Source organism: Harmonia axyridis, chromosome 5, assembly GCF_914767665.1.
Source record: "Harmonia axyridis chromosome 5, icHarAxyr1.1, whole genome shotgun sequence".
Lineage (NCBI taxonomy): Eukaryota > Metazoa > Arthropoda > Insecta > Coleoptera > Coccinellidae > Harmonia > Harmonia axyridis.
Genome location: NC_059505.1, coordinates 29,406,082 through 29,478,170, shown reverse-complemented (window position 1 = coordinate 29,478,170; position 72,089 = coordinate 29,406,082). Strand labels below are relative to the sequence as shown.

Sequence of the window (72,089 nt, the reverse complement as noted above, 5' to 3'; positions counted from 1 at the left end):
CGAAGGTTTGGGATTTTTCCCGGGATCTCCAGACGATTTTGAGGGGGGTCTTATTCTTGTCATTTTTGCTCTAGATGGTCCCGTTTGGGCTGTGATTTTACGTTTAAAGTTTGACGTATATGTGCAAGCGGTTTTATATATACTTAGACTCGCTCTGCTCGCCGAAGGGGCTCCGCCCCTTGGACCCCGTCACTATGCCGGTAGATCCTTCACTGGGTATCCGGCTAGAAAATAAAAGCTTTTTTTCCGAAACCTTGTATCGTTAGCTGATTTCAGACGATTCACTCGGTATACTATGCTGATTCTAGGTTGGAATTCTATATGATTTTTTTCTAGAATATACCGTTTCGCCCTTGCTCACATGAAAATATTTGATGCAAATAACTTTTCATGACGACAAATCAAGGGCGGTCCTAGCCTTAAATTTTGAGGGGGTTCGCCATTTTGGGCTTCGAGTTTTTCTATGAGACCAAATCCCATATTACACCGATACCAAGCCTAACCTCTCAAAAATATTTATATTTAGATATTCATATGAATATTTATATAAGGCGTACAACTTTGCTGCCGCCGCGGCAACGGCGCGCCGTTTTGCAATAGATGGCTGTAACGGTAAGTGGTAGTAGAAATAAATATAACGTAGATGTCACACAATAAGTTTAGGTATTTGTGAACATAACGCCAGCGACGTGTTAGTCGATTTGTATCTGCATCATAAAGTTATTCACGATTAGCTGCCATACGTCCCGGTTTGGACCATTGAGTCCCCGTGTCCCGGTTAGTTATTCAATTGTCCCGGTCAGTAATTTGACCGTTATGAGATTCATATTTTCTTATATAGTGTAGGTGAGACAAAATTTGTTTTCATGGAATCTCAACGGATTCCAGTAATCATAAATCTGAAATGCTGTTTCCGTTGCTCAAACATTATTTTTCAGAAACCGAAGGATTGAAAATAAAATTATTAAAATTGTCCAAAAAAATCATCTTATGCAATCACTTTATTTTATATTGAATCCTTAGAGTACCTTAATATTTCCATATAAAATATTTTCGCTGTCAGTGCGGTACTTACTTCGAAGTAAAATAAAGGCGAGTTTTTTTTTAATTCGACAATGAAACTATCGGTTGTCCAGCGCATAGACTTCACAATACTGCTTCCACTTCCGCCGATATGATTTTAATTTCTGTGCATTCTATGGGTCTTAAAATTTTCAAATATTTTTCGATATTTTTTGTAAGGGTCGAACGATGAAAGGTTTTCGTGAGTATGCAGAAACAACTTACAGCAATGTTCTTTCTTATTCTAGAATTCGATGGCTTTCACTAGTTCTAGCTATTGAACGCTTGCTGAAGCTATGGGTGCCATTGAAAAAAAATTTCTCAGTTGAAAAAAAGGCCTTAAAAGCTGTAACCGATTTTTTTTGACTCTCTATTAGAACTTTATACTCTATTTCTACACAGTCAAGCATTTCTGATTGACAAACCGATTGAAAGTATTGAAAAATCATTAATTACTGTTATTAAAGATTAAAGTAAAAATTAATTGAGAGGATAGGTACTAAGAAAGAGTTGAATGGAAGATTACTAAAGAACTATTTTGGAAACCAAACAAGACAAGTCTACAGGGTGGCCACTTTTTTAATGGGATTGTATTGGTAGCTTTTAAGCCATAAGAGTTAGAAGGTCGGTCAAATGGAGAAAAAATTGCATGCATAGAAGCATTATAAAGCAGTTCAAACAAATCGAGATTATCAGGGCCGGTTATTGAGATATCATAAAAAAAGTAAATTATGTCATTTTGATTTTTCTTTTTTTCCCACTTTATTTAAAATATTATCAAAAAATGTTACATGAATTTTTTATTCGACAGTAAATTATCCTCAATTTGACGTATTCAGATTTCGTATCCAGCGTTTCGAACTCTCTGGGACACCCTCGGGGACACCCTCAACCTCATTTTTTTCAATACGGACCTGCATATTTTATGACATTTTTCGAAATAACTTTTAACGCTGAATTCAACGATATATCACACAATGTCATTCAAAGTTGATTTTCAGATGATTTTGACTCTCATCCAAATTTAATGTGTATGTAAGAAAAAATAAGTTTATTAACGATATCAATGTTCTGACCCAAATTCAATCGAACCCAGAAAAAAATCGAGAACTGTGGCCAGTGAATGGAATTTTTCAAAAACTGCTGTTAATAAAATAGTCAACAGACGCGAATACAATGATTTTAAATTTGAATACCAAGCCTTGCACAAATTATATCGTAATGATCTCAAAATAAAGTTCGATTCTGTAATTTGTTTCAACGGAACAAATGACAAATACAACAATAGTGATACCTCGCGAGAAAATTGAGAATGTTTCGAAAGGTATTCAAGGAGACCAAACAAGCAAATGTATAAGAAGTATGGGTTCCAGAACAGTAAAGTGTATTTTACAAAATAGTGGACATTTCAAACACTTACTTCATTAATTTTCATTTACTTTCGAATAATCATCTGATTTTTCTTTCGTTAAATGATACTTTCGTTTAATTATTATGAATTGAAATATTTATCTAAATGATTATATTATAAAAGAAGAACCAAGAAACCAGTATACTGGTTTCTTGCTTTGATTCTATTATGTTCCATTTAGTTCAAGATGGGTAAGTTGACTTTCTTATCGAAATTTATTGCATATTGCATGTTGTCAATTAAACTGAATAAAGGTAATACAGATCCGACCCAAAGAAAATTGGATAAGGGTCAAAATCACCTGAAAATCTACTTTGAATGATATTGTATGATATATCGTTGAATTCAGCGTTAAAAGTTATTTCGAAAAATGTCATAAAATATGCAGGTCCGTATTGAAGAAATTGAGGTTGAAGGTGTCCCAGAGAATACGAAACGTTGGAAACGAAATCTGATTACATCAAATTGAGGATAATTTACTGTCGAATAAAAAATTCCTGTAACATTTTTTGATGATATTTGAAATAAAGTGGGAAAAAAAGAAAAATCAAAATGACATAATTTACTTTTCTTATATCTCAATAATAATGCTTCTATGCATGCAACTTTTTCTCCATTTGACCGACTTTCTAACTCTTATGGTTTAAAAGTTACCAATACAATCCCATTAAAAAAGTGGCCACCCTGTAGACTTGTCATGTTATGAGTTTCCATACAGTTTTATAAAACGTCATAATCTCAAACAATTTATTAATATGAATTTCTACCAAGTAAAGACCGATCCCATCAAGAAGATCTGGGCATACTGGCAACGTTGCAGATTGTTTCGCATTTGACAGACGTTACGTATTGAACATAATGGCCGCCACCGGATATAAACAATGAATAAAATAGTAGTTTTTGACGAAAAAAAGGCATTTTTTTTAGGGAAAAGCTTGAAATATGATTAATTAATCATTTCTAACGAGAATCAGTTGATAAAATACAAGAAAACTAGCTATTAATGTGGATAACCTCACCTTCATCAAGCCAATTTTACAAATTTTTAAAAAAAAAACCAGCAGGATTGAGGAATTTATGTCACCGGATTCGTGATCTAATACCCAAAATTAGTAAGTAAGCAAAATTTCATCACTTTTGAATCATTATTAAAATTAATTAATATAGTAAACATTTTAAACTTAAAATTAATTCTATATAGTAAACATTCACCTGTTTTTTTTTTCAGAAGATGGATTATTATACAGGATTTGGATGGATAATTATACAGGATATTTATTTGTCGAATATCAATTAGAAATATCTAGAGATGTTGGACCAATTCAAGTCTGAAAATTGAGATTAAAGCTTCAAATTATTTACTAATTTGTAAAGAAATACACAATATTTGATCAACTATTATATATATTTGAAATAGTAATTAGTCATTTTTGGAGAAATGAGACATTTTGAGATCTGAAATTCTCATTTCTCTAGAAATGGCAATTTCTTTCTTTAAAAAATTTGGGAAAAATGCATAATCAAAATGTGAGAGTTATTATCAGTCAATAGAAATACTACCTGAAATAAAGAAACTGCATTCAATGTTTATTTTCAGTTTTGACAAATATTGAATTTAAATAATCATTCGATAAGATCTATGAAAAGACCTACAGTGAAATTTTGTTTTAGGAATATTCAGTATAGCTATAATAAACTGAAAAGGGGCAGAATGAATAGATCTATCTTTCAAAAACCCATGGCTAATGTTGCCTTACAAGCAATCATATTTAGGTATAACATCTTTGAGAAATCAGGTTATAAGAAGTCCCTCATTTCCAAGGTTCATCAATACTTTTTTCAGTTGAGCAACAAATTATTCTTCTATTCCATAATTTATTAAGAAATACAATATATAATCAACAATTATATAGGGTGTATATATTTAGAATACAAGGAAGGACACCTTTTGAAATCTAAAAATTTGGTTAATAGTAGGTTATTTTCAATAATTTATAATATTGAAAGACCAATTGGACATTCCTGAAGAACTAAGGCGTTTTTAGAATCTGAAAATTGTATCGATGAATTTTGCATATTTCTTGAAGGTATAGGGACAAAAATGATTTTTATGGGTTCTGGTGAATGATCAAAGGGATACAGGTAACAATTTCATTAATACCAGTCGAGATGTAGTTATCATAGATAAGGGATGATATAGAAATTTCACTAGATAATTCTGATTTAGTGGAGGACAGCTGAATGATGGGTCGCTACGTTATAGAGCAAGCTTGTAGCTCTGGGTTTTACTCAGAAGTAAATTGAACAGGGCAATATATATAGTAAATAAAATTTTGATAGATATTAGTTAAAAAAGATCAACAATTGAGCATTGTATCTACATAAAATCAAAAAATAACTTACTAACTGTTGCTGCATTGTACGTGGATTACTTTTTCGTTTTAACTAATGTTAATTCTGAATGAATATAATATCTGATAGAAAATTCAAATGATAATTTAATCATAAAGAATTTAGGGAAAGCTAAAAAATGTTTAGGGCTGAATATCACTCCTTTGAAAACTTAATTGAAATTTGATTCAACAAAAGAGAGTTGTAATGATGAACCATATAAGAAATTAATAGGTTTATTAACGTCTTTAGCAGTATTAACTAATCCTGATAAAGCATATTGTTAATCTCTTGAGTCAATTTAATAATTATCTCATTATTGAACACTGAAAAAGTGCAAAATTCATTTCAAGATGCAAGTAAAAAAAGATCATTGTTCAAGTTTTACTTCAGTCAGAAGATGTGTTGAGTATTTGAAATGACTGCCTCGGTACTAAAATTGTATCAGCCAATACTATTGACCCATGTTAGTGGGTTCGATATCTACAGTGACTTGAATTTTTTCAAATGTTAACTTTGGATATGAATCAAATAATAATTTAATTTTCACCAAAATTAAAAGCAATGAATAAATCAGTAGAATTTTCGAACTGGCCATAGAGCAACTATTCCTATAACGATTGAAACCTTTAGTGAAATAGGTATCTACATGTTTATACAAGTTTAATCATTCATTCATGAAATGGAAAGTTTTGATGAATAGGTACTTTTCAAAGTATTTTATACCTACATTGAATTGCTGGAAAATTGATACCAATTTCAAAAGTAACTGCCATGTTGAAATTCTTCATATACTGAATGATCCTTTGAATTTTATTTCTTTCGTAACATTTTGACTAGTATTTCAACTGATTTTTTATATGTATATCCTAGTATAGCTTTAATAAACAAACTAAAAAGAGACAGAATGAATAGACTTGCCTTTCAAATACCCATGGCTTATGTTACCTCATAAGAAATTTTAATATCTTGGTGGAACCTTTTTGAGAAATCAGGTAAAAAGTTTGAGTCTCTAATTTCCAAGGCTTATTACTACATGTTTCAGTTGAGCGGCAAATAATATAATAGATAATATATAGTTGAAATTATTCGTATGGAAGATTTCACAACGATTTGACTTATTCATTATAAATTCAACAGCACTGCACTCAAATTCTTCAAAAACGGATTGATCATTTATATTTTTGCACTCTTCTGTCGTAAAAGTGTATATTTTAGATAATCCAAAAACACATGGAAATTTTTAAATGTCATCTGACTAACTTGGCTCTTTTTCCAGTAATAAAGCCAATTGTGAATTATCTATAAGGAGTTTTTCTATCTGTTTAATACATGATCAGATGAAGCTTCTGTTCTCTTTTGTAGTTCCATCTTCTGTCGCAATAGATTCAAATTCTCACGAAAGAGAATGTAGTTTTATAGTTTGTGGAAAATAAACGAAAAATTCCTGAAATAAAGTAACATTCATATCCAATTGAATGATACAAACACTTAAAACAAACCTGAATTGAGGAAAATGCATTCGATGATATAAATGTTCATTTCCAAATTTTGACAAATATCTATCGAATTTTCGATTCGCCGAAGACTTTGCATTTTATCTGTCGGCATTTATTTAAATATTGAATAACAATTTTGGAAACTGCAAACTTTTTCAAGAACTTTCATATATCGAAATGGAATATTTATTAACATGACACTGACAGCCAAATTGTCCACAGATACCACAGAAATATGGGACCTGAAATGTCAAAATGATCCGAAACACCCCGTATACTCGAAAACCGCGGGGAGAATCGAAGGTTTCGGATTTTTCCCGGGATCTCCAGACGATTTTGAGGGGGGTCTTATTCTTGTCATTTTTGCTCTAGATGGTCCCGTTTGGGCTGTGATTTTACGTTTAGAGTTTGACGTATATGTGCAAGCGGTTTTATATATACTTAGATACTTAGATTCAATAATTCAAGAGTTATTCCAGATTTTATGAATTTATGTTATACGTAGGGTCAATTTCATTCAATCTGTTTCTAGAGTTCGTTTCAAATATTCAATTATTTCAAAGTGACAGGTGTACTCATTATTGAATCTAGTAGATTATAATTTGATGATATGAATCCCCGTTATTCAAATAATGAAATTCTGGATCTATTCCATATCCACGGTGAATGCAACAGAATTGTTTCGAGAACTTGTCGAGCATTCAATCAGAAATATCCACATTTACCACCAATTGACGAGAAGATAATTCGGAAGGATGTTTCAAACTTTCTGTTACTCCCTTTTCATCATCACGCTGATTTTTTCCTGAATTCATAAAATGTATTCTACCGCTTTTTCATATGAATAGAATTGGCACACAGGAGTCCTGCATGATTTTATTTCATTTGGTAGGTAGAGGTTTTTTTCTTCTAGGTAGGTACTCCATCCAGTATAATGGATATTCATGAAGTATGCAACATCCTTTCAAGAAGATGAGGAAATTTCTGATTTAAAATTTGATGAGTTCTACCAATAATTCTATTGCATTCATCGTGAATATGGAATTAGATATTTAAATACAAGTGCAGAACTTGTTATTCTTCCAAGAGTTCAAAATGACCGAGTGGTAGAATGAGCCTTCTGTACGAGTTTTAAACATTATGTTCCCGAATTCACTGCCTTTTTATTGAAATTGACGGAAATTTCCATAAATATCTATTAGTGATTTTTGCATTGAAAAATGTTGGTTGGTAGAACAGTTTTCTGTATCACAAATTTGACAAATAATAGATAAATCCGTTCCAGTCTATTTTGTTCCACAAAATGTGCCGGAAAGAACTGATTTGCCACATAATTAGAGAATAGTATATCCAGAATTTTGTCATTTGAATATCGGAAATTCAATTCGTGAAATCAAATTAGTGAAGCTTTGATAATGAAAATACCTGTCACATGTAAAGTAATCAGATATTTAAATTTCTATGGTCATAGAGTATTATTGCTAGTCTGTCTGGAAACAGATCGAATAAAATTGACCCTACGTATAACCATAGTATAAGGAATGGATAGTAAGCCAACCGCCGTTTGACGGCAAGGAGCTGGTCACTTGGAGTCGCTACTGTAGTTGGAACCGGTGTTTTACGGGTTGCATATATCGAACACTATTGACTACCCAAAGTGGAGAAGTAACTCGATAATAGATGGCGCTGAATCATGAGCTATAGATGGCGCAGAAATAATACAATAATTCATTCAGTGGCGTGGTTGAAAAGGGGTCGCATGACATTGCCAACAATTTTTATGTTATTATTAAGTTACCACTACATTTGAATATTCGAATATTCATTGAATATTTATTCGAATATTTGCGTTTTGCATTACGATAAAAGTTTGAATGATCACTTAACTCTCTATTCAGGAATAATTAAAACAAATTGATAGATACAATTGAATTAAAATTATTCATATAATAGTAGAAAGTGGTTTCATCCGAAGAAATATGAATAGAATTGGGATATTATCAATGAAAAAAATATAAAAATTGAATATAAGATTCAAACATATGAATTTAGCAATAAAGAGTTCTAAAAATAATAATATAAGATTCCACATTCGAAATGTAATGCCGTCTTTTAAATCGTTGGCAAAGTTTTTTCATTTGGAATCTTGCTTTTCTGTTCTCTATGCATTGTGATTTCTAGACATTTCTCTATTTCAGTGGTTAAAAATTTTTTTATTCTGAATTGAGAACCGACGAATCTTTCTATTCTTTTAAACCTGGGGTCTTGAAATGTACACACATCCTCCTCTAACTAAACTGAATCAGAAAAACAAAGTGTTTTGAATCATTCATAGAATTGAGGACGAAGTGTATTCTTGGAGGATTAAATGTTCTCAAAATCCGCTCGATCATTCTTTTTGTATCTGTATACCTGTAATGAGAATGAATTTATTTATGGCATTTAGATTGTATTGCTGTGTCCCAGCGTAGGATTACTGCGTCTACATAAGGATCTATGATTGTATTTTGAACGTTGTCATGTAATGAAAATTATTTATGGATTTCCAAAATGAGGTTTTTGATTGAGAATTAGTCTCGAAAATTAGCTCCGCTTTGGATGATCGGTATTAATTTTCTCGATAATTTGGAACAATGAGCGATAATGAATGATACTGCTAGTCTTCTTCTATGATTTTTTTATGCAATTTTTTTAACGAAAATTGTTTTGGGGTTTGAGGATGCATTAAATTGAATTTGTATTTTAGTATATCCTGAAACATACTAACTATATTTATCTTAAAATGATAAGGAAATGCCAGGCGGCAAATTTTCAAAGTGCCTGTTATGGTTTATTACATCTCTTGTCGTTAGACACTTCTATCTTTTGAGCGTTTTCTTGTGTACCTCCAATTTATTTTATTACAAGGTCAAAAGGATTATTGAACGCATTACGACCCTTAGGACCGGATCATAAAATACCATTTGGTACCTATTTTGCTCACTCTCAATTGAGCGGTAGTTTTTCTATAGAATTTAACATGTACTTGGGTAAATATCTTATTTTCTCCTTTCACAGTGTTTATGCTGCTATAATGACAGCCCTAAGAATTGGAGAACTAGTATCGGCAACAGCCGAAAATACTGCACGCTTTGTGGAAACCATCAACAACTTATTTGATGCTTTGAATAGCACACGGTTTCATTCAACAAAACCTTGTAATCGTGCACTTAGTGATAGAAATCCGGAAGTTAAAACAGCCATTAATAATGGTTATGAATTAATTGAAAACTTGTATAAAGTTGGCAAAAATAACAAATTAACAAGGCCTGATAGTTTTGATGGTTTTCTATTAACTATAAATGCCGTGAAGCAATTTGCATATGATCAAAGAAATGAGGGATTCAACTATTTATTCACGGGAAGGCTTATTCAAGATCCTCTCGAGAATCAATTTTCTGTGTATCGTCAGAGAGGGGGATATAACAGAAATCCCACTGTAAGTTCATTCAGAACAGCATTCAAAATTAGCATTGTATCAGATTTTTTTAAGGCCATCTGCAAGTGACAATGCAGGTAGTAAGGCAGATGACGATGAAAATATTTTAGTGGCAGATAACAACAAACCTTTTCCCTTATTGAATCTCGATGAAAACTCGTCATCATCAGAATCGGACGATTCGGATTCTTCAAGTAGTCCAAGTAGTACTCCTGCCACCGAATTTCGAGATGAAGTGACATTGGAAAAATGTTCTGTAGTATATTTTGCAGGTTATTTGGTCAAAAAATGTTGGGAGCGTTTCGGGTATGAAGATTGTGAAATCACTTTGGAGGCTCCTTAAAATCTTGAAAATGAAGATGAGCTCTTGATCTTTTTCAAAAATTACGGTTTAAATTTTGAATGTGGATTAAAAGCACCTACATCTTTGCTGGAGAAATTCACAACAATAGTTTTGGATTGTTTCAGCAAAGATATAAGGAAAAGTTGCAATGATAAAGTCATGTGTAATTTGAAAAAAAAAAGTGTTAAATGCATTAAAAATTTTCTGCCCGATTGGTTCGCAACGAATATCATCTGCTCGGAACATAGAAGATATATTTTAGATTTGTTGTTAAGAACTGCAATATATAAATATTGCAAAAATATTTCCAGCCTACTTAAATCTCGGCAATCATCGAAAAATGTGAAACTGTCAATTGTTCAACATTATTGAATATACAAAAGGCCAATTTTTAATCATTCAAAATAATAATAATAATAATAATCAATAAAGTCCCATTTTTAGAAAATAGGACTTTATTGATTTAAATTCGTTACAAATGAACAGAAAAGCAAAACAACTTATATCTTAATATTGTACGAACAGAAGGAAAGTCAAAATAACCTTCAAAATATAAAGATAGAATAGAATATTTTTCTAATGTCACTTCGGTTCGAGCTATTCGATTGTGGGACTACTAAAAATAAATAAATAATTCTCTTTATTCCACAATAATTCAAATCATAATGAAATGGCGTCATCAAAATTGAGGCTTTCATTGAGTTTCAACATATCATAAACGGAATTGTTGTCATACTACCAAAATATTTTCATTAACATATGGCTGACTACCTTGCAGGTAGACTCTGTTGCAGATGTAATTTGTAACAATGCTAATTTTGAATGCTTATTGTGGGATTTCCATTCTCTGTATTGTATTGGGATTTGATTCTTGAGTCGATCTTGAATAAGCCTTTCTGTCAATGAATTTTTGAGCCCACATTTTTTATCCGTTGCAAGTTGCTACACGGTTTTTATATATAGTGACAAGGAAACCATCAAATATATGGGTCTCGGTACCTAATTTGTTATTTTTGCCAACTTCAAAGAAATATTTGCCAGTTAATTCATAATGATTATTGATGGTTGCAAGAGCATTCGCTCAGTATCTTCATGATTACAAGGTTTTATTGACTGAAACTGTGTGCTTTTCAAAGCATCAAATTCATTATCACCAGGGCAGCACTGAGACTCAATAACCCTCATCAATATCGTATAGTGTCTTATATCGGAAAAGCTTTATTCCCATAGAAAATTATTTTGTAAAGAATTGGTGCGGGTTGAATTCAAATAATAGAGAGTATAGAAAAAATACAGCATATTGTTTCCTTCCAAGAACAAAAAAAAAATCAGAAACTTTTGATTTCTAATTCAGTAAAATTTGAGGAAATCTCTCTAAATTTTTATTGAATTAGAAATCGAAAGCTTCTGACCTGGTCGTAGCTAAATTCTTTAATGTATTTCTGACATCTAAATTCACCTTGATACCCACTTGTTACCATTTACTTGAATATTGAAGGGATTGAGGCAATAGGTCCTTTCTCAAATGCTGGATAAATAACAGATTTAGAACAAGATCTTGTAGAACTGATGTTAACCAGAGAGCTAAGAGTTTTAATTGAACAAGGATAACAACGATTCTGATTTAAAAAATCATTTTCAGTTCTTTCTTCGTTAATTGTTGAGCTTGGATTTAATAAAGTAGCTTATTTACTTTATAAAAAAAACTGCACCGCACTAAGAGTGGCTATTTGCTTAGTATGTATAGAAGAACTAAAATTCCATCTGTCTCTACCAACTCTTGAACTTTTCTTTATAAAATTTCTTTCATTTGATATTAAAACTGTATTTTCCAATTTTCAAGTTTTTTCCTTCATTTTTACCAAAAAAGATGTATTACTAGGAAACCTCTAATATTTCAAGCTCCTGAGCTATATGAAAAATCCATTGATATGTTCAATCCACAAACTACAACCCGAAAATATTCATTTCAATTTTAAATATAAGGTAAATATAAAAATAAAACATGATTTTATTTATTTTCAACAACATTGAGATATTTCAATATAATTTGGTTGTTTAAGGTAAACTTTTCTTCAAATATTCATAAAAACATGGGCTGATTTTTCGGTCAGAAAATATTATTACAGTCGAATAATAAAATACATAACTCTAAGAATCGTAAAAGGTTGGGAAAAAATGATCGAAACCAACTGTCAAATGCTAAATATAGCTTTTGAGAAATTTCATTGGAACTTACGACATTAGGAAATTAATGTTGATAGAAACTGTACCTATTCTCACTCAATCTATAACAAAACAATGTCAATCGAATATTCTTCAAATACATTCAATTGCAATATCGATATCCCGGAAAATGGAGATTCCATTCATAAATCCTGAAAAAACCTAGAGATATCATTTCATGACGACTAGACCTGATTAGTGATTTCATGATAACTTGTAGCATTGTACTTGTTTATCACAAATACAAATATATATACTTAGATGCGACGTTGTGAGAAATATCAGTTAGGATCGACTATTATCAGATGGGTTCGAGAAAAAATATATAATATGCTGAATTTATTCAGATTCCTTCATTCTTATGAAAATTAATTCGATTCAAAAACGTATTTAGTGGAATAATAAAAAAAAAAATCAAAACAAATGTACCGACACTTTTCATATAAGCGGGTCACATTCATCGAGCAAAATATTGATTTTGCTCATTATGGTTAGCCAAATCGAAATGAACCAGAACCATCAATATGATGGTCATCCAAATATGATATAGGATGAATGATGGAACATGGGCATTTATGACCAATATTCATTTCAAGTCAGTTGTTGTTTCGTATTGATCAAAACGTGCTGAATATTACGATTCATTTATATTGGAGGCAAAAAAAAGTGCAAAAATTTTCAAAAATTCTTATTTTCACAAACTGCCTACGTACAAAAAACAGTTGTTATATCGCGATATCGCATTGATTCTCCATGTTCAGGATTACGATCCATCAATTTTGAAGGCATAAAAAGGACTGGAATTTGAAAAAAAGCCTATTTTCAAAAATTGACTACGTACAAAAACCGGTTGTTATATAGCAATATCGCATTGATTTTCCATGCTCAGGATTACGATCCATTAATTTTGAAGGCAAAAAAAATAACTAACATTTTTAGAAATTCTTATTTTAAGAAATTGTACAAAAATCAGTTATATCGCGATATCGCATTGATTCTCCATACTCATCCATTAATTTTTAAGGCAAAAAAAAGGATTAACATTTTCAAAACTTCTTATTTCCAGAAATTCACTATGTATAAAAATCAGTTGTTATATAGCAATATCGCATTGATTCTAATATTCAGGACGCTCAGGATTACGATTCATTTTTTGAAGGCAAAAAAGGAATGGAATTATAAAAAATTCTCATTCACTAATAGTTGTCATAATCATTAGAATGACCATGTACTAATGAGATTCATTTTGTTTTCCTATAGAAATCAAATTTGATAATTTTACATGATGGGCACGAGACAGTTATTCCATTTGTTTATTTTCATATTTTTCCCAAACAAAAATCTTACAAATTCGATTGGGAATAGTATACAGATAATTAATGACCAATTTTCATTTCATTAGAAATGAGAAAACGAAGAAAAACGTTTATGATTCAATTTTTAGTACCTCCTCCAAAACTAGAAATTCTTGAATACAACTTTATTATTTTTGATAAAAGTAGAGAAAAGACAAAATTTGACAATTTACGTTTTGGAATGAATCATCGAATAATATCGAATAGGTAGAATCCGTTCGTCTGAAGCTTTTCTCGGAAAATATAAAAACTATAAACATGAAATTTGGTAAAAAATCAGTTCTTATATCACTTATAGCGCATTGATCTTTCATACTCAGGATTACGATCCATTAATTTGGAAGGCAAAAACAGGACTAAAATCTTTTTTGAAAATTCTCATTCTCAGAAATTGACTTCGTACAAAAATCAGTTGTTATATCGCAATATCGCATTGATTCTCTTGCTCAGGATTACGATTCATTTATTTGGAGGGCAATAAAAGGTTTTCAAATTTCAAAAAAATTTCATGTTCAGGAATTGACTCAAATCGTAACATCGTAGTACTGAACTTCAATATTACCATATTGTAACGAATTCGCAACCCCTTCGCCACTGCCTCTTTCTAGAAGGTACCGGACACACCGAGAGCTCGATAGAGAGATCAAGACGCTTGTAGAGAGAGATGCGAGCGGTATATAACCAATCGAAGCCGCAGAGCAGGGCAGTGCGATGAAAACGGCGGTCAGTGCCGTACACTCAATTAGATATAAGTTGTAGAATAGTATATTCTAAAACAAGTTGCAGAATGGGCTCCTATTCCAACACGACTGCGAAATTCGAAAACGAGTGACGAAGGAGCGAGTTTTCGAACGCAAGAGTGTTGGAATTGCCTCCTGCAACGAGTATTAGACGATATTTTCTCTATTTCAGTCAAGTTTCGTGAAATATTGTCGAAATTCAATGAAAAATTCAGATTATATATCCTAGTGACTTTTGTATTGTATCTTGGCAGTTGGTGCAACTGTTACCAAAATTGACAGATCACGATATTTAAATTTGAATCATACATTTCGAATTTGTTATTATTTTTCATTAAACTCGTGAATTATGTCTTAGGAAATGAATTTAACACCCCCAGAATTGAGAGAAATTGCAAATAACGTTGCAAATAAATTAATACCTCAAAAATCCAAATCCTTATATGAAAAAGAATACGAAAAACTTATAAAATGGTCTGAAAAAAATTCTGTGACTATAATTTCAGAAAATGTTTTGCTAGCGTATTTTGAGCATTTAAGTCAGAAATATAAATGTTCTACATTATGGAGAAGTTATTCAATGTTACGTTGTATGTTGAATTTAAGACAGAGCATTGATATTTCAGAATTTGTGAAATTGCAATGTTTATTAAAAACTTTTTCGAAAGAATACAAACCGAAGAAATCAAAAATTCTCGATTTCGAACAAATTGATAAATTCTTGAAGGAAGCATCAAATGATACTTATTTGGATATGAAGGTAACAATATATTCCTGTTGAGCTATGTACGCTTAATATAACAACTTTTAGGTAGTATTAATCATGGGGTATGCCGGGGCATGCAGAAGGGTAGAGCTCTGCAATATGAAGGTTCAAGACCTTCAATTCAAGAACGATTGTATTTTGGTCACTATACCAAATACAAAAACTTATAGTCCCAGGCAATTCATTATTTCAGACCTATTCTGGTCGAGTCTCCTTAGAGAATACTATAAACTGAGGCCATCACATACAGGGCATGATCGTTTCTTCATTTTTTATAAATCTGGGAAATGCAGTGTGCAACCTATTGGCATAAATAAAATAGGTGGAATGCCAAAAAAAATTGTCAATTTTTGAACTTGCCTGATTCAGAACTTTATTCTGGACATTGCTTCCGTAGAAGCTCAGCTTCCCATCTAGCCAACAGCGGAGAAGATTTAATGTCATTAAAGAGGCATGGAGGATGGAAAAGTTCAGCAGTTGCTGAAGGATATGTTGATGCATCTTTCTCAAAAAAACTGGACATTTCTAAAACTTTGTCAACTCAATTGAACAAAAATGCCCAAGATCTTGATATACCTCCGACTCCGACAGATAATATTTCAGAATTATCAACTCAAGAAATCAATATTACTTCACAACATCCGGTACATGATAACCAGCCTTCCACTTCCTCAGCATGTTTCAATCAAGCTCTATATAATAATGAAACACATCAGAATATACCAGGAATATCAACTTTAAATACTGGTTCAAACTGCAATATCACGGTCAAAATTTTCAATAATTGTACAATTTCAAAAATTGAATGAATTCCTATTTCGTTATAATACATTATATTTGTTCAATGTGTAATTACTGCCAGTACCCACTCAATTAACACCATTCATTAACACTTTCAAAGTGTTTCTTCAAATAATATATAGCTGATAAAGTCAGAATATTTAAAACTAATTTTCTCCTGAAAAGTGTGAAACTCGGGTAACTTCATAGTATAAGGCAAGAATTATTCACTTTAGTCTAAAAATTTACCTACTAAATCACTTTATCGTCTACCAAAATCTCTTTGATTTGTTCGAATGTTGAAAATCATACCAACTATCTTCAATATTACCTGATGTAGATATTAGACCTCACAACATGTTAATGTTCATTTTATTTCGGATTCTTTCTTTCAAAGTTCATAAATTGTTCAAAAACCAAGAATGTTTTGCTAACTAACGAAGATCAATGAATTACTCTCCAACTAAAATTTCCAATGTGTAGTGGCTTATTGAAATTTTAATTGATATCATAACTCAAAAGTATTGTCAGCAATTTAATTTTCGTTGGCAATGTGAAAGATAGTACATCTTTATAGCTCCGAAATTATTTTTGGAATGCACAGAATCAACTTGAACCTATAATTTCATCTTGGAAAATATACAACCTACATACATGCAGCTGAAAATATTAACCATTTAAGGATACTTGTTATGTAATAAACAATTCTTTTGATTTTGTATCATTCATTAAGTAACAAAGTCTTTAATCGGAGAAATGTACATTATACACAATCATAATTTTCTAGAAGCACCAATCAAACTTGATTCAGGATTCAAATTGCTGCTCAATAGTTTTCCTATAGATACGTTTGTGCTATGTGTATTCACATCTTTGTAATAGGAAAATTCCCTTCAGTCCTAAAAAATGTTGTGTATATATGAATATAACCACCTAACTTATAGATCAGTGGTGGGATTCTGTAACGGCAAAGCGAAGCGAAAACGTGACGAAACGACAGTTTTGCTCGGTTCGGTATTCTGTAAAGGGATTCGGCAATAGTCGTGTTTGCCGAAGCAAAGAACGACCTCATGACGATAACGAAACATTTTAGGGTTCGTTGTCATTACGAAAAGTCCGACGACGTTTTTGATTGGTTTACTTTTACCACGTGACCAAGTCTTAAGCGTCATATTATGACACTTGAATGATTTCGATGTCGAGGTTATAATTTTGAATGTTTTGCTTCACAATATCACAATTCTTAATATTAAGTTTGAAATTAATTATTGAAAAATTGCGTTATGAAAGTTATCTTCAAGAAAAGAAGAACGATGGAGTAGGACAACTTTTATGCCAATTGATTCGACAGATAAGGTCCTTTTTTTAATTTCGAAATATCTTCAAGTGCTTTTCTCTGTTGAACGAGGTTCCAGTCAGATTTTCTTCGAGTGCTTAAAATTTGTTTTTTGTGATAATGATGAATATTTCTTTATACCTATACACACTATTAGTTGACTCCCCGAACTTATTTTGTAGTAGGTTTTATAACTGGAATAAGAATGAAGGTTTTAAATTATAATCCATTGAACGAGGTTCCATTTCGAATTTCTTCCAGTGCTCAAATAAGACTTTTTGTAATACTCAATATTTGCATTCAGGTGCTGTATTCAATTAGCTAATTCATTCTTAATGATAAACTAAACAGTTTAAAATGGTATGAAACCCTTTGTTAAGTAACTTCCAATGAGAGTCATAAATCAAAATATAATTTCTGACAATACTCAAGTTAAATACTGTGGATTATTCAAAGGACATTACAGCTAGAGTCCATAAAAGGGACTCTTAATCTCATTGCTCTTATTAGAGATTATCTCAGGTACCTCATATGTCAAAACCTGCAGAATCCTACAGTAGCTTAAATATCTACTTATTTGCAACGTTGCCAATGTTCCTTCGTGTAAAGTCGGTAAGCTCCGACAACGAAACTAAAAGCGTAAAGATAACGAAACGATAAAGAAAAAGACGCTTACAGAATACCGCATTCGCTTCGCTTAGCTTCGCTTCGTAACGTTATCGCTTTCGTTTGCTATGATAACGAAAGTTACAGAATCCTACCCCAGATCTAAAACAGTTTCCTAATAGTATAGATGATTCAAAATTGACCATATTCACCGTCGCCATATTGTTATGCGACAATACCAACTACCCAGTGTTCCCAACGGAGAAATATTGAGTTTACTACAAAAATACCGCTAATATCAAAAATACTATCAGCCATAAAGACTGTTCTTCCACTGACTATTTCCAAAAATGGAGCGAAGCATTCATTTATACACTCGGCCACAATTAATTTGTTCAGAAAACCAGCTTTTACTAATCTTTTTATTTCCAAAAGGTGAAATTTTTGCACAATGTTGTCCCAAACAAGCCTATCTGGCGTAGCAGCCAGAAAAGGAACACATATACTTCACTTATAAACTTTATATAGTGGAATTTTTCTAGTAAACTCAATATTTCTTCGTTGGGAACACTGGGTAGTTGGTATTGTCGCATAACAATATGGCGACGGTGAATATGGTCAATTAGCAAGAAGAAAATCTCTAGTACCTTATTTCTTAATGAAAATAAAACTTTTCCTCTCAACAATCATTTTACTATATCCAAATTATATTTTATTGACAATTCACCAATTGACGTTTGTTGAAGTTTGATAGGATTGGAAGTGAGTATAGCCAACCACAAAACGAAAAAGATAACTAAAAAACGATGCTGTAATGAGTTCATTACAGCACTGTTTTTTAGAACTGTAATGAACTCATTACGATACTGAAATAGAGAAATAAATTAATGTAGTAGTGAAAATAAATTAGTGTAATAGTTGAAATATATCATCTGTAAATAGTTATTTATAGTTATGTACCTGAAATAAATTAGTGTTAGCCAGAAGTACCGATTCAATTAACCGAAAAACGTAACAATATAATTATCTACCATTTCAACTGAAATGTTAATTCTTGTTGCGCATGAACATAATCTCGTTCCCATACACTGAAAGATGAATTGGTATTGAATGAATATTTACAAAACAGATTGTGCATGATAAAAAAACTAATAGTATCATCATAAGAATGACCATGCACTAATAAGATTCTTCTTGTTTTCCTGTAGAAATCAAATTTGATAATTTTACATGATACTCCCAAAAGGCAAGAGAGTAAAAGGATCAAAATAAATAGATCCTTGAATCTCTTGTTACCCATATCGAAAAGAATTGACAGCAAACTAAACTGAATAAAGGTATGAACAGACCGACGCGTGACTGCGGGAGCGGGAAAGAAACTTTTGTGGGATGGAAATCAACGGCGTTGAGCAGTAAAACTTCTTCCTCCGAAAAACTGTCATTTTCATACATTATTTTAGATTCTTACTAATAATTGTGTCTCATTATTTTCGCGTAGGTGTGCATGCTATGCAATCTGCCCGCTGAACGCATCGCTGCCGTTCCCGAAGTCCCGCGTCGGTCTGTTCATACCTTCAAGCGTTCGAAAAGGAACGAACAAGCTGGAAATCTTTCTATTCACCTAATACTGTTTACGACTCTAACTGAGAACTGATTCATAACGAGGATACGCTAGAACGGACCAAATACACTGATCAACAATTGCTAGGGATCACTTATGAACTTCTCTTCATTTGTATTTTTTTCAAGTTATTTCGTAAATATCTGTACATTATATGTTCTCTAAAGAAAAAGTAAGATGTTTTGAGTTGATTATATCGAAGTCTTCCTCACTTCATCGGCTCTTGTTCACAAAATCGATTATTATCTGTAGGCTGTTACAGGTGGAGTGAAAAGCAATGTGATATTTGTTATTAAATCTGTTTTTTTCTCTCGTTCAAACACATAAGGTGACAATAATTGAAGAAATGAGAACAATATCAGCTTATCAGTCATGCCGAGAAGACGTTTGGCTCCTGTGCAACTGGACCAAATCATACGGTGGATACAGGAAGGTTTGTCCCAGCGAGAAGTGTCCCGGCGGTTGAATGTTTCGCAAAGTGTCGTGAGTCTGGCTTGGAATAGGTTCATCCAAAACGACTCAGTAGCTTATGTTCATGGGGGAGGTCGGCAGCGCAGTACAACAGCTGCCCAAGATCGTCTTTTGATCCTCAATGCTAGGAGAAATTCCACTAACCCGGCGTCGCGGCTCAATAGATCACTGAGAGTTGCAACAGGAGTTCTAATTTCGAACCAGAATGTAAGACGATGATTACATGTTCGTGGTTTGAGAGCACGTAGGAGGGTACAACATCCCCGTTTTAATAGGGAACACCGGGTTCATCGACGGCAATGGGCTGAGGAGCACCGCAATTGGACACTTGAAGATTGGAGCCGATGTTTATTTACGGATGAGTCTAGATTTCGTTTGGTCAACTCCGATGGACGTATTCTTGCTTGGAGGTGTGCCCGTCCACACCGTAGTCGTCTGGTTAATGAAGCGCTAGAAACTCATGCTATTGATAGGATGGACTGGCCAGCTCGCTCTCCAGACATGAATTGCATCAAACATGTCTGGTCTGAGATGTCTAGACAATTGTCAACCTTAGAACAACCGATCAATAACCTGGAGGACCTTTCTAACGCTTAACGGGATATTTGGACGAATTTGCCCCAAAATTTTTTAAATCGTTTGATCGAAAGTATGCCTCGTAGGGTAGAATGCTTGAGACGAGCTCGTGGGGGATCAACTAGGTACTAGCATAGTATAAGGAAAGGATAGTAAGCCAGTGAAGTGCTTTTTTCGATTTTGTTGATGTTGAGCGCCATCTAGTTGCACTCACGTTAAGCCTTGAATTTTACTGTCAAAAAATTGGTCCGTAAAGTGGAGCCCTCTGAAAGAATTGGTGTTATTTTGAAGAACTAAAACATTTGAAATAGAGTGGTCAGAAGATTTCTATATTTTGATATTTTTTCTGCTCTACAATAAGAATTTACGCCAGTGGCGTGTATTTGTGATAAACAAGTACAATGCTACAAGTTATCATGAAATCACTAATCAGGTCTAGTCGTCATGAAATGATATCTCTAGGTTTTTTCAGGATTTATGAATGGAATCTCCATTTTCCGGGATATCGATATTGCAATTGAATGTATTTGAAGAATATTCGATTGACATTGTTTTGTTATAGATTGAGTGAGAATAGGTACAGTTTCTATCAACATTAATTTCCTAATGTCGTAAGTTCCAATGAAATTTCTCAAAAGCTATATTTAGCATTTGACAGTTGGTTTCGATCATTTTTTCCCAACCTTTTACGATTCTTAGAGTTATGTATTTTATTATTCGACTGTAATAATATTTTCTGACCGAAAAATCAGCCCATGTTTTTATGAATATTTGAAGAAAAGTTTACCTTAAACAACCAAATTATATGGAAATATCTCAATGATGTTGAAAATAAATAAAATCATGTTTTATTTTTATATTTACCTTATATTTAAAATTGAAATGAATATTTTCGGGTTGTAGTTTGTAGATTGAACGTATCAATGGATTTTTTATATAGCTCAGGAGCTTGAAATATTAGAGGTTTCCTAGTAATACATCTTTTTTGGTAAAAATGAAGGAAAAAACTTGAAAATTGGAAAATTCAGTTTTAATATCAAATAAAAAAAAATTTTATAAAGAAAAGTTCAAGAGTTGGTAGAGACAGATGAAATTTTAGTTCTTCTATACATACTAAGCAAATAGCCACTCTTAATGCTGTGCAGTTTTTTTTATAAAGTAAATAAGCTACTTTATTAAATCCAAGCTCAACCATTAACGAAGAAAGAACTGAAAATGATTTTTTAAATCAGAATCGTTGTTATCCGTGTTTAATTAAAACTCTTAGCTCTCTGGTTAACATCAGTTCTACAAGATCTTGTTCTAAATCTGTTATATATCCAGCATTTGAGAAAGGACCTATTGCCTCAATCCTTTCAATATTCAAGTAAATGGTAACAAGTGAGTATCAAGGTGAATTTAGATGTCAGAAATACATTAAAGAATTTAGCTACGACCAGGTCAGAAGCTTTCGATTTCTAATTCAATAAAAATTTAGAGAGATTTCCTCAATTTTTACTGAATTAGAAATCAAAAGTTTCTGATTTTTTTTTTGTTCTTGGAAGGAAACAATATGATGTATTTTTTCGATACTCTCTATCATTTGAATTCAACCCGCACCAATTCTTTACAAAATAATTTTCTATGGGAATAAAGCTTTTCCGATATAAGACACTATACGATATTGATGAGGGTTATTGAGTCTCAGTGCTGCCCTGGTGATAATGAATTTGATGCTTTGAAAAGCACACAGTTTCAGTCAATAAAACCTTGTAATCATGAAGATACTGAGCGAATGCTCTTGCAACCATCAATAATCATTATGAATTAACTGGCAATTATTTCTTTGAAGTTGGCAAAAATAACAAATTAGGTACCGAGACCCATATATTTGATGGTTTCCTTGTCACTATATATAAAAACCGTGTAGCAACTTGCAACGGATACAAAATGTGGGCTCAAAAATTCATTGACAGAAAGGCTTATTCAAGATCCACTCAAGAATCAAATCCCAATACAATACAGAGAATGGAAATCCCACAATAAGCATTCAAAATTAGCATTGTTACAAATTACATCTGCAACAGAGTCTACCTGCAAGGTAGTCAGCCATATGTTAATGAAAATATTTTGGTAGTATGACAACCATTCCGTTTATGATATGTTGAAACTCAATGAAAGCCTATTGTGCTTCTATATACCTTCTCTTATACCTGCTATTGAAATATGTAGATGACACGAATATTCTGTTGTTTAATGCATTTAACACTTTTTTTTTCAAATTACACATGACTTTATCATTGCAACTTTTCCCTATATCCTTGCTGAAACAATCCAAAACTATTGTTGTGAATTTCTCCAGCAAAGATGTAGGTGCTTTTGATCCACATTCAAAATTTAAACCGTAATTTTTGAAAAAGATCAAGAGCTCATCTTCATTTTCAAGATTTTTAGGAGCCTCCAAAGTGATTTTACAATCTTCACACCCGAAACGCTCCCAACATTTTTTGACCAAATAACCTGCAAAATATACTACAGAACATTTTTCCAATGTCACTTCATCTCGAAATTCGGTGGCAGTAGTACTACTTGGACTACTTGAAGAATCCGAATCGTCCGATTCTGATGAAGACGAGTTTTCATCGAGATTCAATAAGGGAAAAGGTTCGTTGTTATCTGCCACTAAAATATTTTCATCGTCATCTGCCTTACTACCTGCATTGGCACTTGCAGATGGCCTTAAAAAATCTGATACAATGCTAATTTTGAATGCTGTTCTGAATGAACTTACTGTGGGATTTCTGTTATATCCCCCTCTCTGACGATACACAGAAAATTGATTCTCGAGAGGATCTTGAATAAGCCTTCCCGTGAATAAATAGTTGAATCACTCATTTCTTTGATCATATGCAAATTGCTTCACGGCATTTATAGTTAATAGAAAACCATCAAAACTATCAGGCCTCGTTAATTTGTTATCTTTGCCAACTTTATACAAGTTTTCAATTAATTCATAACCATTATTAATGGCTGTTATAACTTCCGGATTTCTATCACTAAGTGCACGATTACAAGGTTTTGTTGAATGAAACCGTGTGCTATTCAAAGCATCAAATAAGTTGTTGATGGTTTCCACAAAGCGTGCAGTATTTTCGGCTGTTGCCGATACTAGTTCTCCAGTTCTTAGGGCTGTCATTATAGCAGCATAAACACTGTGACTCAATAACTGTGCTGATAACTTCACGTTCATTTTTTGGAAACAGTTAGGATTGAGATGTTTATCCGTCAATTTTAATAAAGCTTTTCCCGTACTACTCTTTTTATCGATATCATATACTTTTTTATATCAGAAAAGCATATGTACTGTCCATTTAACATAAAATTATTATGCAAAAAATTGTTACAGATAGATTTCGACAGGTGAGGAGTATCGAAAAATGCATAATATTTTTTTTCTTCCACGAAAAAATATGGTTTCGCCTTTTCGACTCCCAAATTTCTAAACAGTTTCTGATTAGTACTTGATAAATCACAAACTATGCCTATAGTTGAAAGTTTTGATTCTTGAAGTTTTTTCAAAGCCTCCGTAACGATGAGCAACAACGATGCATGAGACACCCCATTATCAGAGACAAAATATGCAATCGGTATTTTCCAGGAGCTGTAAAGGATATTGTGTAATTGAATTTTGTCTTCAGGTATTTAGAAATCTTTTCAGAAATATTATTAATATTATGGTATTGATACTAAATTTTTTTCGTTAACTTATGTTAATAATATTTCTGAAAAGATTGCTAAATACCTGAAGACAAAATTCAATTACACAATATCCTTCAAAACAAGTAACAACTTAGAGATGTTCATTAAAAACAATAAAGACAAAACAGATAAAGAAAATAAATCCGGTGTCTACAAGTTAACCTGTAATGATTGCCCTATGGTTTATATTGGACAAACAGAAAGATCTTTCAATAAAAGGATAAAGGAACACCAAAAGAGTTATACATCTGATAGTTCGTTTTCAACCTACGCGAATCACTTAAAAGAATGGGACCATACCTTCAATAATAACTTTGAAATCCTTCATTTAGAAAACAAGAGCTTAAGACTAACACTCTTAAGCCCAGTTTCACCAAACAGCACTTGATCCCAGATTGATTAAACTCCGCTTGTTACTAAAGCAGGCTTAACAGTGTTTTCTGTTTCACCATACATCAACCCGTCCGAAGATGATCGCGATTAACCAAATCGCGATTAAATAGTCAAACCATTTGGCAACGTTGTGAACAAACATTTATATAGTGTTCTGTATCGTATTAGCAGTGATGACCACCATTGGCGCTAGGTGTCAGGTGTCATTCATTCATAACTAAGATGCATCTTATTCATAACTCATAACATTTCAAATCATTTGTCATCTTGTAAACAAAAAACAAAGTTAATTTTTGCTGAAAATGTCGAGTGATGTGCTTCGAAATGTCGGAAACTTGCAGAAGTTAAAAAGGAATTATCCCATTTCACAAAACCACACATTCTGGAAAAAAAACGATATAAGTAATTTTATTAACTTATTTATTTTTATTAACAAGTTTAACTGCTTCTTAAATAATATTTCAATCAAACATATCAATAAATTATTCTTTGCAATAAATTTCATAAAACACAAAAACAAAGTTTACGTGTAATTTAAATGGGAAATATTGAGCCTATACATATAGTCATATTTTGATAAAATGGACCCAAAAATTAGAAATTTCCGGAAAAATAATTACATAGACAAGAGTTCCATACTGATAAATAATTATTAATCTCAACTTGAAAGGTTATAATCCTCCAAAAATGGCCGATTAGTGCTAAATCGCGATTGGTCGATTAAATGGCGCTTTGGAGTGTGGTGAAACGCTACATTACATTAATCGTGATCTAAGGCCTCACTTAAGAGCCAAGTCAAGATTAAAGCATTTGGTGAAACTGGGCCTTAGAATCCCTAGAAATAAACAGGTATAATACCCAAAATATTCTGTTGAACGAACAAACGGATGTAAACTCATCCCCTTTATTGAATTTCTTCCGATAGTTTGGAAATCCCAGGCGGTAAATTGTCCAATATAACTTTGTAATTTATGATACCCTTTCGAATATTTTTGTGTCAATTTTGTTCCTATATAAGATTCATTACAGGTATACAGATACAAAAAGAATGATCGAGCGGATTTTGAGAACATTTAATCCTCCAAGAATACACTTCGTCCTCAATTCTATGAATGATTCAAAACACTTTGTTTTTCTGATTCAGTTTAGTTAGAGGAGGATGTGTGTACATTTCAAGACCCCAGGTTTAAAAGAATAGAAAGATTCGTCGGTTCTCAATTCAGAATAAAAAAATTTTTCACCACTGAAATAGAGAAATGTCTAAAAATCACAATGCATAGGGATCAGAAAAGCAAGGTTTCAAATGAAAAAACTTTGCCAACGATTTGAAAGACGGCATTACATTTCGAATGTGGAATCTTATATTATTATTTTTAGAACTCTTTATTGCTAAATTCATATGTTTGAATCTTATATTCAATTTTTATATTTTTTTCATTGATAATATCCCAATTCTATTCATATTTCTTCGGATGAAACCACTTTCTACTATTATATGAATAATTTTAATTCAATTGTATCTATCAATTTGTTTTAATTATTCCTGAATAGAGAATTCAAACTTTTATCGTAATGCAAAACGCAATTATTCGAATAAACATTCAATGAATATTCGAATATTCAAATGTAGTGGTAACTTAATAATAACATAAAAATTGTTGGCAATGTCATGCAACCCCTTTTCAACCACGCCACTGAATGAATTATTGTATTATTTCTGCGCCATCTATAGCTCATGATTCAGCGCCATCTATTATCGAGTTACTTCTCCACTTTGGGTAGTCAATAGTGTTCGATATATGCAACCCGTAAAACACCGGTTCCAACTACAGTAGCGACTCCAAGTGACCAGTTCCTTGCCGTCAAACGGCGGTTGGCTTACTATCCTTTCCTTATACTATGGTACTAGCTAAGATGCATAGAATACCTGGTGTGTTTACTGTTTACCTGTTTGTTTGGTGTTCTGCTTCACCAGAGTTCTGTAAGGTGGCGCTCTTTAAAATTTTTCCAATTCCCGCTATCTGCCTGGTGCCGTTTAAAAAGGAAATACTGATTTCAGACACTGCAAACATTCACAATAAATTACAATTCAGTTCATTTCAAATTTTCAATCATATGAATGAAATATAATAACAGACCATAGAATATAAAATATTATTGTTCTATACTCAAAGTTCACGACAAGAGCGTAGAAATAGGGGGATACTGGGGGTAATTACACGGTGCTCCTAAATTGGAGATACAAATGAAAATGACAGATTTCCGGATCATTTTAAGAAAAAAAGTCTTATAACATGAGTCCCCAAACATTTTGTTTTGAGATACATGTGTTGAAGTTTAATTTTTTTTCTGTTATAACCTTCCCTTCACAAGATATTTAATTTGAATTGGCCATAGATATTCTAGTTTAAAATTTTCACCATTTGATGCTAATTTTGAATGCAAATCTACAGAGTGATATTTTTTCTGGAAGGATACTTTCTTTCTTCCTCCAAAACTATATTTTGGTGAATGGCTGTTAGTTTAGAAAAATGTAGAAAAAAACTCTGGTCTAGTACTACACTTTTTGGTTTGTTATAGTTTTGTCGTATCTGCTATCGATTTCGAGAAAAAATCTTTAGTAATCCTCAGGAAAATCCATATTATTATAAAGATTGCAACGATTTTGCACGCTTCATTCCATGTTACGCTACTGGAATTTTTGAAGACGCGGTAATTTGTCAATTAATCGTATCATATCGGGTACCATCGGTCGGAACGCACATGCGCGGATTTGAAGAGAATCTTCTGAAAGATTTTCAATGATGATTGAAACTTCAGCAAGAATAAGTACCTCAGATTTAGATTCCAGTCATTATTAATTTAATTTGAGACTCGGAATCTTATTTATCGGCGAGAATTGTGTCGGGATTCTCGGTAAGTGTTAACATGAATATTAGTATTCAACAAGTAATGATCTCGCCAGAATGAATCAATTTAATTTGAAACAGTAGTTTTTTTTTAGAGTCATCCATCTTGTCGAAACGTATTTCAGGTTTGGTAGAATTCTTTTTGTGTCAAATAATGTCAGCAAAACTCCTTCTCAGGTTTATTTGATAATAAATGTAATGATTTCTTTGTAATGTCTTGGGTAGAAATCCGAGAAGGAGTTGTAAATTCAGTTAACATATTCTGATATCATTTTTGTCCATTTTCTCAAAGCACCTCCCGTGGGATTGGAACGAAGAAACCTCCCGTGGGATTAGAACGAAGAAACCTCCCGTGGGATTAGAACAAAGAAAACCTTTTTTGGGATTGATAGATATCAAGAACTACTTCCTTGAGAAACAGAATTTGGAATAGTACGTATGTTAGACCACTTTAGTTCCTGAATCTGAGAGAATACCTGCGAAATACCTGGCATTATCACATCAACTTCGTTGAATGGGGATTGGAGTACTATAGCTTCCTGATAAGAATTGGTGTTCAGAAGGCTGAAGATAATTCACAGAAGAGGTTCCATCCTAGTAGCAGAGTAACTCATTTAAAATCGTTTTAAGTTAAGTTTCTATTTTATTATTTGTTTGGAGTGAAAAGGATCGATCATTGTATATTTTAATTTTATTAAATTTGTAAAAACCTGGGTAGGAGTTTTGTTGCCAAATAAGCCAAACCACCCCTAGAAATTAGTCCTTAGAGTCTCATGGGCAATTGTAACGTTACACATTTTGGCGCAACAACGTGAGGCCCGAAAATTTTGGCAACTGCTCCTGTCATTTCGACCTTTTCAGTTCTAAAGTAATAATTTATCTTTGTTTAACTTTTTCTCTTTCTTTTGTCTCGTCTTTGATATTTTTCGTTGGTATCAGATTGACCACACGTGTCGTGATATATTTTTTTGAAGCTGTATATTTACATATAATTGTTTTTATTGTTTATTTTGTCTGATAAAATGAATAATCCAGATTTCTTGAACGGGACTGACCTTGGCAATTCCCATGTCAAATACATAAAACTAGATCTGACCCGTGGTTATGTTTCTACCGATTTTGACAAAACTGATGACGATGATGAATAATTCCTTTTTGCCTTTAACCTTTACTTCCTAAATTTGCTCCAGATGCACAGATTATATGTTTTTCTTTTTAGATTTATTATTTATTTATTTCATTTATTTTTTGACAATTATTATCGTTTATCGTTGTAGCATGGCTACTATTATCGTATCTTTGTAGCATAGCTACTATTATCGCTTATCGTTGTACCACTATTAGTTTATGGTGGCTACTATTTATCTTATCGTTGTAGTATGGATACTACTTATATTTACCTTTAAAGTTGTTAATCTGACTGAAGTGTCTTTTAGATATGCAGAGCAAATTAATTTTGGCGTAACTGAGAGCATACTTTGGAGTAATTTATTATTTTGGGTCTGTAAAGATTCAGTTTTTTTTTCTTATTTTCTGTGTACTGTTGCAATTTCCCGTTTCCCTATTTTTCCTTCAATTTTCATTTATCTTATCGTTATCGTTGCAAGTTATATACTTGCTGGCGCCCAACTTAACGTTGCTGTGAACTTTCAGTTATATCACTTCAATGGAGAGGGAGGTAGGGAAGTGAATCCTTGAGCTCAGTTGATTCATATACACGTCAGTTCAGAACATCTTTGTACACATTATTTGACTATTTTCAGCCATTTATGGCTGATTTTTCACAGACGGCGTTAATTATCTTTTACCTACTTTGTCGAATGTAATCGCATTTTTTCGTGGTCGATAAATATCGATTTTACCTTACCTTTTCATTACCGGATTTGACGATATATTTGCTAATTTTGGATTTACCTCAATTTAGTTTCATTACCGGATTTGACGTTATATTTGCTAATTTTGGATTTACCTCAATTTAGTTTCATTATCGGATTTGACATCGTTCTATGCAAGAAACATAGAATGATGGAGTCATTTTTGAAAATTTTGGACTCAAACTAAAAATCTTCCATGCCCCCCCTTTCTGGTTCACCTTCGTCTCCGGTGCCAGGAAGATTTTTCTTGTTGTGCGACGGCACCTTTTAAATTCATTCACTTTTGTTTAGTTGAGACGGTTTTCTTAGTTTTCATTTTTATAACCGCAGCACTGTTTACTTTTTAGTAGCAGTGGCTGAAATTTATATTGAGATTTTTGACGATAGGTCGTTTGGGCATGACTTTCCAGAATCGGTAGGATGATGGTATTTCACATCAGTGTGAAGTATCCTCATCCCTCTTTCGTTTTTTAGAGAGAGGCCTTCAGCAACCGACTTCTGTTTCACCTTTTCACTCAACTCTGAGTAATTTAAATATTTAGGGTGTAAAAAAGTTCTCATTGAGCTCCTTTACACTCATCTCTCTTTCGTTTTTTAGAGAGAAGCCTTAGGCAACTGAAGTCTGTTTCACTTTTTCCCTCATTTCCTTTTTCCTTAGTGCTCAGGTCGTTTCTAAATTTGGTTGACTATTTGTTCGATATATATTTTTTTTTTCAACTTGCCTTCAGCAATTGGTCATAATATTTGGCATTTCATATTTCAAATTAGTTACATTCGATAGGTTTTGGGTAAGACATGGTACGTTTGCGGGATTCTCCCTTGTAATATATCACACTAATTATAACTTTTATCATTTGCTCCAGTTGACAAGTCGGAGTATGTTTTCTTTTGACGTGCTGTGCTTGATCTGATGCCATCGAGTATTTTTGTTTTTGAGATATTCATACATAAAGAAAAAAAAAATTTTTTTTTTCTTTTTCCTGGTGAGAGGTGTGTGCAACGATTTTGCACGCTTCATTCCATGTTACGCTACTGGAATTTTTGAAGACGCGGTAATTTGTCAATTAATCGTATCATATCGGGTACCATCGGTCGGAACGCACATGCGCGGATTTGAAGAGAATCTTCTGAAAGATTTTCAATGATGATTGAAACTTCAGCAAGAATAAGTACCTCAGATTTAGATTCCAGTCATTATTAATTTAATTTGAGACTCGGAATCTTATTTATCGGCGAGAATTGTGTCGGGATTCTCGGTAAGTGTTAACATGAATATTAGTATTCAACAAGTAATGATCTCGCCAGAATGAATCAATTTAATTTGAAACAGTAGTTTTTTTTTAGAGTCATCCATCTTGTCGAAACGTATTTCAGGTTTGGTAGAATTCTTTTTGTGTCAAATAATGTCAGCAAAACTCCTTCTCAGGTTTATTTGATAATAAATGTAATGATTTCTTTGTAATGTCTTGGGTAGAAATCCGAGAAGGAGTTGTAAATTCAGTTAACATATTCTGATATCATTTTTGTCCATTTTCTCAAAGCACCTCCCGTGGGATTGGAACGAAGAAACCTCCCGTGGGATTAGAACGAAGAAACCTCCCGTGGGATTAGAACAAAGAAAACCTTTTTTGGGATTGATAGATATCAAGAACTACTTCCTTGAGAAACAGAATTTGGAATAGTACGTATGTTAGACCACTTTAGTTCCTGAATCTGAGAGAATACCTGCGAAATACCTGGCATTATCACATCAACTTCGTTGAATGGGGATTGGAGTACTATAGCTTCCTGATAAGAATTGGTGTTCAGAAGGCTGAAGATAATTCACAGAAGAGGTTCCATCCTAGTAGCAGAGTAACTCATTTAAAATCGTTTTAAGTTAAGTTTCTATTTTATTATTTGTTTGGAGTGAAAAGGATCGATCATTGTATATTTTAATTTTATTAAATTTGTAAAAACCTGGGTAGGAGTTTTGTTGCCAAATAAGCCAAACCACCCCTAGAAATTAGTCCTTAGAGTCTCATGGGCAATTGTAACGTTACACATTTTGGCGCAACAACGTGAGGCCCGAAAATTTTGGCAACTGCTCCTGTCATTTCGACCTTTTCAGTTCTAAAGTAATAATTTATCTTTGTTTAACTTTTTCTCTTTCTTTTGTCTCGTCTTTGATATTTTTCGTTGGTATCAGATTGACCACACGTGTCGTGATATATTTTTTTGAAGCTGTATATTTACATATAATTGTTTTTATTGTTTATTTTGTCTGATAAAATGAATAATCCAGATTTCTTGAACGGGACTGACCTTGGCAATTCCCATGTCAAATACATAAAACTAGATCTGACCCGTGGTTATGTTTCTACCGATTTTGACAAAACTGATGACGATGATGAATAATTCCTTTTTGCCTTTAACCTTTACTTCCTAAATTTGCTCCAGATGCACAGATTATATGTTTTTCTTTTTAGATTTATTATTTATTTATTTCATTTATTTTTTGACAATTATTATCGTTTATCGTTGTAGCATGGCTACTATTATCGTATCTTTGTAGCATAGCTACTATTATCGCTTATCGTTGTACCACTATTAGTTTATGGTGGCTACTATTTATCTTATCGTTGTAGTATGGATACTACTTATATTTACCTTTAAAGTTGTTAATCTGACTGAAGTGTCTTTTAGATATGCAGAGCAAATTAATTTTGGCGTAACTGAGAGCATACTTTGGAGTAATTTATTATTTTGGGTCTGTAAAGATTCAGTTTTTTTTTCTTATTTTCTGTGTACTGTTGCAATTTCCCGTTTCCCTATTTTTCCTTCAATTTTCATTTATCTTATCGTTATCGTTGCAAGTTATATACTTGCTGGCGCCCAACTTAACGTTGCTGTGAACTTTCAGTTATATCACTTCAATGGAGAGGGAGGTAGGGAAGTGAATCCTTGAGCTCAGTTGATTCATATACACGTCAGTTCAGAACATCTTTGTACACATTATTTGACTATTTTCAGCCATTTATGGCTGATTTTTCACAGACGGCGTTAATTATCTTTTACCTACTTTGTCGAATGTAATCGCATTTTTTCGTGGTCGATAAATATCGATTTTACCTTACCTTTTCATTACCGGATTTGACGATATATTTGCTAATTTTGGATTTACCTCAATTTAGTTTCATTACCGGATTTGACGTTATATTTGCTAATTTTGGATTTACCTCAATTTAGTTTCATTATCGGATTTGACATCGTTCTATGCAAGAAACATAGAATGATGGAGTCATTTTTGAAAATTTTGGACTCAAACTAAAAATCTTCCATGCCCCCCCTTTCTGGTTCACCTTCGTCTCCGGTGCCAGGAAGATTTTTCTTGTTGTGCGACGGCACCTTTTAAATTCATTCACTTTTGTTTAGTTGAGACGGTTTTCTTAGTTTTCATTTTTATAACCGCAGCACTGTTTACTTTTTAGTAGCAGTGGCTGAAATTTATATTGAGATTTTTGACGATAGGTCGTTTGGGCATGACTTTCCAGAATCGGTAGGATGATGGTATTTCACATCAGTGTGAAGTATCCTCATCCCTCTTTCGTTTTTTAGAGAGAGGCCTTCAGCAACCGACTTCTGTTTCACCTTTTCACTCAACTCTGAGTAATTTAAATATTTAGGGTGTAAAAAAGTTCTCATTGAGCTCCTTTACACTCATCTCTCTTTCGTTTTTTAGAGAGAAGCCTTAGGCAACTGAAGTCTGTTTCACTTTTTCCCTCATTTCCTTTTTCCTTAGTGCTCAGGTCGTTTCTAAATTTGGTTGACTATTTGTTCGATATATATTTTTTTTTTCAACTTGCCTTCAGCAATTGGTCATAATATTTGGCATTTCATATTTCAAATTAGTTACATTCGATAGGTTTTGGGTAAGACATGGTACGTTTGCGGGATTCTCCCTTGTAATATATCACACTAATTATAACTTTTATCATTTGCTCCAGTTGACAAGTCGGAGTATGTTTTCTTTTGACGTGCTGTGCTTGATCTGATGCCATCGAGTATTTTTGTTTTTGAGATATTCATACATAAAGAAAAAAAAAATTTTTTTTTTCTTTTTCCTGGTGAGAGGTGTGTGCAACGATTTTGCACGCTTCATTCCATGTTACGCTACTGGAATTTTTGAAGACGCGGTAATTTGTCAATTAATCGTATCATATCGGGTACCATCGGTCGGAACGCACATGCGCGGATTTGAAGAGAATCTTCTGAAAGATTTTCAATGATGATTGAAACTTCAGCAAGAATAAGTACCTCAGATTTAGATTCCAGTCATTATTAATTTAATTTGAGACTCGGAATCTTATTTATCGGCGAGAATTGTGTCGGGATTCTCGGTAAGTGTTAACATGAATATTAGTATTCAACAAGTAATGATCTCGCCAGAATGAATCAATTTAATTTGAAACAGTAGTTTTTTTTTAGAGTCATCCATCTTGTCGAAACGTATTTCAGGTTTGGTAGAATTCTTTTTGTGTCAAATAATGTCAGCAAAATTCCTTCTCAGGTTTATTTGATAATAAATGTAATGATTTCTTTGTAATGTCTTGGGTAGAAATCCGAGAAGGAGTTGTAAATTCAGTTAACATATTCTGATATCATTTTTGTCCATTTTCTCAAAGCACCTCCCGTGGGATTGGAACGAAGAAACCTCCCGTGGGATTAGAACGAAGAAACCTCCCGTGGGATTAGAACAGCTTGTTCTGTGAATCCTCACCAGAGCAACTGATACTGTTTAGTTAGTTTGTAGTTTCTTACTTGCAATTTTGTTGAGGTAGATATACACGTGGTAGGTTTGTAAATTTAATAATTCCGTTGAACTATAAGGCACTGATGAGGAAAAATTGTATTATTAAATACAAAAATTCCGAAACGTACGTCTGTCTTTATGTTAATTTAGTTGTTCAATTTATTAACCGTTTACTCAATTTGTATAGTTTTAGTCATTTTGAATTTTTCTTTTGGTTGATTATTAAATTTGTCATTTTTAGAATTGGAATATATTCCAAGACAAAAATAAACTGAATATATCATACAGATATATTATTGTGAAGGATTAGACACAAAGTTGTCAAATTATTTGATTTATATTAAATATCCTTCATCAAGAAGACTCATTAAACTTTTATAATTTGATGTAATCATTTATTGATTAGAGAGTCAGTATCAACCAATTGATAAATTCAAAATTTCTGAAATTGTTTATTCAATTGTAAATGTCGATTTGTATATGTATTTCAAAAGAATAACAATGAAGAAATCTATGACTACCTTAGGTAATGGCTTGTTCTGTGAATCCTCACCAGAGCAACTGATACTGTTTAGTTAGTTTGTAGTTTCTTACTTGCAATTTTGTTGAGGTAGATATACACGTGGTAAGTTTGTAAATTTAATAATTCCGTTGAACTATAAGGCACTGATGAGGAAAAATTGTATTATTAAATACAAAAATTCCGAAACGTACGTCTGTCTTTATGTTAATTTAGTTGTTCAATTTATTAACCGTTTACTCAATTTGTACAGTTTTAGTCATTTTGAATTTTTCTTTTGGTTGATTATTAAATTTGTCATTTTTAGAATTGGAATATATTCCAAGACAAAAATAAACTGAATATATCATACAGATATATCATTGTGAAGGATTAGACACAAAGTTGTCAAATTATTTGATTATATTAAATATCCTTCATCAAGAAGACTCATTAAACTTTTATAATTTGATGTAATCATTTATTGATTAGAGAGTCAGTATCCACCAATTGATAAATTTAAAGTTTCTGAAATTGTTTATTCAATTGTAAATGTCGATTTGTATATGTATTTCAAAAGAATAACAATGAAGAAATCTATGACTACCTTAGGTAATGGCTTGTTCTGTGAATCCTCACCAGAGCAACTGATACTGTTTAGTTAGTTTGTAGTTTCTTACTTGCAATTTTGTTGAGGTAGATATACACGTGGTAAGTTTGTAAATTTAATAATTCCGTTGAACTATAAGGCACTGATGAGGAAAAATTGTATTATTAAATACAAAAATTCCGAAACGTACGTCTGTCTTTATGTTAATTTAGTTGTTCAATTTATTAACCGTTTACTCAATTTGTACAGTTTTAGTCATTTTGAATTTTTCTTTTGGTTGATTATTAAATTTGTCATTTTTAGAATTGGAATATATTCCAAGACAAAAATAAACTGAATATATCATACAGATATATTATTGTGAAGGATTAGACACAAAGTTGTCAAATTATTTAATTTACAAAGAAAACCTTTCTTGGGATTGATAGATATCAAGAACTACTTCCTTGAGAAACAGAATATGGAATAGTACGTATGTTAGACCACTTTAGTTCCTGAATCTGAGAGAATACCTGCGAAATACCTGGCATTATCACATCAACTTCGTTGAATGAGGATTGGAGTACTATAGCTTCCTGATAAGAATTGGTGTTCAGAAGGCTGAAGATAATTCACAGAAGAGGTTCCATCCTAGTAGCAGAGTAACTCATTTAAAATCGTTTTAAGTTAAGTTTCTATTTTATTATTTGTTTGGAGTGAAAAGGATCGATCATTGTATATTTTAATTTTATTAAATTTGTAAAAACCTGGGTAGGAGTTTTGTTGCCAAATAAGCCAAACCACCCCTAGAAATTAGTCCTTAGAGTCTCATGGGCAATTGTAACGTTACAAGATCCAGCTAGTAAGCTCTGTTGAATGCATTAATAATAAGTTTTGGTATTTATTTACCCAATCTGTAGCGAAAATTAATAAATATTTGATAAACTGTACGACACACTAGAAACAACCTGTTTATTGAAAGGAAAGCGTTTGTGGGCTCATATTAATGAAACTTTTTTTCCTCAAAATTATCCAAGTGATTTCTCATTTTCCTTCGTAACTCTTATTTGGGAACACCCAGTTTAAGGTGGGAACAACCGAATTAGTAACAACAAAAATTATTTCGAGTAATTTGGTTCAAACATTACAGATATGAATAGAAGTTGTCGTCAAAAATTTTTTTTTTCGATTATCCCCCCAAAAAAGAAAAGACCTACGCCCTTGGTTCACAAGAGTCGAGAATTGAGAGAAATGTCAAATGTAAACGATGTATGCGCCATCTGAAACAGACCGCGATCTCTCGAAATCAAGTAGGTATAAATCTGAAAAATCTCCCGTTTTGTCTGAAAGTTTTACAGGTATAAGTAGACACACCAGGTTTTCTATGCATCTTAGTACTAGCTTAACCGAAACTTCAGCCTTCTTGTGGTTTCATCATAAAATTTTTATGTTATTCAAACACAGAATTTTGAGTGTTCCTAATAAAGTCTTTTTTTCTCTCCAACTTTCCATTTTTTCATTCTTTTCTCAAGTGAACCATATTAACAACTGAAAATACTCTGATATCTGACTAAATTTATAATCTTGGAGCGAATATTTCAGAAATAAATTTAGAACAAGTAAGTGATCCCTATCAATTGTTGAGCAGTGTATTTGGACCCGATCGATGATTTCTTCGTGAATCGGATGTGTCGTACATCCTCGAGTTCCCGAGGATCTGCAACTAAAATCATTACTTGACACTTGTCAATTGTCATGAATAGACACAGTGACAATACATTTGCCTCTATTTGGGTATATTCGAATTTTTCAAGTGAAAAAGTGTTGAAGAGCAATTTTTATAGCTTAATTCATACAAATATATTGGTTAATGAGGAAGAACAAATTTTACCCAAATTCCTAAGTTATCTGAAAAAGTGAGCAGAATTTGGCAGATTGTTTCCATAGACCTAATATCCATGGACGTCGCGTTAGAGAGAGAAGTCGGGAGAACGAATAAGATGGAACATCTTGTGGGCAGTCTGTCAACTCTCTTGATTTATTGCCTTAGAGAAAGAGAACAATATAACCTCTCTCCCAAGGGTTATTGAAATTTGAATATAAGGAAAGTGATAGTGAATATTAACTTACGAATTTTGCTTCCAAGGCAGTGGGCTTTTATTTTGGGAGAATCTAGTGAGAAGAAGAGACATTTTCAGTCAAAATTTGGTACTAGATTTATTTTATGAGAAGAAAAGACTTTCAGAATTTCAACTCGAAACACCTAAGTTGATAGAAATGATATTATTACTTATTTCCACATTATAGTCAATAAGTTTTGTTGGTTCATGAAAAAAATTCCTTTTTTTTATTTCATTGCCATTGTTGAATTTAATCCTGTTCTATCTCCACAATCTCAGTAAGAAATATAGTCTGAAATTTCTCATTTTTTCTGATTCTTCATCAAATTTCATTATATATATTTTATTTTATCATTGAATTAAGCTATTTGAAATGAAATATATAAAAAAAGTATGTACATTTCATTTAATTGAATAACGTATAAACATCATGTCTAGATTTGTTTCCAAAATGTCAGAAAGAAGTAGGTATGGTCTAAAATTTCTCAATTTTCCTGATTCACATGGTAGAAGTTCATCCAAATATATGCCATATTTTATTCCATCATTGAAATAGGCAAATCGAAATGATAAATATAAAAAAGTATGTAAATTTCATTCGATTCAGTTCATAAAACGTATATATAAATATCATGTCTTTATATCTTTCAATCAGATGATTTTGACATTTGACCATCTCGGAGTAATAAATCACCTATTTTATTGCTTTTAGATTCTTCACAGATTGACCACAGTAGCATCTCTGTTCGTATCAAGAGAAATCATATATTCTTCTCTTTCTAATGCTCTCTCCTCTACGAGCTTCTGAAAAATCACGTGACACTTGGTCCATGGATATTAGGCTTAGAACATTAATAAGAGGAATGGAAATCGCCTTGTAACTGAAGCATTTGTTTTGATGCCAACATTCGTAGCTCCTTGTCTGACCGGCGTCTATGGCAGTGGCGTAACATATTTTGATTTATTTCGAAATAATCAATTGGTGCTCAAAAATAGTTTAGAGTGTGATTTATTTATGAAAATTCTTTCGTAATTAGAAAAGGTCAATGTTTTTCTCAGTTTTATGATTTAGCCAGTGTGAAGTTAGGAAAAAAAGATTTCTAGTAATTATTAAACATAAATACGGATAAAATCTTTTTCGCTGTATGAATTTCAATTTAACACTCAAATTATTATTTCCCATTTCTTGAGATGTGAAGGGCAGTCGGAATTCGCAGGAAATCTTTTTTTCTGTTGCATTTTCTAATATAAAATATTTTCTGTAAATTTCTCAAGAATCTGATTTCACGATTTATTCAACAATGAATGACAGGATAGGCTGGTGGATTTTAATTGAATTTATTCAACTTTTTCAAAACATAAAAAACTAGTGAAAACTATTTTTCATGAACAATGATTTACTGAAAATTTGAGTCAAATTGTCTTAGGCCCCATTTTGTATTTTCAGAAAAAAATATTTGATTAAGCACTAGATTAACTACTGAAATAATAAGGGCAGCCCCTCACAGAGAAGGGAAATAATATTTCAACTGTTGAGAATTTGTGGAACAGGGGCCAACGCATTTATGTGTAGTGATAACTTTATATGATTAATATATTTTATTTGGTTGGAATCAAGTTGAAATATGACAAAATTATGTAGTATTGCTACTTTCATAAAATGAATAAAATTACTGATAAAAATCCAATCTTTTTCTAAAACACAAAAATCATTTTTTGCAATTTCATGTCTTTTTTTCTGCTTTTATGGGTACAATAATATTCTCAGCAAATATATATATATATATTGTTATGGAATGGTATTATCAACTTATAAAATCAATGAGAATACATTACCAGACTTTATCTTTCGAAAACTACAGCAAATTCATCAAATAGATAATAAAATTTAACTTGATATGATCCAATAACTTTAAAGAAAGTAGAGTAACTTTATTCATTTATTCCATTCACTTGCACATTATAAAAGTAGCATAAATCCAATATTTCTAAAGTTCTATATCAATATTCATTCAAAACATCTCAGGATCTGAAACAAAATGAAAATATTAATAAAATTCAAGTTCAATTTGATGAAATCAACAAAAGATATTCAACTCAAGTATCAGGAACCATTTATATATCATGTAAATAATGTTAAAAGAGTCAAAAGACTGAATATTCAATTTTCATTCAAAATGATAAAAAATAATCATTTATTTTATATTTCTTATGTTAATTTTCATGAAATAGCTTGTGATCTAGTGAATTACATCTAGATGCAATCTCAAAAATGTAATATTAGCTGAAATTCCTAATAAAATTGTAAAAAATGGATAGGGATAGGATATCGAATGATAAATCAGGGATTCCAAAGTAATTAATGTCTCAAACATACAAAAATGTATATATTTCTTTAGATTATAGTATAATTTAAAAATATGTAGTAGATTTTAGGAGTTATAGATAGAAATCTGTGAATATTAGGCCAAAGAAAGTGAATATTTGAAAAATTTCCAAATTGTATATAGAATATTTGAAAATTTTGTAACTTCGAATCGACCAAATGCAACATATGTGGTACCAAAAGATGGGGAAAAAAATGAAGAAATTAACTAGATCAAGATTGAAGAAGGAAAACTTACCTCAAAAGAGAAAATTGCGAAAGCATCATATTTGGAAAATTTTTTGACATCCAAGGCAATCTTGATTTCAAGAAAAAATTGAAAAGCTATATAAAGCCCAGCCGAATGACAGCTAATCAGTCAGTAAAAAACCATTGTTGAGAGCACATCATCTGACTCAAGAAATATACCTGAAATAATTGATAAAAGAAAGAATTTATTTACGAAAAATTGCAAGATATTAAAATTGTTAAATACGTACCTGAAAATCATTGTGAGAAGAAGTGGAAAAATATTTAATCAATTTCAAGAAGAAATTTCCCTGGATTCAAGCAAGTTGAAGCAGTGGAGCAATATTAAATGGAAAATGGATTCAAAACAAAGCAACTGAATTAATACAAATTAAGGTTATAATCTGGGTTCGAGGTTAGGAGCATAGAAGACGATACCACACCATAGCATAGAACACTGATGAAGTCGATGAAGATTTAAATACGTAAATATAAGATTAGATTAATATAAATTTAGTTATTAGATAAGAATTTTTTTAATAGTTAGTGAATTTCGAAAATATTATTTAAATTTAAAGAAAAAATATAATTGAATTTGAATTGAACCCTCCTGAGATATAAAGTCGGCGCAAAATTATAAAAATATAGTATCAAATTTAGTTATTGGATCGAATCAATTTAATTTATATCAACAACAAAATAATCTCAGCTTGAATATACGATCCATAACAATATATATATATATATACACATATTTCTATCCACACGAGATCCGTTACATATTCAGGCTCACCAGAGATCCACTTCATTTATTCGAATAGAGATAGAGTGATATAACTGTGAGTGTAATTTTTATCTGCGTATTTTTTTACAACTTATAAGTCCAATATTTTCTCTATCGAATATACAGATAGCCACAGAAAATTAAAATCATATTGATGGGTTACCTTCCACTTCTGCTTTTCCTCAAGGAATAAGTCATGAAATCCAGTGATCTGCTATTATTTCACCATATAGGTCGTGTTCAATTCGATCGAAACAATCGATTCGCATCAAAAAATCCCCAGCAACGGTAAATTCAGCCGAACACCGAATTTTTCAAACTTTGAGGGGTGACTAGGGGGTTTTTTTGGGGGTCACAAATTATTTCACTATATAGGTCGTTTTCAAATTGATCGAAACAATCGATTCGCATCAAAAAATCCCCAGCAACGGTAAATTCAGCCGAACACCGAATTTTCCAAACTTCGAGGGGTGCGTAGGGGGTTTTTTGTGGGTCACAAATTATTTCACCATATAGGTCGTGTTCAATTCGATTGAAACAATCGATTCGCATCAAAAAATCCCCAGCAACGGTAAATTCAGCCGAACACCGAATTTTCCAAACTTCGAGGAGTGCGTAGGGGGTTTTTTTGGGGGTCACAAATTATTTCACTATATAGGTCGTTTTCAACTCGATCGAAACAATCGATTCGCATCAAAAAATCCCCAGCAACGGTCAATTCAGCCGAACACCGAATTTTCCAAACTTCGAGGGGTGCGTAGGGGGTTTTTTGGGGTCACAAATTATTTCACCATATAGGTCGTGTTCAATTCGATTGAAACAATCGATTCGCATCAAAAAATCCCCAGCAACGGTCAATTTAGCGGACTACCGAATTTTCCAAACTTCGAGGGGTGCGTAGGGGGTTTTTTTGGGGGTCACAAATTATTTCACCATATAGGTCGTGTTCAATTCGATCGAAACAATCGATTCGCATCAAAAAATCCCCAGCAACGATAAATTCAGCCGAACACCGAATTTTCCAAACTTCGAGGAGTGCGTAGGGGGTTTTTTTGGGGGCTCACAAATTATTTCACCATATAGGTCGTGTTCAATTCGATCGAAACAATCGATTCGCATCAAAAAATCCCCAGCAACGGTAAATTCAGCCGAACACCGAATTTTCCAAACTTCGAGGAGTGCGTAGGGGGTTTTTTTGGGGGTCACAAATTATTTCACTATATAGGTCGTTTTCAACTCGATCGAAACAATCGATTCGCATCAAAAAATCCCCAGCAACGGTCAATTTAGCGGACTACCAAATTTTCCAATCTTCGAGGGGTGCGTAGGGGGTTTTTTTGGGGGTCACAAATTATTTCACCATATAGGTCGTGTTCAACTTGATCGAAACAATCGATTCGCATCAAAAAATCCCCAGCAACGGTCAATTTAGCCGACTACCGAATTTATCAAACTTCGAGGGGTTGGTAGGGGGTTTGTTTGGGGGGGTCACAAATTATTTCACCATATAGGTCGTTTTCAACTCGATCGAAACAATCGATTCGCATCAAAAAATTCCCAGCAACGGTCAATTTAGCGGACTACCAAATTTTCCAATCTTCGAGGGGTGCGTAGGGGGTTTTTTTGGGGGTCACAAATTATTTCACCATATAGGTCGTATTCAACTTGATCGAAACAATCGATTCGCATCAAAAAATCCCCAGCAACGGTCAATTTAGCCGACTACCGAATTTATCAAACTTCGAGGGGTTGGTAGGGGGTTTGTTTGGGGGGGTCACAAATTATTTCACCATATAGGTCGTGTTCAACTCGATCGTAACAATCGATTCGCATCAAAAAATCCCCAGCAACGGTCAATTTAGTCAACCACCGAATTTTTCAATCTTCGGGGGTTTGGTAGGGGGTTTGTTTGGGGGTCACAAATTATTTCACTATATAGGTCGTGTTATCTCGATCGAAACAATCGATTGGCATCAAAAAATTCCCAGCAACGGTCAATTTAGTCGACCACCGAATTTTTCAATCTTCGGGGGGGTAGGTAGGGGATAACAAGGGGGTAAATATCGTTTCACCATATAGAACGTGTTCAAAAGATATTTTATAATCGATTCGAGTCGAAAATGAGTCAATCCTCCTTCGAAAATCCCTGGTAGAGCCCTTAGAAGAAGAACTGTTCTGAAGAACGGATGAAGAGAACCGTTGCTAGGTCCGTTGCTGCTGTCACGCCCGTGTATGAACGTAGGCTTGGTTAATCGATCGTCTAGAGGTATGATTCGATTACCTGGCCTTTCGTCTTTTTCTCCGTGACTTTGTTGGGTTTGTAGTAATTAAACTCTTTTGAATTATTTACATCTATTTACAAAGACACAATTATACAGTACAAACTCAGTATAGAGAAGATCTTAATTACGTCTTAATTACAAGTTTCTCACTACGGTCATGAATTTCGTCTTTAACTCGTTTGTTGATTACTCGAAATGTCTTGGATCATCACGTCTTCGTCGTTATTCAAGTTTTCGGTCGTCTCATCTTTAACTTGTTCGCGACTCGTCTTAATCTAGTCCGCGAAACGTCTTTTCGTCTTACGTCTTTAGTTGACCGCCCGAACTTGACTCGTCTTCGACTTGAGTTGAATTGTGTCTCTGCCGATTGGAACTACCCTGTCTCGAATATTGACCTTCCTTCTTTTCGTCTTGGCCACACCCTTAGGAGAAAATACCATCCCCTAGTCCAATGAGAGCTTTGCCGTACCGCCCACAAAGATCTTCGCGGATTCCTGGAAATCGAATATTCTAGAAGGACTAGAACCTGATAAACAGATGTAACACATCTGGTACAACCGTCTTGTTCTCGAACTTTCCCAACCCCAGTAAGTCTCTTGAGATTTACAACCGACATGACACATCTTCGACACCCCCAAGAATAACACATCCTTTTTACATAATGTACAATAACAATTCGTTCCCTGTAAATCAATTGAAACTGTCATGCCCTCGACACTAAAAGAAACTAATAGGTCTCCAAGCATCCGGTTGACCATCGCAATCATTTACAGGGAACAATAATTGGATCCTACATGAATATGAATCCACGTAAGAGGGCAGTAAATGAAAAAATATTGATCTGAATTAAAAAAGGACGTTTCTTTTGGTTATTCACATTACAGTTGAATAGATTTTGATTTTTCACTTGAATGCAATAAGTTTGAATTTATTAAATTCAAGTGAAAAATCAAAATCTATTCAATTAAGCATGAATAACCCTATTCAACAAAATAATGAATATTATTTATTTACTTACTTATTCATTTATTCAATAAACGGTTCAAAATCTTTTCACAAGAAAAATTATTATTAAATTATCAATCATACAATATTATTTTCTACCATAAAAAAATCGTACAATTATACAAGTACAAAAAAAATCACAGTGTTTTAAAGCGCCTCAAGGAATCAACGACATTGGTACTTCGCATAGTGCGACCAAACGACGGATGAAAGCAAACATTGGTCTCACAAAAGTGAGATGGAGGATGGTAATGTTTCCTCGCGTAAATCTCTATGGTTTCTCTGGCCAAATCCCTGTAGTCCAGTCATTTAAGCTTAAATTAGGTAAGAATCTCGGAATTCGAGATACCCAGCTGCAAGTCTGTAAATACTTGTATATTGACTTCCTAAAAGTTGTCTCAAAACCTACATATGGTAGGGTGTGAGCAACTATTAAATTTCAAGGTCAAAGGTCACAAAAATCGTTTTTTTGCGCTTTTTTTTGGAAATATCTCATTTCCTACGGGTTTTTTGCTATTAGTATTTATTATCAATTTTGTGAAATACAAAATTCTCTACAAATTTTGTCTGAGAAAATTTTTTATATGATAAACGGTTTTCGAGATAGAGGGCGGAGAGCGCGCGGTCACACCATCACTTCAGGTCAACCAGTGCCTCCGGTCGAAAACGCGCCATATATAGTTGATGAACTATCGATAAATCAATGATTATAATAATTGTCAATTTTTATTAACTTTCAAATATTCCACCAACAAGTGCAGTTGCTCATCAACATTTCAACCGTGTATATTATCAAGTTCAAACTTGGTTAGGACATGATTTGGAACCCCAAGTATGGGGTTGGGCAACGCGAAACGATTTTCTGGAGCCCATCATGACAATTTTACCACCTGCTCCAGAAGGTTTGCTAAATACAATTTTCTGCAACTGCAAGAGTGGTTGTGGTTCGCGATGCGGATGCAGGAAAGCGGGCTTGCAATGCTCTTTAGCTTGTGGCCAATGTAATGGGCAAGCTTGTCTCAATGCTCAACCATATCAGAGCGACATTAACGAAGATGGAACCTTTGACCCCGAAATCATGGAAGAACTTGAGACAAATGTCGTTGAAGATGATACTGAAGACCAGTTTGAAATTTACCAGCAGCCAGAAGACGACAATGAAGAGGAAGAAGATGATTAAAATTATAAATTGTAGTTTTTGTACCCTTTATTCTATTTTTTAACTTCCAATAAAAATAAATGAATTGAATGATATTTTTTAATGAAAAGATCAATTCATAATTTATTTGTTTTTATTATCATCATGTAGGAAGTTATTAATATTAATTAGGTTAAAATTTAAATATAATTCCTATATTTTCATTAACAATTCTGCAATTACATGGGCAGGTAAGTGTTGTTAAATAAATTAATACTGAATAAAAAGTAGATAGGTTAAGAAAAAAATGATAAAATATAATATAATAGTTAATTAAAATTGACAATTATTTATAATCATTGATTTATCGATAGTTCATCAACTATATTAGGTGTCCCAAGGTGAGTGGCCTATTAGATTATTATGGAAACTATTGATGGTAAAGATTTCAAATTTTGTGGATAGATATTTGGCCAAGTAAGGTACATTTCTGAAATAATTTCACATTTCCAGTGTTGCCGGATGTACGACAATTTGGCAACAACTTTGTTATTTTAAAAGAGACATCCGGTATTTCTATTTTTTTTATGATACTCCATAAAATATTAAATCTATTCACTTTTACTTTTCTATCCCTATCTTCAACGGTTTTTGAGTTATTAATTATTTTTCGAAATTTTAGATCAAATTGGCGTATTACGAAAATGACTCTAGTTCGCTCAATATTTGAGATTTGAGTCAGAAATTTTGCAAGTCGTTAGATATTGATCTGATCTGTGTCACTGCTTTTAAATTATGGTTGTCAATAATACAGGACGAACCAAAAAAAAATCATCATTTGCCAAGTTACAAAATTGTAATAAAGTCTATTTTTTCAAATTAGACACCTAGTATATTTTTCAATTTTTGGAATCAGTACAACACACTCTACAATTTTTCTATTCACGTCCCTATACCTATCTCAACTGGATTCCGAGTTATATGCGTTTATTAGATTTCACATTGATTCAATAAGCGTTAATTTCATTTGTATTGTTATTTTCTCTATGTCGTTCATAGATCGATATATCAATGAATCAGTTTAATCCATAAATGTCAAAATAAACAATTATTGCCTAACAGGTGTTTTGTTCCGAGGTTTTTCTATAAATAATGGCTCAAGAAAGATATACACATATAACGCATATAACTCGTAATCCAGTTGAGAAAGGTATAGGGACGTGAATAGAAAAATTGTAGAGTGTGTTGTACTGATTCCAAAAATTGAAAAATATACTAGGTGTCTAATTTGAAAAAATAGACTTTTTTACAATTTTGTAACTTGGCAAATGATGATTTTTTTTGATCCGTCCTGTATTATTGACAACCATAATTCAAAAACAGTGACACAGATCAGATCAATATCTAACGACTAGCAAAATTTCTGACTTAAATCTCAAATATTGAGCGAACTAGAATCATTTTCGTAATACGCCATTTTGATCTAAAATTTCGAAAAATAATTAATAACTCAAAAACCGTTAAAGATAGGGATGGAAAAGTAAGAGTGAGTAGATTTAATATTTTATGGAGTATCATAAAAAAAATAGAAATACCGGATGTCCCATTTAAAATAACAAAGTTGTTGCCAAATTGTCGTACATCCGGCAACACTGGAAATGTGAAATTATTTTAAAAATGTACCTTACATGGCCAAAAATCTATCCACAAAATTTGAAATCTTTACCATCAATAGTTTCCATAATAATCTAATAGGCCACTCACCTTGGGACACCCGATATATGGCGCGTTTTCGACCGGAGGCACTGGTTGACCTGAAGTGATGGTGTGACCGCGCGCTCTCCGCCCTCTATCTCGAAAACCGTTTATCATATAAAAAATTTTTTTAGACAAAATTTGTAGAGGATCTTGTATTCTACAAAATTGATAATAAATACTAATAGCAAAAACCCGTAGGAAATGAGATATTTCCAAAAAAACGCAAAAAAACGATTTTTGTGACCTTTGACCTTGAAATTTAATAGTTGCTCACACCTCACCATATATAGGTTTTAAGACAACTTTTAGGGTGTCAATATTCAAGTATTTACAGACTTACAGCTGGGTATCTCGAATTCCGAGGTGAACTTACTATACTGACTGGACTACTGAGCCTGAATATCCGCATGATTATTAGCGCTTGAGATTATCGTAAGGAACCCATCTTTCGTCTCCAGTCATAATGCGATTCAGAATCACTTCCGTCTTTGCCTTGCAAGCAGCTGTTCTCAAGCAAACAAACGCCATTCAATATTTCTTGGCTTCAACTCGTACGGCACCCGATTTCCTTGTTTGTGAATCATTCTCATGACTTTCAGGTGTTTTGAAATGACTTGTGGCGTCACTCCCAATGATCCTGCCAATTCTTGTTGCGTTTGACACGAGTCTTGATCAAGTAATGCCTCCAATTCTGCATCTTCGAAAACCTAATCTCTTCCATCGCCATGCTGGTCTTCGACGTCAAAATCAACGTTCTTGAAGCGTTGAAACCACTCTCGGCACGTTCTTCACTATTAGCGGCCTCGCCGTAAGTATTTTAGATCATTCGATGAGCCTTAGCCGTAGATTTCTCCATGTTGAAGCAGAAAATTCAAACTTCCAGCACAAGACGAGAATTTGATTTGATTTAATTGAGAATAACTTTATGATGCAGCCACAAATCGACTAATATTTCGATGGCGTTATGTTTACAAATACCTAAGCTCATTTTATGACATCTACGATCAATTTATTTCGACCACCACTTACCGCTGCATCAAAAAGGCGGAAGCAAAGTTTTACACCTAATATTTTCTGAATAGTGAAGGTTTAACTATATTATTGTTTATGGTAATAGATGAAAAATTTGCATTAATGTTGTTATTGCATATTAGGAGTTGTGATTTCGCTGGGTTAACTTTGAGTCTCAATCAGGCCAATCATGATGTGATGTCATTTATATGAGTTTGCAGCTTTTTCAAGCAGCATTCAAGTATTTTCTCATGAGTTTAGACATTTTGACATCCACATATTGAAGAGAGATTGAGGATATAATTTGATATATGAACATTTAGGAGATATTTGTAGATATCTATATAATCGTTTATCAGATTCACATTCAGCCCACCATCTAACTCAACCCTTCGATCCCAATATCGAAAATTTCAACTCTCTAGATTTAACGTTTTAGGGTATGGCTAGATGATAGGTAGCCCTTTGAACATTTGCGGTAAATTTTCACTAATACTATTTGTTAAAAATTGTTTTCTTTCAATAGAAATTGTACGATCAATTAGAATATCTCTGTTTTATTTAGTTTTATCGGTACCATAACTCCATAAAAAAACACCCTGTAACTTTGTGAGTGTTCATTTTTATTATTATTATTTATTACTGCAGGTTCATACGAATTAGAATCCATGCATACATTTGTGCTACAAAACTACCCACTTTCCCTATTCAAATTCTTGATGGGGTTGCAACCCTCTTCAGGAGGTTGCTATTAGAAACAAACTTTGTATCCCAAATCATGTCCCCCCCTGTTATCAAAAATCAACCTGTCTGGGTGTTGTCACAAATTCTGATTCGTTGTTGAGTTATTGAGTGTGGCCACTTTTAAATGAGACACCTTGTATGCTTTCCGCATTCTGCAATGCTTGTATTGGGTATGGCCAATATATGAATAGCTGACCTTTCTTTTATAGGTATACATATGGCTTTCCTAAGGAATGCTAGTTTTATTGCTTTATTCCATTTTCTACGAATTGAATCATGCAATGCATATATGCAATATAAGTCTCGAGTTTCACATTTTTTCCAAGTTTATGTAGTTTTTTTCATATTTTATCAGGAATAGGAAATAGCGAGAAACACTTCCGACTATTGTTCCTTCACGTATATTCCATTCCCATAGTTTTCCAAGAAATCGCTTCTCTGTTCGTTTGAAAGCCTTCACATGCGAGATACATCGATTTTGTCGTGTTTTTGCTTTTAGAATTGAAGAATTTCTCCTATGAAATGGATTTGATAACTTCTATCATTTACAGAAGTATTATGGCGTGAGAGTCTAAGAGATAAATCAACGAAAGGGTCGCTTAGTTGAAAATACACGAGTAGAAGGCTTGAATGGAAAGTATCGGATAAGGAATGCAATAAATTAACTCTTCATTTTATAAATCCTAGCTTTCTGCTATTATGATAGACATCTTCAGGTATGATTTTCTGGAATATTAAAATATAAATTGAAATAACGTACAGGGTGTGCAAATAAGCGAGGTAAGCGGCTATATCTCAGGATCCACTCCGTAGAGACTTGCGGTAAAAAATTTTACCACTAAAGTGTACAAGAGAACACACTCGAAATAGTTCATACCTCAACCGCTAGGAGGCGTAATAGCTACCGTCGATCAGAAAAATTAATTTTACTCGAAAATGTTGCATATGAAGTTGAAGAAAAAATATCATTAAAAAATTCTCTATCTTTTTGAATTGTCACTTTCGATTTTACGACATCAAATAAGGATAGGTGAAAGGGAGAAATCTGACTGATTGAAACACCTGTAACTTCAGTTTGGCTCAATATTTTTGAGCAAATTAGGTCTCGTCTGAAAGATAATATCTTGTTGATTGAGGACAAAATATAGTCATGATGAATTTATTTTTGCTGCTTTCGATAGGGGGCGCTAAGTCAGAAGTTCATTGTTTTGTTCATTTTACTCCGAAATTTCAAATGTAATGATAGGATTTTCTTAACACAAACAGAAATTCCATCAAATTTGCATGAAAAAACCTGAAGGTCGCACAGCGATAATTTCAGGCGTTCTGAAGTTATGGCCGAAAGAAGATATTCTTCAACTGATGCACTGCGAAAAACCAAATTGTGTCTTTAAGTTCTAAACAGGAATCCCATCAAATTTGTATGAAAAAACCAAAAGGTCGCGAAGCGATAGCTTCAAGCATTCTGGAGTTATGGCCGAAAGAAGACACAATTTAGTTTTTCAGTGCATCAGTTAAAGAATATCTTTTTTCGTCCATAACTCCAGAACGCCTGAAGCTATCGCTTTGCGACCTTTTGGTTTTTTCATACAAATTTGATGGGATTTCTGTTTCTGTCAGATCTTAAAGGCGTTTCAATCAGTCAGATTTCTCCCTTTCACCTACCCTTATTTGATGTCGTAAAACCGAAAGTGACAATTCAAAAAGATAGAGAATTTTAAAAAGATTACATTGATGATATTTTTTCTTCAACTTTATATGAAACATTTTCGAGTAAAATTCATTTTACAACTCGACGGTAGCTATTACGCCCCCTAGCGGTAGAGGTATGAAATTCAAAACAAGTGTGTTCTCATGTACACTTTAGTGTTGAAATTTTTTACCGTAAGTCTCTACGATGAGTGGATCCTGAGATATAGCCGCTTACCTCGCTTATTTGCCCACCCTGTACAGCTTTGCTATTGAGGCTTACCGTTGATCTTTTGGAATCATTTACTTTTCATCACTAGCGCAGTTAGAGGGAGGGCTTTGGGGCTGCAGCCTCCCTCAAAAATACCAACAAATTAGTGAAAGTTTGTCAATGGAATTGACATTATGTCTTAATGAATTTTCGTTTATTATTTATAACCCAGCATTATTAGTTGCTTCGATCGGCAACTTCAATTCTTGGGGGTTGCTCCTGAAACATAACCATTGAAAAGTTTTATGAAATCTAGCGCATTTCAATTATGATTTTACTCTTATCTCGATAACGATCGCAGATGCGTAAAATTTACAAGAGAATAAAAAGAATAAGAAGAAAGAATAAAGATTTCATTTCATAATATGTTGAAATACATACAAAATAGGTTATGTGTCGAAAATATTTTCCTGTAGCTTGTTATAATTACTCGGCATACTGGATGATGTAGAACGTTACCTACAGGGTTTTCATCATAAACTGGACAAACATATATGTATACAGGGTGGCCACTTATCCAAATTTCTTATGATATCTCAATAACCGGCCCTGATAATTTCGATTTGTTTGAACTGCTTGATAATGCTTCTATGCATGCAACTTTTTCTCCATTTGACCGACCTTCTAACACTTATGGTTTAAAAGTTACCAATACAATCCCATTGAAAAAGTGGCCAGCCTGTATAGTTCATTGCCACCTCCTTTTTTGCCATAAGAACCATTTAACTCATGAACCGTTGAGTTTTTACCCAATGTGGCATCTTCCTGAAATTGTTATAAAAAACCATCTAATGATGAAATAATATAGTGGGTGTCCCTACCTCACAAGAACCATTGATAATTAAAAAAAATTACTCCATACTTTCATAGCAAAAATAGGATTAGATTGAAATTTAATTTATAGTAGGATAGTATAGTAGTAGATAAAATGACCAACAATGAGAATGAATATGAATAAAGCATACTCTTATAAAATGAAAATGAGGAACCAAATCAAAGACAATTACTATTAAATAAGTGTATACTCTCAGTTTCGTGAATTGATCATTTTTGAAGCTGGTTTGTACAATTTCCTGATGTGGATGTGTGTTGGAAGAACTTCTTCTCTATGATTTAGTTGATTCACAACAGTATGTGATATCTATAGAAATTATAAAGATATATTTTTGTGTCGGTTTTACAACCATCGGTTATGGCCAATTTATTTCCGTTGGCTACACTCCCAGAATTACTACTCCGAATAGAGAAAGAACAAAAACTGATAATTTTGTCTTTAACCTCATACTTATTCGTTGACGCTCGGTTGAACTCAACCTACGGTCAACCATCCTTTATAATAACCGGCGTGAACTTGGCAGCCACTTTTCAGCAGCCGAATTCATTCCAGCAGCCAAACGACCAGTGGCGTCGGTAGAATATAAAATTAACGAATCGATCTGTTTTTGCGGTGCAACGCAAGAATTTGCTTTTTGAGTTTACTTGAACGACTTCAGTCAAGTTTTTATGACATTCCAATGCACAAAATAATATTATAGATGAACTTGAATTATGCTGATCAATGAAACGACGGGATATATACAAGTATTTTCACGAATGAAACCTTGAAAAACGTTTAGCCAAGTTGATATTTGGTATTATTACTCTTAAATAGCTACAGAATAGCATATCCTAAGCAAATTGATTTGCAGGCCGTCTAAGGGGTAGTTTACACTTGTGAATTTTTTGAAATTTTCAAAATTCACCCAGTCAAAAATGTTTAGCCAAGTTCATATTTGGTATTATTACTCCTAAATAGCTAAAGAAAAACATATCCGAAGGATTTTGATTTGCAGGCCGTCTAAGGGGTAGTTTACACTTGTGAATTTTTCGAAATTTTGAAAATTGACCCAGTCAAAAATGTTTAGCCAAGTTCATATTTGGTATTATTACTCCTAAATAGCTAAAGAATAACATATCCGAAGGATTTTGATTTACAGGCCGTCTAAGGGGTAGTTTACAATTGTGAATTTTTCGAAATTTTCAAAAATGACCCTGTCAAAAATGTTTAGCCAAGTTGATATTTGGTATTATTACTCCTAAATAGCTAAAGAATAAAATTTCCGAAGGATTTTGATTTGCAGGCCGTCTAAGGGGTAGTTTACACTTGTGAATTTTTCGAAATTTTCAAAATTGACCCAGTCAAAAATGTTTAGCCAAGTTCATATTTGGTATTGTTACTCCTTAATAGCTAAAGAATAACATATCCGAAGGATTTTGATTTGCAGGCCGTCTAAGGGGTAGTTTACACTTGTGAATTTTTCGAAATTTTCAAAAATGACCCTGTCAAAAATGTTTAGCAAAGTTCATATTTGGTATTATTACTCCTAAATAGCTAAAGAATAACATATCCGAAGGATTTTGATTTGCAGGCCGTCTAAGGGGTAGTTTACAATTGTGAATTTTTCGAAATTTTCAAAAATGACCCTGTCAAAAATGTTTAGCCAAGTTGATATTTGGTATTATTACTCCTAAATAGCTAAAGAATAAAATTTCCGAAGGATTTTGATTTGCAGGCCGTCTAAGGGGTAGTTTACACTTGTGAATTTTTCGAAATTTTCAAAATTGAACCAGTCAAAAATGTTTAGCCCAGTTGATATTTGGTATTATTACTCCTAAATAGCTAAAGAATAACATATCCGAAGGATTTTGATTTGCAGGCCGTCTAAGGGGTAGTTTACACTTGTGAATTTTTCGAAATTTTCAAAATTGAACCAGTCAAAAATGTTTAGCCCAGTTGATATTTGGTATTATTACTCCTAAATAGCTAAAGAATAACATATCCGAAGGATTTTGATTTGCAGGCCGTCTAAGGGGTAGTTTACAATTGTGAATTTTTCGAAATTTTCAAAAATGACCCTGTCAAAAATGTTTAGCCAAGTTGATATTTGGTATTATCACTCCTTAATAGCTAAAGAATAACATATCCGAAGGATTTTGATTTGCAGGCCGTCTAAGGGGTAGTTTACACTTGTGAATTTTTCGAAATTTTCAAAAATGACCCTGTCAAAAATGTTTAGCCCAGTTGATATTTGGTATTATTACTCCTAAATAGCTAAAGAATAACATATCCGAAGGATTTTGATTTGCAGGCCGTCTAAGGGGTAGTTTACACTTGTGAATTTTTCGAAATTTTCAATAATGACCCTGTTAAAAATGTTTAGCCAAGTTCATATTCGGTATTCCCACTTTTGAATAGCTAAAGAATAACATATCCGAAGGATTTTGATTTGCAGGCCGTCTAAGGGGTAGTTTACACTTGTGAATTTTTCGAAATTTTCAAAAATGACCCTGTCAAAAATGTTTAGCCAAGTTCATATTTGGTATTATTACTCCTAAATAGCTAAAGAATAACATCCGACGGATTTTGATTTGCAGGCCGTCTAAGGGGTAGTTTACAATTGTGGATTTTTCGAAATTTTCAAAAATGACCCTGTCAAAAATGTTTAGCCAAGTTGATATTTGGTATTATTACTCCTAAATAACTAAAGAATAAAATTTCCGAAGGATTTTGATTTGCAGGCCGTCTAAGGGGTAGTTTACACTTGTGAATTTTTCGAAATTTTCAAAATTGACCCAGTCAAAAATGTTTAGCCAAGTTCATATTTGGTATTATTACTCCTTAATAGCTAAAGAATAATATATCCGAAGGATTTTGATTTGCAGGCCGTCTGAGGGGTAGTTTACACCTGTGAATTTTTCAAAATTTTCAAAATTGACCCAGTCAAAAATGTTTAGCCAAGTTCATATTTGGTATTATTACTCCTTAATAGCTAAAGAATAACATATCCGAAGGATTTTGATTTGCAGGCCGTCTAAGGGGTAGTTTACACTTGTGAATTTTTCGAAATTTTCAATAATGACCCTGTTAAAAATGTTTAGCCAAGTTCATATTCGGTATTCCCACTTTTGAATAGCTAAAGAATAACATATCCGAAGGATTTCGATTTGCAGGCCGTCTAAGGGGTAGTTCACACTTGTGAATTTTTCGAAATGTTCAAAAATGAATCTGTCAAAAATGTTTAGCCAAGTTCATATTCAGTATTATTACTCTTAAATAGCGACAGAATAATATATCCATAGGATTTTGATTTGCAGGCCGTCTAAGGGGTAGTTTACACTTGTGAATTTTTCAAAATTTTCAAGAATGACCCTGTCAAAAATGTTTAGCCAAGTTAATATTCAGTATTAGTACTCTTAAATAGCTACAGAATAACATATCCAAAGCACATTGATTTGCAGGCCGTCTAAGGGGTAGTTTACACTTGTGATTTTTTGGAAATTTTCAAAAATGACCCTGTTAAAAATGTTTAGCCAAGTTCATATTTGGTATTCCTACTTTTGAATAGCTAAAGAATAACATATCCGAAGGATTTTGATTCGCAGGCCGTCTAAGGGGTAGTTTACACTTGTGAATTTTTGGAAATTTTCAAAAATGACCCTGTTAAAAATGTTTAGCCAAGTTCATATTTGGTATTCCTACTTTTGAATAGCTAAAGAATAACATATCCGAAGGATTTTGATTTGCAGGCCGTCTAAGGGGTAGTTCACACTTGTGAATTTTTGGAAATTTTCAAAAATGACCCTGTTAAAAATGTTTAGCCAAGTTCATATTTGGTATTCTTACTCGTAAATAGCTACAGAATAACATATCCGAAGCACATTGATTTGCAGGCGGTCTAAGGGGTAGTTCACACCTGTGAATTTTTCAAAATTTTCAAAAAATTAGTCAGAAATGAACATCTTCTTGGACCGGTTAGTATAGATGTATGTAGGAAATCTCTGAATTGGTTAATACTGAGAAGGAGTGAACCAGTCAATTTCATTTGCATTTTTTGTGCACACCCAAGACGCGAAGATGATTTCATTTGCAGGTTGTGTATACGATCGTGTCATCAAAAATGCATTTTGACAACGAATGAAATAGCACGTGGATGTACCGTGAATGAAAAAATGAAGAACGGGATTTGTGATCTCTGCAGACTATATTAAATATGGAGATTTGAACCAATGATAAGGAAGTTGAATTAATAGTCGAACCGAATATTTCATTGATGTTGGTCGTTTGCGGATTATTTATTGAATGAATATATATTTTTCATATGCCTTCTTGAGCTCAGTCCTCCCGACTAAAAACGATCTAGTTTTTCCGTAAATCAATGTGCTTTGGATATGTTATTCTGTAGCTTTTTAAGAGTACTAATACTGAATATGAACTTGGCTAAACATTTTTGACAGGGTCATTCTTGAAAATTTTGAAAAATTCACAAGTGTAAACTACCCCTTAGACGGCCTGCAAATCAAAATCCTTTGGATATGTTATTCTGTAGCTATTTGAGAGTAATAATACTGAATATGAACTTGGCTAAACATTTTTAACAGGGTCATTCTTGAAAATTTCGAAAAATTCACAAGTGTGAACTACCCCTTAGACGGCCTGCAAATCAAAATCCTTCGGATATGTTATTCTTTAGCTATTCAAAAGTAGGAAAACCAAATATGAACTTGGCTAAACATTTTTAACAGGGTCATTCTAAAAATTTCGAAAAATTCACAAGTGTAAACTACACCTTAGACGGCCTGCAAATCAAAATCCTTTGGATATGTTATTCTGTAGCTATTTAAGAGTACTAATACTAAATATTAACTTGGCTAAACATTTTTGACAGGGTCATTCTTGAAAATTTCGAAAAATTCACAAGTGTGAACTACCCCTTGGACGGCCTGCAAATCAAAATCCTTCGGATATGTTATTCTTTAGCTATTCAAAAGTAGGAATACCAAATATGAACTTGGCTAAACATTTTTAACAGGGTCATTTTTGAAAATTTCCAAAAATTCACAGGTGTAAACTACCCCTTAGACGGCCTGCAAATCAAAATCCTTCGGATATGTTATTCTTTAGCTATTCAAAAGTAGGAATACCAAATATGAACTTGGCTAAACATTTTTAACAGGGTCATTTTTGAAAATTTCGAAAAATTCACAAGTGTAAACTACCCCTTAGACGGCCTGCAAATCAAAATCTTTCGGATATGTTATTCTTTAGCTATTCAAAAGTAGGAAAACCAAATATGAACTTGGCTAAACATTTTTAACAGGGTCATTCTAAAAATTTCGAAAAATTCACAAGTGTAAACTACACCTTAGACGGCCTGCAAATCAAAATCCTTTGGATATGTTATTCTGTAGCTATTTAAGAGTAATAATACTGAATATGAACTTGGCTAAACATTTTTGACAGAGTCATTTTTGAAAATTTCGAAAAATTCACAAGTGTGAACTACCCCTTAGACGGCCTGCAAATCAAAATCCTTCGGATATGTTATTCTTTAGCTATTCAAAAGTAGGAATACCACATATGAACTTGGCTAAACATTTTTAACAGGGTCATTTTTGAAAATTTCCAAAAATTCAAAAGTGTAAACTACCCCTTAGACGGCCTGCAAATCAAAATCCTTCGGATATGTTATTCTTTAGCTATTCAAGAGTAGGAATACCAAATATGAACTTGGCTAAACAATTTTAACAGGGTCATTTTTGAAAATTTCGAAAAATTCACAAGTGTAAACTACCCCTTAGACGGCCTGCAAATCAATGGGCTTCGGATATGTTATTCTGTTTCTATTGAAGAGTAAGTATTCCAAATATCAACTTGGCTAAACGTTTTTCAAGATTTCATTCGTGAAAATACTTGTATATACCCCGTCGTTTCATTGATCAGCATAATTCAAGTTCATCTATAATATTATTTTGTGCATTGAAATGTCATAAAAACTTGACTGAAGTCGTTCAAGTAAACTCAAAAAGCAAATTCTTGCGTTGCACCCCAAAAACAGATCGATTCGTTGGTTTTAAATTCTACCGACGCCACTGGTCGTTTGGCTGCTGGAATGAATTCGGCTGCTGAAAAGTGGCTGCCAAGTTCACGCCGGTTTTATAATACAGGTCCAAGTCTTAGACTACAAGTAAAATAGAGGCAGAAAATAGTTTATTTACTCAGACTACCTAGCCTCAAATTCATAGAATGTTTCTTCTTCTCTTTACTCACTACATTACACAGTTTTCCATTTTGTATATTATATTGGTACTTTAATCTCAGTTGAAATTTCACCTGAAGACAGTTCATACCATACAATGCATTCTATCTATTCACAAAAAGGGAATCATCTTCCGCAGAATGGCTCATCAAAGGGCCTGCTATAGAACGAGATTAAAATGGATATACCTACGTTGAAACCGTGAATTCTCGGTACTATTTGAAGTGTGTAAATTATTCATTACACGTATTAAATGTAATGGGGTCATTAATGTGTCTGAATGAACGCATATGTAGTCACGTTAATAAGTCTAATCAAATCTGCTGCAAAATTCCATAACTAATAACAAAATATTCGATTCGAATAAGATGAATTAATATGAACTAATAAATCATGGTTAATTTAATCACACAAGGGGAATAATTATAGGTAAGCCTAGAGATAATTGAATTATTCATGTTTGGGCTTCATCAACGAGATGAATTCTCCAAAATATATCAGGGAAGCACCGACGTGAAGTCAGGGGTATTTGAGCGTATTCGAGCAAAAAGTCTTGGTATGAGCTGACAAAATAAAAGATAAATGGTGCTCCAACTGCTCGTAACAACAGTAGAAAGTTTTGCTAATTTAGCCACAAAAAAATTTTCAGCATTCCCTTTGAGCGAGCTCTTTCACAAAATCGATTTCTGGTTCTTGTTTGACAGAAAATAGTTGTATTATACAGGGTGGCCATTTGAAAACGAAACAGCCGAGATTACAGACGAAATAAAGTTTTTCGAGAACTAATGCATAAAATGAAAAAAAAATTACTGTGCTGAAATCAGTATAAAAATACCTTTAAATTGAGGTATCACTCACTCCATCTTCCCTATTCAAAAATTGGGGGTGGGGGTTGTAGCAGCAAGGGTTGAAGCGCTATGCGTCCGTAACCTACATCTTAAGTTGTCCCCCTCGAAACAGAAATCGACCTGTCCGAGCATTTCTATCGAAAAACTTTATTTCGTCTGTAATCTCGTCTGTTTCGTTTTCAAATGGCCACCCTGTATATACATATATAAATGAGTGATCGTCTTTCATCTCCTTTGTTGAAGAGTATAAATTTCTCCAAAACTACCATTTACATTATCGTGGATTGTTTTCAAAACTTGAAATGAAATATCCATGTGACAAAAGTTGATTTTCTTATTTACAATAATAACGGTTCGACATAAAAAAATAACGTTTTTACAATTCTTGTTTTCGTTAAAACACAATATCAAAAATGTAGGTATAAAATTAGTCAACCATTTGACATCCTAGAATCGCACTCATGAACAGAAATAGATAATTGTATAAAATCAAAAATAAATTCCATATTTCATAACCCTCCAGCTTGTGAACCCAATTAATTTCAAAATGCAGAAATCCTAATACAAAATGAAATCGTAAAACTGATTTATGATTTGGTAATGTACTTATACCCAATCGTTTCAATGTTTTCGGAGTAAAAATGTTAATATAATTTTTTCATATGATTCATTTGATATCCGAACGAACAATACATTCACAAAAAGGCCCAGAAATTGGGACACGAGTATATTTTGTATGAAACCCATTTGAATAAATGCAATGAATAGTATATGCATAAGGTTGACCCTTGTTTGAAGATTTTGTTCGAAATAAATTATTCTATATGATTCCTGGAATCTTTGATATGCACGTATTTTTAATTTTTCATATAAGAAACTTTTCTCAATAGTAAATATTTGAACATCATTTATATCGAAGCTAGATGCATGCATGCATTTTTGAGAGTTTTTTGTGAGTTTTATAGTTTATTATATCTGTAAATAAAATAGTTCCGAATGATTCATGGTTTTTTCAAAGGACTTGTTGATTCAGAACTTCATAAATTAATTTCCACATATTTGGCAACACTTTCGGTCTTATACTGCCAACACATATAAAGTTGAATGAATGATCCCTATTCAGAATATGCTGTAACTCTAGGATTTAAAGACCAGATTTTCCAACTATTCCAAGATCGTAGAGAATACTTAATCACGCCAAGAATCTCAAATTGACTGAGCTCAATAAAAATCAGATATAAGTAGATGAAGTGTTCCCAACAAAAACAAGTCGCGCGTTCAAGTAATTAGCCAGAATTAATTTTCTCCTCCATAAACAATTATTATGCCACGTGACCTCTGAACGTTATATAAAAAAGTGTTTATCGATTGTATAAATATGAATTTCCTTGAAACTTGGTATACTGTATTTTTGGAGCGATTATTTGTTTGTATATACCATTGAGAATTTCATTAGAATCGTACTCACCTAATGGCCTATAGCATTGTTTCTCGAATTCCTCCAATATAGCACTCAACAGACCCAAAATAGCTTGGGGGAATTCAGTTATTAGAAACAGAAACAACAACGCTAACAGCATATTTGACGTTCTATCAGCCTGATTCACCTTCTTTTTCTTATTGGACAGCAACCCTGAAGTTTTCATATCTTTCAAGTTGACAACAGTTTGTAACAATACTTTCTTCCTCTTTTTCGTCTCAACCAGGATTGAAACCAACTTCCAGGATAAATGGGTGAGCAGGACGCAGGGTACTAATTTGATAACAACACTGTACACCCAAAAACTTATTACTTTAGCAGTTTCACTAGCAATAGCCGTAACGTAAATCGATTCACTCGTAATTTCACCTTTGTAAGTTTTGAGTTCGCTTCTTTCTATAAACTTCCCTGTAGGATCGCATGTTTGGTTGTGGTGTTTTATTGTTAAGGAGAATATTATAGGACTGCAGATGATGGGAGCACACAGATACACTAAAACGATGACATAGAAAGTTTTTTTGAGTCCGAACCAGGCTCTAGTGTTGTGTGGTTTGGAAATGGTGACATACCTCCAAACGGCTAGTATAACTGTGAGACAGCAAGAGATGAAATGGAAGATTTGGCTGAATAGAGCGTGGAAAAACATGAAGATGGCCCAGTTGTAGTTGTAGCTACTGGCATAATTCCTCCTCTCTTCATTGAAATACCTGTGGAGGCTGAATGGTATATACTCCAGCATCACCAAGAGGTCTGCAACAGCCAGACCTGCCAAGATGAGGTTGGTGGGCCATCTCATGTCCTTCCGGAGGAGCACCGTCATCATCAAGACATTCGCGACAGACCCGAAGACACATAACGTCAAACTTAACACGCCGTGCAATTGTTCGTAGGATTTTGAGAAGTTTGTCAGGTTGCAGTAGGTGGTGACATTCATGGTTCCGTTCGGAGTTGTCGTAATTAGCGCATCGAGATCGGCGGGCTGTCAAACACCATATCCGGTAGATGTTGGGACGCAAGGGATGGGTTTCGGTTGAACGTACGCTCGCGAAAAGTTTCGAACGCAAGCGTATGAGGGCGTCGTTTATTGGCGTCGGGACGGATTCATTTGGATTTGATTGGGATATGTGTTGAGTGCCTGCATTGTTCGATTGTGAGGCTTAGCTTTTTTTGTTGTGGGTAATCAGGGATATTGCCGTGGTAAAAACTGATGCTTCATCGGAATTATTGATTGGATAGAGTGACGTTTTCGTCATTCGGAACATTGCAGAATGGATGTGGTTTTGAATTTGAATGGTCCTGCGTTGAAATAAACGGCTTATTCATTGCGATATTGGACTATTCACGGAGAATTTTCCAGATGAGAAGATATTTTTAAGTATTTAAGGTTTCATGCCCACCTAGATTTGCAGTTGGAATAAAGCGACAAATGACAATTGGCTGAAAGTAGTATATAGTAATATTTGAAATTCCATGATAATGAAAAAATTTCGAAATTTATCATTGAAATAATTCGATTGAAGAACCTTTCATTTTTCGAAGTAATATAAAACAAAAACTATAAACTTTTTTGAGTATATTTGAGTATATTCTGAATTTCAAAACGAAGGTTTTTTCCAAAATTTGAGAGACTCGATAAGGTGATTTCCGATCAGAATCAAAATGAATCAACACTGAAGAACCTAGGAGGTAGTGAACACTTTTAATGATGAAAAATATTGTGTTTATTATAATTGTGGCAACATTAATTCCAAATCAATAAATTCTCTGAAGTCTATTTTTGAAATATGCGTTTGAGTTTGCTTCCTTGTTTTCTTACCTCCAAGGTTCTGTAGGAATTGTGGACAAAAGTATTTTTTTTTATTATAGGATTGAAATGATTATTATGAGAATTAGCCTTTCTCCGAAAAATCTTTTTTTTTGTTAGCAGACGCATTCGAAAAATAGAATATAAGGTAATATTTCCAAAATGATTGCAGTGCAGCTCATAGATTTAAAAAGTGCTAAACTCAATTTTTGTGTTTTCAGGTTTTTGCCTCCCAAGGAGAGAAGAAAAATTGAAGAAGCACTTATATAAAACTACGATCTTATCGAAAGAAGCAGCAAATTTAAGTACTCATCATCAAAATGTAGATATATAGTATTTACAAAGAAAAGAAATAAAAAAACTACGAAAAATCTTTAGTTATGATTATTCAATGCGAAATCGGAATGCAGCTACTGAATACTCATGTACTTCTGTAACAAAAATAAAGGAACTAAGGTAAAGGAAATTCAGGAATTGTGTACTTAGAACTCATGCAATTTGAGCAACAATTATTCTACCAATGATAATTAATGAATTCTTGTTTATAAATTCTAAAGTTATTTAATACTATGAGTGTAGAGAAAAGTACTTGTAACTATGCTCAAGGTTAGCACTTTTGAATAATTGCGAAATATAATTGCGATATGATATATTTTCTAGAAAAAATAACTCCAATAGGTTGTAATTCTTTTGCACTGAAGTGTACTTCTGATGGAAGTGGTAATAAATAATTTTTGCACATCTAAACCACCAATTACGTTTATCAATTGAAAGTGAGGAATTAAATATTTTTGTGATAAAAGTTGACCTCCTTATTCATAATAATATATCTTTGAAAATGTGTTAGAGGAAAAATTCGAATTGACAATTCGATAATTTTTTCTTTAGATTTTGGAGATGCTCTCAATTCATCTGCTTTGAAAAACCAAAAATTCTAGAGTTGGACGATATTTTGAACAATTATTTCAGTCAATTTCATCATTATTTATATTCAGATATATCCACTCTTTATCATAAAGAATAGTGACACCTATTCATTATTTTCCGTCAAATAATACATTGAAAACTGTTCGAAGCATAATTATGACAATAGGTAGGTACTGTTATGGAATGGTATTATCGACTTATAAAATTAATGAGAATACATTACCAGATTCTATCCTTCGGAAACTACAGCGAATTCTTCAAATAGATAATGAATTTTAAATTGATATGATCCAATAACTTTAAAGAAAGTAGAGTAACTTTATTTATTTATTCCATTCACTTGCACATTATAAAAGTAGCATAAATCCAATATTTCTAAATTACTATATCAGTATTCATTCAAAACATCTCAGGATCTGAAACAAAAGGATAATGTTAATGAAATTCAAGTTCAATTTGATAAAATCAACAAAAGATATTTAATTTAAGTATCAGGAACTGTTTATATATCATGTAAATAATGTTAAAAGAATCAAACAACTGAATATTCAATTTTCATTCAAAATGATAAAAAACAATCATTTATTTTATATTTCCCATGTTAATTTTCATGAAATAGCTTGTGATCTAGTGAATTACATCTAGATGCAATCTCAAAAATGTAATATTAGCCGAAATTCCTAATAAAATTCTAAAAAATGGATAGGGATAGGATATCGAATGATAAATCAGGGATTCCAAAGTAATTAATGTCTCAAACATACAAAAATATATATATTTCATTAGATTATAGTATAATTTAAAAATATGTAGTAGATTTTAGAAGCTATAGATAGAAATCTTTGAATATTAGGCCAAAGAAAGTGAATATTAGAAAAATTTCCAAATTGTATATAGAATATTTGAAATTTTGTAACTTAGAATCGACCGAATGCAACATATGTGGTATCAAAAGATGGGGAAAAAAATGAAGAAATCAACTAGATCAAGATTGAAGAAGGAAAAATTACCTCAAAAGAAAAAAAAAGCATCATTTTTGGAAAATTTCTTGACATCCAAGGCAATGCTGATTTCAAGAAAAAATTAAAAAACTATATAAAGCCCAAACGAATGACAGCGATGCAGTCAGTAAAAAACCATTGTTGAGAGCACATCACCTGAATCAGGAAATAAACCTGAAACAATTGACAAACGAAAGAAATTATTTACGAAAATTGCAAGATATCAAAATTGTCAAATACGTACCTGAAAAATCATTGTGAGAAGAAGTGGAAAAATATTTAATCAATTTCAAGAAGGAAGTTCGTTAGTTTTGAGAAAGAGTTGAAGCAGTGAAGCAATATTAAATGGAAAATGGATCCAAAATAAAGCAACTGAATTGATACAAATTAAGGTTATAATCTGGGTTCGAAGTTAGAAGCACAGAGGTCGAAGTTAGCAGCACATAGAACAAGGATGAAATAGATGAAGATTTAGATACGTAAATATAAGATTAGATTAATATAAATTTAGTTATTAGATAAGAATTTTTTTTTAATAGTAAGTGAATTTTGAAAATATTAATTAAATTTTTAAACAAAATTGAATTTGAATTGAACCCTCCTGAGATATAGAGTCAGCACAAAATTATAAAAATATAGTTTTGAAATTTTTTGTTATTGGATCAAATCATTCAAAATTTAATTTAAATCAACAGAAAAGTAAACTCAGCTTGCATATAAGATCCATAACAGTACTTACGCATCAGTTGACTGAGGATTTTTTACATTGTTGGTGTTATATTTTGGGCATAAAGTGAGCTTCGTCATATCAATAAAGGATAAGATCTCATGACGAGCAGTGTAAAAATTTTATGATCGTTTTACTTGAAATAAGAAAGTTATTGTCCCGTATAATGGCGATGATGTGGCTCAAAACTCCCTGTTTAACATCTTGGAATAATGTCAAGGGATAATGCAATGCAAAACATGGGTTCTATCGATATATGCTGAATATTCAAGATAGCCATATGATGAAATATTTTCGTGAATAATGAATCGAAGTGTGAAATTTACTTTTTTTCTGTTGAATTCCTTAATTATAAAGGGTGTTTTTTTTTAGAGCCATAGAACTTTAAATTACAATGAAACACCGATGGATTATTCGATTGACATGAATTTTATTTATCCACAAGATAATCTTGTGGCATTACATTTTAAATAGGATTTCTGGCATATGACCGCCACGGCTGGCTCGGATGTAGTCCAATCTGGACGTCCAATTTTCGATGACTTTTTCCAACAATTGTTAGTTAGTTATCGGCAATAACACGGCGAATGTTGTCTTCCAAATAGTCAAGGGTTTGTGGCTTATCCGCATAGACCAATGACTTTACATAGCCCCACGGAAAGTAGTCTAGCGGTGTTAAATCACAAGATCTTGGAGGCCAATTCACAGGTCCAAAACGTGAAATTAGGCGGTCACCAAACGTGTCTTTCTTTAAATCGATTGTGGCACGAGCTGCGTGACATGTGCGCCGTCTTGTTGGAACCACAGCTCCTGGACATCATGGTTGTTCAATTCAGGAATGAAAAAGTTAGTAATCATGGCTCTATACCGATCACCATTGACTGTAACGTTCTGACCATCATCGTTTTTGAAGAAGTACGGACCAATGATTCCTCCAGCCCATAAAGCGCACCAAACAATCAGTTTTTCTGGATGTAACGGTGTTTCGACATACACTTGAGGATTAGCTTCACTACAAATGCGGCAGTTTTGTTTGTTGACGTAGCCATTCAACCAGAAGTGCGCTTCATCGCTAAACAAAATAACATGGGCGTAGTGCGCGAGACATATTCCGCACAGAACCATTATTTTCGAAATAAAATTGCACTATTTGCAAGCGTTGTTCAGGCGTGAGACTATTCATGATGAATTGCCAAACCAAAATGAGAATAAATCACTTGACAGCTGTTAAATCGGTCGCCATTTCGAACAATAATGCCAACTTAAAGTTATATACTTCGAAAAAAACACCCGTTAGTTTTTTCGAGTTTAGCTATTGAAGATTTGGACAATGAATGGATTGATTCTTGAATGAAAAAATGAGGAGAGCACTCACATTGCGCCTATGAATACCAAAAAACTGTTTACAGATACGTATATGTAATCTTCTGAAGGCATTTGACGAAACTAATGAAGGAGCCATCAAAATCTCCCCACTTTACCTCTGTACTTTCCTCATTTTTTGCATGAATTTGCAATGGTTTCGAATAATCATTTCACTCCGGAGTCCAATCGACAGTCAGCTGAGTGGACTGCACACAATGAACCCAACTTCGAAGCGAGGAAAAACACAACAGTCACAGGCAAGGTTATGGCATCAGTATTCTGTGATGCACAAGTTATACTATTCATTGATTGCCTCCAAAAGGGCCAGACCATCAATAGCGATTATTAAATAGCGTTATTAGATCGTTTAAAGGATGAAATCGTTGAAAAACGACCCAATTTCAAGAAAAAAAGAGGCTGTTCCATCAAGACAATGCGCCGTGTCACAAATCAATGTAAACAATGGCAAAATTGCATGAATTGGGCTTCTGCATCCATCGTATTCGCCAGATCTGGCCCCCAGCGACTTTTTCTTGTTCTTAGACCTCAAAAGAATGCTCACTGGGAAGAAATTTAGCGTCAATGATGTAGTAATCGCCGAAACTGAGGCCTGTTTGGAAGCGAATGACAAATCGTACTACAAAAATGTTATCAAAAAGTTGGAAGATCGCTATAATCGCTGTATCGCCCTCGAAGGCAACTATGTTGGATAATAAAATCGAATTTTGCCAAAAAAATGTGTTTTTCCTATGGTTGTCCGGGGACTTTTCAAATGGACTGTTAGATGTAATCTCAGTGAATCTGATTTTTTTTTGTTGGAGTTCATTCCCGGCATAAAATTCCAAAATCATATCATTGACAGAATGACAGACCGATCAATTCGGAGAACGATCAATTTCATGATTTTTTGAAGTGTTTCTGTTTTGCTATATCTTCCTCGGTTTATTAAGAGCAGAGAATTATGTCCCGTCTTTCCTCATTGCCAAACATCGTCATAACTGTTTATACAAACTTTATAAGTTTCACTATCTAAATCAAAATTTGACAGCTCAAGTAAACATTCGTAATCTGTTCCTCACTATTTATTTCATCGGCCAATTCCTACACATTTTGAGCGTCTTGCCAAGTTAGATCTTGAGCATGAATTAAGTAGGTATACGCATGTGAAAAATCTATTCTAATTCGTAAAATAAAAATCTTCCAGGAAAGTACTGACGCCAGCTTTAGTGCACTCGTTCGGTAATAATTGAATAAATTGGTTGAAAATCTGCGGAAAGGATTCTAAAAAACATGATTATTCTATCTTTCAACGGTGATATTTTTCACTTATTTTCTTCAGCACGCAACTTTCACCGTGTGATACATTTTCTTGAAGTGAAGTAGTGAAAATACCGTTAGGAATCACATTCATTAGATTTAATTGAAAAAGCTTTGCTGCAAGTGGCTACCTGTGAACACTGCAGTGAAATTCGATCCGTAGTTTTGGAGATCAGCGTGTACAGACAGAAAGACATACAGACAACATATAAGAATGTGTTGTCAGATCTTTCATTGTTCCGGAATAATAATGAAATTTTCATTCAAAAAAATTATACTGTTTATTTTCTGCCATTTAACATCCTCAAGAAATACTGAATACTTTTCATGAAATGTTGTTTTCTATACCTAAGTTTAATGCCAGAGTTTACATTTAGATTATCTTCTCCGAAGTCAAAATAAAACATTTAGATGGATATAATGTTTATATGATATGTTATGCTTCTATGAATACCATAGAGCCATGAACGTAGATAGAGGAAGTATACGCAATTTTTACATGTACCCAACATGGTTAGATTACGTTGTTTGAATGTGATATATTTTCACATCCACAATTTTACTATATCATTATGGACTAAATTATATGTATTGAATGAAATATATATTTTGATTGACTCCCTATTTAATATGCAAATTTGAATAATTTGAATCTGATATTTTTCTTAATTATCGAATTTATAATAACCAGAATATTTATTATTTTCTGTATCTACCTGCTGAAATCCAAGGTTTGGCAATATGCGGCAAGCACTGACGTGAATTCAATTCCATTCGTGCCCCATTTGTACCCTTGGATAACACATATGAAAATAAGAATAAGAAATGTTTATACACCTATATACAGTTATGTGGTATTTGAGGGCGCAATTGGCGCATGAATGAAAAGCTGCAGTCTTCACAACAGAATGCTTCCCTCAGTTCTGTCGGTATTTTGATTGAATTTTCTATGATGATGCCTCTATCAACTCGAAATTCTGAACGAAGCTTGGAATTGATATTTTACATACAAGCTGATCCAACGAAAACTCAACACCTCGATTTTCCGGCTTCAAAATGAGAATGTGGAAAATTGCTCAGAGCTGTTAAGTTTTGATTCGAGGAGAACAACTTTCCCACTTTTTTGATCCCCGTAACTTCAAACCCCTAATGAGGGTGGGCACAACCCTTTGATTTTGAATAGGGATGAGGGGTGTTCCGATAAATGATAATGCTTCAAAATATACATCGATAATGAAATAATATCGAAAATAGTGATAGAGGCAATGTGTAATTATTTATCTCGAGAAAATTATTCGTATCCGACACACTTGAATGTTATTTAGTAGTTGTACTCTTCCACAATTTTACCTGACATTTCGTTATCGATGTAAATTTCAAAGTGAAATTTCAGGATCAGATAGTACTCGATAAGATAATCAAAATAAGGTATATCGCAACACCCCTCATTCCTATTCAAATTCAAGGGGTTGTCCTCAACCCCGTTAGGGGGTTGCAGTTACGGCTATGTGAAGAGCGAAAAAGTTCCCATTGAATCAGAAATTGACGGGTCCGAGCAATTTTCTTTTTAAATCCGGAAAATCGAAGTGTTAAGTTTTCGTTGGACCACACTGTGTATAGCGCCAGATAAGTAAAATTTCAACTCGGTCTAAACTGTTGGTACTGAAATATTAAAATTTTTTTTTCGATATTCTTCCCGGATTTTCTATGGATCTATCCCTACGAAATTTTGCAAGGAGTTCGAAATGTTTATTCTTCTCACACAGGCAGAACCGAAGGGAAAACCTTAACTCGGTTAAATTTGTATTGCACTTCATTCGATGTTCCTTTTCCATGTGTTGAATGTGTAAACATCGCCTTCGAAATATGTTATTCTAAAGCGATGCGAAGGTATTGTTGTTTTTCGTCTTTGTGAAATAATAATTAATGATTTTATCTCTCAAAATGAGGGTAAAAAGGAATTCTGTTTATATTGGTTGGGTTGCCATGTGTTATTGATTATACAGGCGGTATACAGGTCATTTATTTCTATTAAAATATACTCGTTTTCTGTGATATCAAAATGACAGCTCTTTTTGGAAAACCCCTTCAGTATAACAACTGATAATTTGACCAATTTCATTTATAGTTTCCGACATATTTTTTGATACGACTTTTGGATTTTTCATTCGATACGTAAACAGAAATTTACAGGCTAGAACAATCGAATTAGTAATAAAAAATTGTAACCGATACCAAAGGATTATTATTGAAAATGATAATCCAATTAGAGGGTTTGGATATTTGCTTTAAGACTTTGTCTGGCATATGTCCAAAATTTGTTTCTTTTTATGAAGAGATCTTTCTTCCATGAAATGTCCCATTTGATGGTGGTGTTTCTAGTCAATCATTATTTTTACTGATGTGAAAGCCTAATCAAAGAAATTTTTTTTGCAACAATGTGTACTCATATCTGTAATTTGAGAAAATGAGATTTGAAAGTTCGAACCAAATTACTCAAAATAAATTTTTTTATTACCAATTCGATAGTCCTAGCCTGTAAATTTCTGTTTACGTATCCAATGAAAAATCCGAAAGTCGTATCAAAAAATATGTTGGAAACTATAAATGTTATCAGCTAATTTGAAATGAAATTAGCTAAAATATCAGTTGTTATACTGAAGGGGTTTTCCAAAAAGAGCTGTCATTTTGATATCAAAGAAAACGAGTTTATTTTAAAAGAAATTAATGAATGTTTATTTCAATGTAGAGGAAGATTTGTCAATAATGATGGAAAACGATATCGACCAAATAGAAATTTACATCTACTCTTTCATTCTGTAATTTTCCTTTGGAATATTCTACTAGTTTCCCATAGGATTTATTTTTGATATTCCTGTTTGCATATGCTGAACTTTCCATTTTCCATCGACAGGTTGTCTGCCTAAATATTTCGATGAAACCTATAAAAATTCTTTCATTTTGCACAAGAATTTGGTACGCTACGAAGTTCCGTCGGTACCTGATAAATTGCCAGCTGTCTGTGATCATCTGAAATCCGACCTGGATACTAAATAAAACAACCTCACGAGTGGCAGGTTTCGACGGCAGCAAGGGATGGCAGACTAGCTACCATTTCGCTTGCTACCAAACGCTCGAAAAAACGCTTCGTGAGTGGCGGGCAATAGAGTGCCTGAAGCGGTCGCTTCACTGCCCCATTAAAGCCGGCCCATTTAATCCTATATCCCAGCAGGAATTTTCATCCCGATCGAACCAACGGTTTGGAAATTAATATACGGGGTGTCTCATTTAGAAGTGTCCACCCTCGATAACTCAACAAAGAATTTGTGAAAACACTCAGACAGATCGAATTTTGATGACAGGAGGAAATGATATGGGGTACAAAGCAACCTCCTGGAGAGTTGCAACCCCATCAGGAATTTGAATAGGGAAAGTGGGTAGTTTTGTAGCACCTATATATGCATGTATTCAAATTTGTATGAACCTGCAGTTTGTGTTCTATGAAGTGAATATTCACAAAGTTACAGGGTGTTTTTTATGGTAATATTTTTAACAAACAGTATCAATAAAAATTCACCACAAATTCTCAAATTTCTCACCATTAAATTTCATGCAACGATAAACAATATGCTCATCAGAATCTGCACTACCAGGTGTAGGCAATACTCAAAGAGATTATTGCTTTCAGAAAATTTCGTTTGGTATTCTGTATTGTAGAATTATTAGAGGTGCGTTTTATCAGTTCTTAACAGAAAGTTCGAGGAAAAACCGTAATTTATAACTTTGTGTAGTAGTCTGTGACTTCCGGAAAACACAGAAAGAAATTAAAATTCGATGTTTGGATAACTAAATTCTATATTTCATAAATTATAATTAATTTTTCGTTCGGATTGTTGAGAAATCCATAAACCAATACAATTTTCAATTACGAATAAATCATTACAATTCTCGAAATGTCAAATTTAGTTATGGAAACATCGAATTTTAGTTTCTTCCAGTGTTATTCACAGACTACTCCACACAGTTTGAAAATGCGGTTTTTCCTCATTTAAAGTTCTTCCTCGATAACTCTTTAAGTACTTATTCATTTAAGGTATAGAGTTTGTTTAAGTAACCCCTACTATTTTCGTACGTAGAATCGACTGAAATAATAAAAAATATAGGTTCTAATTTGAAAATCTTGAGTTTTGATGAATTTGAGTTGTCCAAGTTCATGATATTCTTATAAACACCCTGTACAATTTTGGTCCAAAACGCAAACAGTCTTAGAATACTATATATTTGCAGAATCGAAAAAAATCGAAAGAAGCTTTTCTGCCGAAAAATTTTGAAAAAATGTGAGTCCTCATCGCCACAAACTTTTTCATAAGAATCCCATTAACTCATGAACCGTTGAGTTCGAACTTTTCGTTCGAGAAAATTCTCGACTCAAAATTCGGATATTGCAGTTATTGTGACGAAATAATAGAGCGACCAGTTCGGGGAACCAGCGCTCAAAAAAAAAATAAATACAAAACTACGGCCAAAATACTTTTGAAATTTTTCAACATCATCCAATTTCATGGAAAACTCACTATTTCAATAAGTTAATAGTTATTTATAATACAAGTGCAGAAGGCATTGATATTCTTCCACGAGTTCAAAATTCAAAAACGAGCCACGAAGTGGCGAGT

General features: G+C 33.1%; 1 protein-coding gene across 1 annotated transcript; it reads right to left on the bottom strand.

Moving 5' to 3' along the window:
- Nucleotides 1-60,156: 60,156 nt before the first annotated feature.
- Nucleotides 60,157-61,293, bottom strand: LOC123680907 (G-protein coupled receptor dmsr-1-like). Its single transcript, XM_045619029.1, has one exon. The coding sequence runs from the start codon at nt 61,207-61,209 to the stop codon at nt 60,157-60,159; it is 1,053 nt and encodes a 350-aa protein (XP_045474985.1). The 5' UTR covers nt 61,210-61,293.
- Nucleotides 61,294-72,089: the final 10,796 nt, after the last annotated feature.

What these genes read in the sequence shown, in the direction of transcription:
- LOC123680907 (XM_045619029.1), bottom strand. Translation starts at nt 61,209, where the DNA reads ATGAATGTCACCACCTACTGCAACCTGACAAACTTCTCAAAATCCTAC.